General features: G+C 38.5%; 1 long non-coding RNA gene across 1 annotated transcript; it reads right to left on the bottom strand.

The window, feature by feature from the left end:
* Positions 1-28,444: 28,444 nt before the first annotated feature.
* LOC133774401 (uncharacterized) lies at positions 28,445-55,393 on the bottom strand. The gene is made up of 4 exons (XR_009868068.1): positions 55,306-55,393; positions 38,822-38,993; positions 32,032-32,131; positions 28,445-28,652 (listed from the first exon to the last, which is right to left on the bottom strand). It is a non-coding gene; the product is annotated as an uncharacterized LOC133774401 (long non-coding RNA).
* Between the last annotated feature and the right edge of the window lie 16,696 nt (positions 55,394-72,089).

The raw sequence follows: 72,089 nt of genomic DNA, 5'->3' as shown, positions 1-72,089 counted from the left end.
CTAAGGCACCACTGAAAGCAGACAGTCCACTTAATATAGAGCCATAGTGTAACAAGAAAAAACACCACAGTGAAGAAACCAAATATCTCCAACATGCCATACAACAAACGCAAAAACCAAGCTAACAAGAACAAGGAAGAAACTATGACGCCCCCAAATGAAAAAGACACCCCAATTCAAGATTATGAAGATGATGAGATCGAAGAAATGCAAGAAGCAGATCTCAAAACATTGATAAGAACATTAAGAAGTTCTCAAAAACAAATTCTTGAACTACAGAAATCCTTCATGGACAAGATAGAAAATCTCTCTCGTGAAAGTGAAATATTAAGGAGGAATCAAAATGAAATGAATCAACTAGTGGAACAAGAAACTCTGATAGTGACGAGAAATCATAATGAAATGAAGAGTTCAATAGATCAAATGACAAACACATTAGAGAGCCTTAAAAACAGAATGGGCGAAGCAGAAGAGAGAATATCAGACTTAGAAGACAGAGAACAGGAAAGGAAACAGGCAAACCAAAGAAAAGAAGAAGAAATTAGAAATCTAAAAAATATTGTCGGGAATCTACAGGATACTATTAAAAAACCCAACATTCGGGTTCTAGGAGTTCCTGAAGGCATGGAGAGGGAGAAAGGATTAGAAGGCATTTTCAGTGAGATACTAGCAGAAAATTTCCCAGGTTTGGAGAAGGACAGAGGCATCTTAGTACAGGAAGCTTATAGAACCCCGAATAAACATGACCAAAAGAGATCCTCACCACGACATGTTGTAATCAAACTCACCACAGTGAAACATAAAGAAAAGATCCTAAAAGGTGCAAGAGAGAAACGTCAGATCACTCTTAGAGGATCTCCAATTAGACTCACAGCAGACTTCTCATCAGAAACCCTACAAGCTAGAAGGGAATGGCGAGACATAGCCCAGGTACTAAGAGAGAAAAACTGCCAGCCCAGAATACTATATCCTGCAAAGCTCTCATTTGTGAATGAAGGTGAAATTAAGACTTTTCATAGCAAACAGAAACTGAAAGAATTTGTTGCCACTCATCCTGCCCTGCAAAAGATGCTTAAAGATGTCTTACACACAGAAACACAGAAACATGGTCACCAATATGAAAGAAGGTAAAGGAAGGAAACCTCACAGCAAAAGCTCACAGGAAGCTCAATTTCTCTTTGACATAGAATTAAACTCTGATGCTCTGTTAAAGCAATGTGTTAAAGTAATCTATTATGTTCTCTTGATGTCTGTTAAATTCTAATTGTTCAAAAACAGCTGAATTTTTATTAAGAGCTATGGGTTATTTAAATATGTGCTTTTTTCAAAAATTTGAATAATCACCTTGTAACAATGATCAAATTTGGTCTATGTTATGTCATGATTTTAAGAAATCTTATTTCAACCAGATATTTTGGATTTTGAGCCTTCTTGGCATTCTTGACAGGCATTCAAAAAATCAAAGTTTCAAACAATCTGGTCTCTAAAATTTCCAGTAAATCCTGGACTTTGGTTTTTCCAGTTTGGGCCCAACTGAAAAAATCGAAGGACCTATGTCTCTCATCTTATAGAGACACCAACTAATCAGTCTATTTGGAGTATATTAGAAGTACTGTCAAGATGTGATGTGGTACCAGACTTTAAGTTTCTATAATGGAAAATGCTATTAATACAAATGTTTGAGAATTAAAAAGTCTAATGATCTTGTGTTACTAGACATGATAGTTATCTTAATGAGAAAGCCCCAGAGGCTTAAAGGGTTAAATACTTGTAAAATCCTACAGGTGCTTTCAAAAATACTGTGAAGTAAGCAAGTGCCTCTTGTTGGTGGATGAGTTTATAATTTTAAACATGGCGACTTAAAGTCTTTTGTCATCCACAGTTATATATGATCTGCTGCTCATAAAACTAAAGCGTTGTTGGTTCTGTGTTTAGCTGTCCTCCTATAGGTTCCTATGGACTTTTTCCAGCCACTTTTATTGTATTCAGTACTTTGGGATGGCTCTGTAAACAGATGAAGCCAATAATGTATTAACAGTACCAACTGAGAGAAAGTATGGTTAACTGAGGTTACTAAAAACAAAAAGCAATTCAAATCAATTGGCAATCTACAAAAAGAGTTAAAGATTTTAAAAGCTATTATTAAAATTGATATATTGGTCTATTATGCTATATTATATGTGTGTACATATTGTATGTCCACATGGGGAAATTTTATTAAGAGTTTTATTTTAAATGGCTTATAGATAAGATTGTCCATAAATTTAAGCTGCTAAAATCAATCAAAGATACATCTTAATTTGTGGGATTGTCAGCAAGCGATCTAGGACTTGCTCCCTCATTTCTCTATTCTAAGCCCAACTTGTTCTTTCATTTCTCTATTCTCTTCAAGGTAGGAAACTAATTCTATTATGAAGGAATCTGTAGGATGCACAATTTAATCTTTAGACCTTATAAAAGAGATTGCTAACATTTTTCTGCAATAGCATAGCCAAAATAAGAACTCAAATAATAATCTCATAGCTAGATTCACTTCGCCATCAGCGAAGTATACAGTAAGTAGAAAAAACCTCCCTTTCAGACCAAAGGGAAAGAAAGTTTTAAAGTGAGAATATAATTTTCCTCATGGGCATTGTCTACCTTAGAAAAACTACTACAGAACATGCCTGTGACTATAGACTTGTAGTTCAGGCCACCGAAGATTAGAGATGGGACTTGGGCGCTCCCTTGACTTGCATCCTCTGGTCTGCTTGAACACAAACCAGGAGGAAAAGAAAGCTCGGCATCAGAAGCAATGGGTGGCAGGCCTATTAATGGCTGATCTGTACAGTGATCTGCCCTCAAGGAGACCCAACAGGCCAGTCCACTGCAGTGGCTTTCAATGTGGTAAGCCTGGGCTTCAGCAGAAGTCAGCTTGTGAAGAGCCCTGGCAGCTCTGCCAAGAGTTGGATCACTGGAAATGGACCTGCCCTGGAGTCGAAGGATGCCCAGGTCAGAGCCACAGATCTTATTGGCTCTAAGCTGAAAAGCCCTTCACTCAGCCCAACTTCCAAAGGGACCACTGCAGCTGAGGGGATGGTCAAGTAGGGTCAGCAACATTGCAGGCAGAACTGTAAATTTCTTGTTAGAGATGCCACCTGCCTTTACCTGGCCAGCTGTCCTCCCAGGCCAGCCAAGTAATGAAAGTCAACAGAGTGCCTTCCCCTAGGAGGTTCACACCTCCCTTAGGATATACCCCATGTGAAGAGATAGATAGGTCTGGGCCTCTGAATTTACAAGGCCTAAAGTCCACCAGATTATTATCAAGCCCCTTCTATCAGGTTCTATTTGCCTCTCAATCAGAAAAATTACTTGTAGCTTAGACAGCACCTTTCTTAGCTCCTCTAATAATGACTCTGTCCTTTGTTCTAGGCCCTGTCTAGTGCACTTGGGCCTCATTCCTTTGTAATTATAACCTCTACTCTACCACCAATGGCTCTACTCCCAACATGTGTGTACTGATGGTCCTCTTCCCCACTTAATGCTGTATAATTGTTCAGACCTGGTAAATGCCACTCTTGGGATCATTGGTTACTATCCTCACTCTGTCTTCTATGACCTTGTCTAAATATGATCAGAGTCGGCAAACTTGGAAGGCTTCCATAGCCTTGGCAACTCATGACGACAGCCTACGATGGTTACTGGCGCCATAAACTAGAGTGTCAATTTGTTGGGTCAACAACAGGAGCCACTGTGCACTTGCTCCTCATGTGGGATCTCTGTCCTTAATGTGCTGTCCATTGTGATTTAATGCTATAACTAGTACTCAAACAGTATGTTTCACTTTGTGTTTCTATGTGGGTGCAAACTGTTGAAATCTTTATACTAAATTGATCTTCTGTATATAAAGAGAATTGAAAATGAATCTTGATGCAAATGGAGGGGGAGAGGGAGCGGGAGAGGGGAGGGTTGCGGGTGGGAGGGAAGTTATGGGGGGGGGGGGAGCCATTGTAATCCATAAGCTGTACACTGGAAATTTATATTCATTAAATAAAAGTTAAAAAAAAAAGAAATTAATGTTATAGTCAAAGCATCATTGATTTAAATAAATAGTTCTTCATTGTACAAAAGGGCTAGAAATAAAGCCAGTGCATAAAGAAACTCCCATAAAAGGTTTTATTAAAAACATTTACCGCCAGCATTTTTTTAATTATGCTTTGTTACAAAGCCTATTTTAAAGACTACTTAGATTGGATTTTAAAAATGGCTATGTAAATCTAGTGATTAAATATCTAACAATTCTTTAAATCATGTCTGATAAATCAAAGATCTATAGTTGAGGATATTTCTGATATAACCTGGTCATCTTACCAGATTCATCTTAGTTACCCTGTTTGTATCAGCACTGTAACAAAATGGCTTATGTATGTATCCCTGAATCCCTATATTCAACTGTGCGAATGATGAAATCTTTCAATGTCCATGTAAAACAGATACTTAGAAAAATCCCCATTTTGAATTAATACTACCTATAAAGCAAAATGTTCATTATTATAATATTCTTTCTCCAACATATGTATGAATATATGTACAATATCAGAAATGCAGACATCCAACCTATTTCTTAAATTACATGATAATATACAGTTGGCTACCTACTTAAAAGTGCCTGAATGGGACAGTCATTTAATTTAGCCATTAAGACACTGGTGGAGCCAACAGTGCCTGAGTTAAACCCGGCTCCAGCTCCTGATTCCAGCTTCCTGCTGGTACAGACTCTCAGAAACAGCAGTGATGGTTCAAATAGTTGGGATCCTGCACCCACGTGGGACCCCTGCATGACTTTCCAGATCCCAGCTTCAGCCTCCCCCAACCCACCCCACCTTCACAAGTATTTGGAAAGTGAACCAATGGATCTCTCTGTTTCTCTTTCATTCCCTATCAAATAAATAAACATTTTTGTTTAAAAAAGAGCATGAATGGGCCCAAAGGAATGTTAAGCAAGGGGGTCAACTTCCCTGATATTCTGTTCAATTTGGATAACATCATTGGCAAAGCAAAGCAAAGACAGTGCTGCCAAAGTCAATATGCTAGATCTCTATGTCTACACAACAGCTTTCTCTGTGCTAATAGTGTTTACACCATCTGTCTGCTTCCAATTAAAGTCCATTTTTGATTCAATGACCAGATGCTCCATATTGTGGGGTTGTTTTGTTACCTTCTCTCTGCTTCCAAATGAGTGTATTTACTCCAGTGTTGATGTCATTTTATTTTTTTCTTTTCCTTTCTTCTTACATTTCTGATATCATAAGCTACTATGTGTTAGATTTTTTGTAAGCCATGAAGTAGATTTTCCATTTCTTTCTTGAGATTTTATTGCCTACACACTCAGTTTTCTGAATGTGTCTAGAGTTCTCATTTCATGTGATGCTTGTTCACTAATTCTGCTTGCTGATTGATCTTTGATATAATAACTATACCAACAAAAATTTCAAGCACAAAAATCTTACACAAGTATTAAATTTTAGCTTAAAACACTAAATCTATTATTCCTCCAGGAGGGGAAAGGGACAGTGTTTGTATTCTGTGCTTTGTTACTGTAAAGTGCTTTCTGATTTCCATCCATAAATTTCACATTCTTCCAATCCTATTTCCATGCAAAGTCAACTTCGCTCAATTTTAACCAAGAAAATAAAAATCAAATTTTGTAATGATTAGATTTCAATATCATAATCTATTTAAGTTTTACTGATCATCCTAATCTTGGAGGAAAATGTTCCAAACCACTGTTGTTGGGTTTGGACTGTTGTCATTCATATACCATTTAGTGAAGGGTAGATGAAGAACAGCTACAAATTTTTAAACTTCTGTCTTGTCATTGGCTTTGGTAACAGTTTGGCCACTTCTTTAGAACTGTCCACATGTTTGCTATAATGTCATAGTAATTTGAATGTCTTCTCTATAAAAAGTGCCTACTTCTAATTTTTTCTCATACATGTAAATATTAGGTTTTATAAAGGGCACTATTTTAGTAAATAAACAAAATAATAATATTTTAGGACATGAAACACAAATATGCTAATAATCCTAGAACACTCCTTGAACACATGCCATAGTAGTAGCCACTTGAGCTCAAGTTACTCTATGGTGAAGCCTTTGGATAGATCATGTCTATAGATTTCTATTTCCTTCTTATGAAATATATAAAGGACTGATATCATAGAAAGTAATATGTATCTGAATTTTTTAACATTTCAAGAAAAAGAAATTTAACCGTATTTAGTCTTGAATAATATTTGAGCATTTAGTAAGGTTTGAGCATAAAATGTTTGATGAAGAAAAATGTATGTCCTGTTGTCAGTGTTCATGCTGTTCCATATTCTAAGCATTTGTTTTCTTCTAATGAAAACAGTTTCCTTAACATCTGTATGCAATTGTATCAGGTTTTCTGCTGAAGTTTCCACATACCCAAATTCTGTCTGCACTGAAGGTCAAGAATAAATGTAGGTCTTCCAGAAAACCCTGTGTACTGCCTTTAGCCACCTTAGGAATGACCGCCCCCTTTGCACTCTTTCTACATCCCTTGTGGCAGTTTACACATAGCATGATGGGGCATCTTGATATCTGTATTGTATTATATCTTTATTTATTTTAAAGCCTATGATAATAGATAGGATGGCTTATCTCTCTAATTTCCTGTGCCACTTAACACAATTACCAAGAATCATTTCTGTATTAATCAATTAATAACTGAACCTGCAAGAAGCTTCCATGAGCTCTAAACTTTCTCCACAAATAAAATTCTCGATAACTTGTGTTTCATTCAAGCCCTGTTGTTAAAGAAATTAATCTAATAAAATAATTCACTGTAAAATTTTAATAGCTACAAATCATTCCTTTCTTAAATGTTACTAGGCCTGAAAGATTGCTAACAAAGGACTTGGAAGACTGAAGGTAGAGTATTAGGAGGGCTTAGGGGTTGAGACACACCTGTTCCATGATGTTGCTATTGTCCTGCGGCTGTAGCTGCTCCTACTCTTTCTGAAGAAATGATACTTTAAACACTGGAGAGCTACTGATGTGAAGACTGTGGAAGTCTGCTTTGGGTGACTTCATTAAACTTCATTACAAACAGTGGTTATTCTCAAGTTTAATTATTTCCATTTCTAATTTTTTGTTTTAATTTTTAAATCGTTTTTAACAGATTCGGTGTCATTTGCAGATACCGTTCCTCCCTCCTTTCCCTTCTGCCTCCCCCCTCTTTCAGTCTCCCTTTCTTTTTTAGTGTTTGAGATAACATTTTTAAAAATACATTTGCAGTTAAATAAATCAACTTCAGTTTTTGTTTTTCCTAAATGAAGATTTTTATGCCCCACTCTCAGAGATTTAATTTATGGGTATGAATTTCAGGAATTTCCATTTTCATAAACATCCAGTTGATTCTGCTGTTGGTGCTCAGAGGACGAGACAGAGTGATGCTGCTTTAGAGGCCCTAAAAAGTCCACCTCAAGTTAAAAATCTGTCTCCTGGGAATGATGGGGAAGATATTTTCACATCCTTCAATGGCCTAATTTCTGTATTTCATCCCATTTCCTAAAATATGAACACAGGCTGCTTTACATTTTTAATGCAAGAAAGGAGAGAAAAGAATAGCCTAAATTTAAAGAAAATTTTGTCTTTACCTACTTGTTATTTATTTATTTAAAACACAGAGTGACAGAGAGAAACGGAGAGACAGGAAGAGAGAGATCTTCCATCTCTGGTTCACCCTCCAAATGCCTACACCAACTGAGGCTTGTAGGAGCCAAAGTCAGGATCGGAGTCTCCAGGTGGATGACAGGGACCCAAGTCCCTGAACCATCATATGCTGCCTCTCCAGTAGGAAGTTGGATCAATAGCAGAGTAGCTGGAGTTCAAACCAGCACTCTGATATGGGATGTGGATCAACAGCTTAACCCACGTGCCACGACACCCACCCCCTTACCCATCTTTCTGTACATATTTTATAATTAAAATTCTCATATAAAATATATTAATAATGTTAAGACTATATACTGGCTGGCGCCGCGGCTCAGTAGGCTAATCCTCCGCCTTGCAGCGCCGGCACACCGGGTTCTAGTCCCGGTCGGGGCACCGATCCTGTCCCGGTTGCCCCTCTTCCAGGCCAGCTCTCTGCTGTGGCCAGGGAGTACAGTGGAGGATGGCCCAAGTGCTTGGGCCCTGCACCCCATGGGAGACCAGGAGAAGCACCTGGCTCCTGCCATCGGATCAGCGCGGTGCGCCGGTCGCAGCGCGCCAGCCGTGGCGGCCATTGGAGGGTGAACCAACGGCAAAGGAAGACCTTTCTCTCTGTCTCTCTCTCACTGTCCACTCTGCCTGTCAAAAAAAAAAAAAAAAAAAGACTATATACTGTGCTAAAAACATGAGACTGTGGCAAGCATTGGCATATCAGTAAGAACCCACTTGAGACAACCTTATGCCTTACCAGAGTACCTGGGTTTGAGTTCTGGCTCCACTTTCAGTTCCAGTGTCCTGCAAATGCACACCTGGAAGACATCAAGTAATGGTTCAAGTGGTTGTGCCTCTGCCATCCTCATGGGGATCCAGACTGAATTCCCAGCTCCTGGCTTCAGCCTTTCCTGGCCATGATTATTACAGGTATTTTCAGAGTAAATCAGCAGATGGGCGATTACTCTCTGTCTCTCTCTAAAATAAAATGAATGAATAAGTAAATAAATAAGAAAAACATTGAAAAGCATAGGCATAAACTTTATATTTTGTATTCAATAACTATAAATTATATTTTACAAAATTGAGTGAATTAATGTTGAAAGTAATCCTTGAAAATTTTTACTAATTTTGTATTTTATTTATATGATATCAAATATAGATATGAAACTGAAAAAGTAAATGATGATAGTTTTCAGCAATATTAAGGTGTGGTGGTATTCTCCTTTTTATTTGCAACAGAAAACTACCTCAGCTCCCCATGGCTCAGGAAATTTTGAGTGAATGAATGAAGAATTCAATTTTTGCAAAGTTTCATTTGAATTGTATCAAATATTATTTTTTTCCTATAATCTAATGTGAGAAGATTGAAATTTCTCTCTTGCCCACATCTTATTTCAATTTTGTGGACCATAGATAAAATCAAGAGAGATAGAAATATCTTTGAATTCAAAATTCTCTTCTTTTTTCATAGTTTCATATCACACCATTTGATATCACATCATTTCATATAAAAATATGAAAATGATTCAAAAATATGTCAAAAATAGAATTAAAAAATAAGTTCACTTATGTGCAAAAATTTTTGAAATCTCTGCATAGTTTTTTCATAATATGCATTTTCCATTAACTTTTTGGAAATGCTTCCAGGCATGAATTTCAAAAAAGTTTTGCAGAAAATTTAGTTTATCTTTTAATTCAATTTTCCACAAACTTTTTCAAGTAGCCTTGTAGGTAATAAATCTCTACTAAGTCCCAAGCAGTTCTCTGAACATGGAAAGATAAAGTGGTAAACCAGACAAATAATATTCTGATTCTCATGAAAATTAAATTCTCATTAAATAAATAGCATACTATGTTGAAAAACTGTGTTGATAATTAAGAAATATTACACAGTCCAGATGTAGAAAAAAAGTTCAAAGACTACTCTTGATTTTGTTAGTTAGAGAAGTAGCTCTAAGCTGAGATGTCAGTTTCTAGAAGGAGCCAGCCTTAATTATGACTTGAAAACAAGGAACTCAGATAGAGAAGGTAGCTTGAAAAAGACATTTAGAATGGAATGAGATTGGTCTGTATTGTTCAAAAAGTAAAAGGAAGAAGAGTTGTTCAAGTTTAAATGAGTAAGGAGAAATGTGTGGCATGAGGCTAGGAGGTAGGAAGGAACCACATCATACTGAACTTGCAAACTAAAATAAGGAGTTTGGATTTTATTTTTTGAACAATGGAAAGTGATCAACAGATTAGAGTTTAAAGCAAGAGAATGATATGACCCATTTTCATTTCATATAAATTCTGCTGTTCTAGAAAAAAAGAAAAAGGATAAGAGAACAAGCTGTGACACAAGTACAAGTAGACAGCTATTTAGAAAAGAAAATGGTGGGATTGCCAAAGGTGATATCATCTCAAAGTTTAAAAAAAAAAGTAGTTGGCCGGCGCCGTGGCTTAACAGGCTAATCCTCCACCTTGCGGCGCTGGTCCCCTGGGTTCTAGTGCCGGTTAGGGCGCCGGATTCAATCCTAGTTGCCCCTCTTCCAGGCCAGCTCTCTGCTATGGCCTGGGAAGGCAGTGGAGGATGGCCCAAGTCGTTGGGCCCTGCACCTGCATGGGAGACCAGGAGAAGCACCTGGCTCCTGGCTTAGGATCAGCGCAATGCACCGGCTGCAGCGGCAATTGGAGGGTGAACCAACGGCAAAAAGGAAGACCTTTCTCTCTTTCTCTCTCTCTCACTATCCACTCTGCCTGTCAAAAAAATAAAAACAAAAAGTAGTCAAAATTGGAATAGAGCACACATTTTGTACATAGGTATAGATGGATAGATAGATTATAAATAGACAGACATACAGAAAAAGGATATGCTGTTATTCCATGAACAAAACAAAATTCAAACAGAGCATATTGGATGCAAGATGTATGGTAAGGGAGTGATGGGTATAAATCTAAAAAAAAAAAAAATCTGCAGTTCTGAAATGATGCAATGTTCTATTCCTAAGTTGTCTGATATGGTAGCCATGAGCAATATGTAGCTATTGAACATGTGAAATGTGACTGGTGCAGCTAAGAAATTGAATTTCAAGGTTCTATTTAATTTGAATTAGTTTGAATTTCAATAGCCACATGCAGCTGATGGCTGTACATTGGACAGCACAGCTCTAGAAACATGGTTTTGCTATTTAGTGAAATGGGCAAAAGTAAGGGAAATTAGACTTGGAATGAAAATCAACCGAGTTCTATTTGAATCAAGTTTGGAATGACTAATGCATATCCACATGGCAATATCAAGGAGTATGCAGAATGTGTAAATCTGGGGTTCTTGGAAATATCTGGAATAAAATTATAGAGCAGAGCATTGTTAGCACATAATTATACCTGCCATGAACCTCAGTGAGGTCACCTAGAGAGAGCATAGAGAACACAGGGTCCAATGACAGACCAGTAGCATCATAAAAAATGATGATTAAATAACAGAATTCATAAAAGAAGACTAAGAAAAAAAGCCAGTCTCAAGAGCTCCATGTTGAAGGAGAGTGAGTCACACATGCTGAGACTCTACTTTTCAAGGAGGGCCATCTCTTCCACAGCAGTTTTGAAAAGCATCTTTGTCCTCAAAACGTGAAGCAGGACCAGAACAGGGCCCAGGGAAAGGAAAGCTTAGCTTGACAGCCTCCAAGGCGGAAGAAGGGGGAAGGGAGGCAGATTCGGTAGGGATTTGAGACTGAAGCTAGGCCTAAACGTAAGAAGCCTGATGTTTGTTTTGCATAGAACATTCTGGAACCATGCTGGTGAAAACATCTAGAAAGAAGCTAGAAGACAATTTTTTTTAAAAAAAATTGATTTTATTTATTTGAAAGACAGAGTTACAGAGAGAAATAGACACAGAGAGGTCTTCTATCTGCTGGTTCACTCCCCAGATGGCCGCAATGGCTGGAGCTGTGCCAATCCGAAGCCAGGAGCCAGGAGCTTCCTCTGGGTCTCCCATGCTGGTGCAGGGGCCCAAGGACTTTGGGCCATTAGAAGACAATTTAATGGCTGCAACATTTGCCTTTCAGAAACATTAAATGCAAATTTCTAATAATAATGGTGTTTCCCTTTTTGTACCTACAAAGCACATTGAATCTTTTAAAAACTAATTACAAATTAAAATTAAAAATTATTAAATTTTGACATTTTTATTTCATGAACAAATCCTTTAAAAGTAGCATCACCTTTAGTTTACACTATGCCTTATTGTTTCAGGAGGGTCAAGTATAGATGAATCATTCTATCCATTACAAAAAAAAATGCAGAATTCTACCAAAGATCTAACAAAGATCTGAGACATTTTGAAAGTAATTAAAAGAATTGTGGTGCAGCAGGTTAAACCACCTCCTGTGATGTCAGCATCACAGTGAGCCCAGGCTTAAGTCTGGCTGCTTTGCTTCTAATCCTGCTCCACGCTAACGTGCCTGGGAAAGCAGTGGTAACTGGCACAAGTACTTGGATCCTTCCACTCATAAAGGAGACCTGGATGGAGTTCTAGACTTTTGGCTTCAGTCTGGGTAAGCCCTGGCCATCTGGTCATTGCATCCATGTGAGGATTGAACCAGCAGATGGAAGCTTGCTCTCTCGCTCGCTCGCTCTCTCTCTTCCATAATTTTAAGTAATAGAGAATAACTTTCACAGATAGGTATTTTTAGAATTTTATTAATTTTTTATTAAATTGTCTTTCAATTTTATTTTTATAAAATTTTATTTTGGGACTAGTACTGTGGCATAGCAGGTAAAGCCTCCTGCAGTGCCGGCATCCCATATGGGCACCGGTTCTAGTCCCGGCTGCTTCATTTCCTATCCAGCTCTCTGCTGTGGCCTGGGAAACCAGTTGAAGATGGCCCAAATCCTTGGGCCTCTGCACCCACATGAGAGACCCAGAAGAAGCTCCTGGCTCCTGGCTTCCGACCAGCACAGCTCTGGCTGTTGTGGCCATTTGCGGAGTGAACCAGCGGATGGAAGACCTTTCTCTCTCTGCCTCTCCTTCTCTCTCTGTGTAACTCTTTCAAGTAAAATAAATAAATCTTTAAAAATATTTTTTAATTATCTTTTTAGAATTTTATTAAATTATCTTTTAAAAAATTATTTATTTATTTATTTGAAAGTCAGAGTTACACAGAGAGAGGAGCGGTAGAGAGAGAGAGAGAGAGAGAGAGAGGGATCTTCTATCTGCTGGTTCACTCCCCAATTGGCTGCAACAGCCAGAGCTGTGCTGATCCAAAGCCAGGAGCCAGGAGCTTCTTCCAGGTCTCCCATGTGAGTGCAGGGGCCCAAGGATTTGGGCCATCTTCAACTGGTTTCCCAGGCCATAACAGAGAGCTGGATCAGAAGTGGAGCAGCTGGGACTAGAACCGGCTCCCATATGGGACGCTGGCACTTTAGGCCAGGGCGTTAACCCACTGCGCCACAGCATGGGCCCCTAAATTATCTTTCAATTAATTCAGTCTATGTTTAATCTCAGGATCTTTTGAGATTCACAGTGGTGTGATTTTCTTTAAACTTGATAGAAAGAAGGATCTTCCCACTCTGAGGACTTACATTTCTGTTTCTATCTGTATCCTGGTGGGGAAAAAAAGAAGATGAGATGGAAACTGCCACCATGGATTAATGAACCACATAAATATTGCTCTATGATAATAACCTATTATTTACACACACCTATAACTTTTTTCTGGCATTCTAATAAAGGTTCACAGTGCATTCATGAGCTATTAATCATTTTGGTGCCTCTGTAACATAGAGGAAAAATACTGTATTATTGCCCTTCAGTTGTCACACAACTAATTTTGTTTTCTTTGGAAAGTGCCCAGATGTTGCTCTCTTTGCTGTGTTAGTTCATTTTTCATCACATAATAAAATATCTGAAGCTGGTACTTACAAAAGCACTTATTTAGCTCACAGTTTTGAAGGCTGAATGTCCAAGATTGGATAGCCCTTCTGGTTTGGCCCCTGGAGAGGGCCCAACAGCAGATGGTATAGTGGCAGAAGGACATGCAGGAGCAAGAGATCGCATCACAGGAAAGGAGGCCATAGAGCGAGGTGTCTTACAGAGGTGTCTTGTAACAACTCACTCCCAGGAGAACTCTGGGGTCCCATGAGAGCTATTTTATCTCACCTGCTGGCAGTCCCCACAGTGACCTAATGACCTCTCACTAGCCCACGCCTCTGAAAGCTCCCCCCACCTCATCAGCAGCATCCTTTAGAGCAAGTCTCCAACACATGAATCCTTGGAGGGCAAACCATATCAAACCATGGCTTTCTGCTTCCAGCCCCTGGGTTCATGTCTACCTCACCGTGCAAAATACATTCATGATACATTCGCAAGCCGTAATTTTGCCCATATCACTCCAAAGTCCATGTCCTAAAACTCAAGGCAACCTCTTTTAGCTGTGAGCCCCTAAATTTTTTTTAAAAAATGTTTCCAAGGTACAATGGTAGAACTGTAATGAGATCAACATTCCTATTACAAAAGATAGAGAAGGAGAAAGGAACAATTGGCCCAAAGCAAGATCAAAACATAGCAGACAGCTATTAAAGCCTGAGGATCTAAAGCTAGCATCATGTACATCCTGCAGTCAAATCTCACTGGAAGCAAAGGTGATGCCATAACTCTTGCATCCTCCCTGCCTGCGAAGTCGGCATCACATGGGCACCAAGGTCTGCTCAAAGCATGACCTGCACCTGACAGTGTGCTTTGCCCATTGCATGCAGAGGCACAGTCCAGGTAGTCCTGATGGCAAGTCCGTGGAGAGCACCTAAGGTTCCATGCATCAGTTCTCCTCTGAAGGTCTGTGACCTGTGATGGGAAGGGTGGCCTCAGAGATCTCCCAGATGCCCTCCTGTCGCTTTTTCTAATAGTTTTGATGATTAGCATACTTGACAATTCTTTAACAAACGGTCACTCAGATGTATCTTCCTGTCCCAAGAAAGGGACACTTTTCACTCCTTCCCTGGTCGTCCTGTGAATTTTCCAAATCTTTCCACTCTGCTTCCTCTTGCTGTTAAGTCTCACTGTGAACATGACTAAAAGCTGCCAATAATGCTTTGTTGCTTTGAAATTTTCACCACCAAATAAACTAGTCCATATTTCTTAATTTCCCCCACCTATAAAGCCTCAGGGCAGGAAGTAAGGTTGTTTGCCACAGTATAACAAGGATGATCTTTTCTCCAATTTGCAACCAGATCCTCATTTCCATGTAAGACTACTCCCCTAATTTGTTTGTCTTCTGAGCTCTCACTAGAATTCGTCATAATGCCCCACTTACAGCATTCTAAATATTTTTTGGTCTGGTTCCCCAAACTCTTCAAACTTCTTGTTACAAAATTCCAAAGCCACCTCCCCATTTTTTGGGTATAATTATAGTAATAACTGCGTATGTTGGTACCAGTTTTCTGTATTAGTTCATTTTCTATTACTATAACAAAATGCCTAGGCAGGCTGACTTTATAAATAAGAGTTTTACATAGCTCACAGAGTTGTGGTTTCAAAATGCAAGGCTAGGTTGCCCCAGTGGGTCAGCCTCTGGTGAGGACCTAACAGCAGACAGTTTCACAGTAGGAGCAAATGAAACAGGCAGGGAACACATAACAAAAAAAGGGAGCCAGGGAGCAAGTGGGGTACCCCAAAACTTCCAAAAGCACAACCCAGCTGACCTGAGGACTCCTCAATGGGCCCCACCTGTTAAAGATTCAACCACCTCCCATTGCCTTATTGAGGACCAAGCCCACACAGAAACTCTTGGTAAACAAGCTACATTCAGATCACACACACACATATACACATACACATACAAACACACATACTTACCTGGCAGGGGAGACACCATGATCACACATACAAACACACATACATACATTTACACACATTCAAACACAAATACATACACACATATACATAGATGCATACACACATACACATACATTTAAACACATGCAAACACAAATAAACACATACACACAAAAGACCTGTAAAGGGTTCATGGAAAATACTTGCTATAAAAAAGCTATGCACAGATTTTAGATTTTTTACACCTAAATAAGCTTAGCTTTAAATTCCATTTTCTGTGACTTTTTGAAGTAACTCATACACACACAGATACACATCAATACATATTGCATAAATGTTTATAAAATAACAACAATAATTATAAACACAGAGACTTAGAAAGGTCAGACACTGCCATGGCTTGACTGTGTCCCACAGGGGTTCATGTTCTGGAAGCTAGGTGCTCAGTGAAGCAACATTGAGAAGTGGTGGATCTTCAATATGTGGGGCTTCATGGACAGTAAATAGTTCATAAGAGTACCACCATCCGAAAGGATTATTGTGATTCTCTTAGAAATGGGTGAGTTCTTGCAGGAATAGGTTTTTAGAAAATGAAGTTGTTAGGTAGGAAGTCAGGTATGAGCTTATGTGTGTGTGACATAAAGGCCTAAAGAGTTGACATCTAGGTCCAGCATATGCATCTTAAAGTCATCCCTGCCCCTTCTACACAATAACCTGCCAGGTGGGGGTCCCTGCCCCTTCTGCCTGATAATCTTCCAGGTACAGCCCAATATCTGCACTTCAAACACCCAGCCCCTTCTACCCATAACCATCCTTCCTCTAAGGCGGGGTGATGGGTGACGCCAGCCAGGCTTCCCCCTGTCTGACATCTTCAGGGGGAAAACTCAAAGAAAGGAATTTTTAGTATTTACATCCAAAAAGTCCTTTGTTCCAAGAGGAGCAGAGGTGGGGAGGCAAGACCCATCCCCTTAAAAACCCCCAGCCTCAACCGGACTGTGGGCTCCCTCTGCCTCTATGCTAAGCCACCCACCTGGCCTGGCCAGGTGCACTCTCCACTCAACCATGTAACCCCGCTCTCCCCTACTCTGAGTGACTAGGCACTCTCTCTCAGGTTCTGTCTGAAGAGGTGCCCATCCATTCTTATGGATGTCCCTGCCCTAATAAACCTTGCTATTTGCTTTCCACTTACTCTCTGTCTCACGGCTGAATTCTTTCTTGCGTGAAGACAAGAACCCTGCCATTCACCGGTAACAAAACCACCCGACATGCTTGGTTCCTTCTGCACTTGGCTTGTTTAAGCCAGTCCCAAAGAGAAAAATATCATTTGTTTTCCCTGATCGGTGACAACTGAGCACCAAAGAGAAAACCTGTTAAGTGAAATGGACACTATAAGCAACAATGAACTGATCAGCTCCTGTCCTGAGTTTAGATGTACAATGTAATACTCTATCCTTTTTAGTATTTGTTGTTGTTTCTCTTTTCTCTGCTGCATTGTGATGGACTCACCACTGCCCTCCCCAGACACTACAGTCATGTGGTTTAGATTTTCCAGAATAGTGAGCCATATCAACTCTTTTGTGCTCAGGAATTTTGTTCGGCAACAAAGAATGAACTGTGACAGACGGACAGATAAAATTTTAATTCCCAACTATCTAAGCTTACCAGGCACTGAATGTGAAAATGTGGGAGGAAATGTTTTACAGTCTGCACAACAGTGAATACAAGACAATTAAAAAGTAAATCTCTAAGATACTACGGCCAGAGATCATTTAATTCTTTAATGCAAGACATACTTTTCTGTGAGTATGTCTATGTGGATCATTTTATTCATCTGCTGTAAGTTGAAGTCCCAGCCTATCCACAAAATGTATAAAATCAAAAAGTCCTGATTATTCTAGAAAAACAGAACCAATTGATTGGGCAGTGGATCGATCAGAAGGAGTTAATGCAAAACAGAGCCCCAGCAGGCTTTACAAAGATGCAGAAATGCAGGCCAGAGCACAGTGGAGAGAGGGCCCCAAGGCAAAGGTAGAAAAGCCATATAGTAATCACACAGGAATATTTGGCAACTTGGGAATATGTAAATCTTCATCAAACTGCTGACGATTTAGATTCAAATATAAAGCTGAATTGTAAGGAATTGCAGATAAGGAATCTTAGCTTCTTTTACTGTTATACTGATGTTGATATCATCCAACTATCCAGGTGGTCTAAAGTAGCAAGAAACACAAGAAGTGGATCCCTAGAATTGGAATACAACAAGAAATCACAAACCTTTTATTTTTCAAAATGCCATTGAGGGTATTTCCACTTTTTTGATAAAGAATTTGAGTTGTGGAATTAAGATTCAGTGTATATTATTTAGCATTAGGTATTTATAAAATCATAATTTAAAATTGTATGATAAGCTGAATATGTTATCATTATAATGTGTGGTATCCTTGTAGATAGTGCTCTTGTGATGAATCCATCAGGCATCTTCTAGTCTCTATGGAGGAAACCTACTAACAGATACATTCCCACTCCCCTTGCTGCACAAGAGCCGGAGCCACAGTGTGCAGACTAATCAGAAGTGTTTGTTTAAGTGACAAACCTTGAACCAGTGCATCTGGACACAGACAGTTAATAAGATGAATATTTTATTTTAATTTAAAATGTAAACAACCATTCACCAATTTGAAATTGACTAAGGATGAATTGGAATATTGATCAGGGTTTATTGCATAAATTGTCTCTAATGCATTATTTCTTATTTCCTGTTTTAGTTTCTTCAAAGTAGTAACAGAACAAGAGACATTTGTAAGTCAGTATGTATATAAAAATTTTCAGGTTTTTATTATTTGTCTTTTACAATCATCACACAATTATAAATATGTACATATATACAAAAAATTCAATTTCATGTTAATTGCATTACTATCCTTTTACATAGACCAATAAATTTTAATTAACATACACAATTTTTGCTAGTTTATGTAATATTAATTTAACCTTTTGTATTTGCAATAACTATTGCTAGTGACATAAACCTATCAGAACATATTTTCAATTCAGCTGACAGGAGCAAATATACCTTGGCAAAATAAAGAATATCCAATATCCAGTAAGAAAGAAATTTTCAGCATGCATTAGACAGTGTGTTTGATATGGAAAGCATAACTTATATGTCAAAATAAGTAAGAAGAGGTTGATTAGGAGATCTGCAAATTATTGATGGATGGATGGACATATGAATGTATATATGCACAATGATAAGAATCTATAGGTAGAAAAGGTAAATATTATAACTTAAAATTGTCAAACAGTTCTACCTTAGGGAGCAGAAATATTTAAAATTAAGATTGAATTTTTTCAATATCCTTTTTAAAGAGCAAAAGACATATAACAATTGTAGCTGTTTAAATATCATATAAATATGTGTAGAAAAGGAGAAAATGGTTTCATTCATGAATAAACAAATCCACAAAGTATCTTAGTTTGTATAATTGCATTCATTGGACAAATTATTGATATTCTGTATAGTAAAATTACTACTTAGAATATCTGGGTTTCCTGTGAAAGTTCTTTCTTTTCAAAGTAGAAAAAGCAAAAATGCCCATTTGTAGTTGGGTTAGGCCCTATAAACTTTATTGGGGCTAATTTTCACTTCTTTTATATAGAGATCATTTTCTCTGGACTGAAACTAACTCATAGAGAAAATTTATATATTTGATTTAAAAAAAACTAATCAGAAAAATTCAGCCACAGCATCTTTTTCATGGAAAAAAAAAAAACCATGAACTATTAGATATCAAGATAAATGAATGAATCTGTATATATGGTATGCTACTTAGAATAGCAAAGAACAAGATGGAGGATAAAGTGGAAACATGTCAATAAGTGAATTCTTAAGTGCTATCAAACCTGACAAAAGTTCATATAAACATATATCCAGATTTCTTTTCCCTAGTACTTACTCAAGTCAGGGAGAACATTACTTGTATCTTTTAAGTGTTTAACTTACAACTGACAAGTTTAAAGTCTATTCTGGCTCTGAGGTGAAGAACTCAGCAGTAAAGGAAATATATGTGAAATGTATGGCTATTATTCATTTCAATGTTGTCAGTTTAATTGGGATGGGATCACCATAAAGACAGTCAATGTTTGTTTACTTCCAACCCACAAACGTTGGATACCTCTCAGTTTTTATTCACGTGTTTACCACTCCAATCTCTTTGTGCGAGAATCTAAGATAGGGTGCTACAGACTGGAGCAAGAATAGTGCACCTGCCTCAGAAGCACAGGTGTTAAATTGAAACAGCGACAAGAAGTCCAGGTCAGGCCTGTCATTTGAATTCCCAAGACTCGGCCCAAGTTCTGTCAACATCCCAACCCAGTTCCTCACACAATTAAAAGTGTGTGTCCCATTTCCCATACACCTAAAGGATTGTAGCCACAAATTTGGGAAGGAACTCCTCTTTCTGAAAGATCTTTCTGTCATGAATTAAAACAAACCTTTAAAAATCCAATGGTGTCTGAAGACCAAAGGCAAAGGCTTAACCAACTCAGAGGTAGAGAAAATCTTTCTAAACCTGCCTGCTCTGGGCTAAGGCTAGACCCATTTTATGTCCACTATGAGCCTTCAGACTTCTTATCATTACCAGTGGGGTTCTGGCCCTCAGACTCACTGAGATCAGTTGCCTGCTTCTGAACTTCCATCTACTCAGTGGGTGTGCCTTTTACACATTTGGGCCCCATCTCACTAGTTATAGTGTTGATGTGTCCTGTTTTCATGTGGATGTTGAAGCAGGTTTAACTATGAAAAAAAAAAGAAAAGTCCTAAGTTGCACGCCTTGAGAAACTACTGCTAAAGAGCAGCAGTCTGGCATTTTAGCCTTTAAGTTATCACAGATAATCTCTACATTGTAACTAGTTTTCATCCATATGAAAATAGATCCAGCCTACTGAACTGGTGCAAAATGATGTCATTCAAACTGAGGGTGAAATCTAGGTTTTTGCCAACATACTACAGCCAGTATCATGAAATTAAATATCCCAGTATCCTACCTGTGTATGTGTGCATACAAAATGTCTTTGTATAATTCTCCCATGAAAACACTTGGGGTGGGCATTCCATACAACAGTTCTGGCTTTGGCCTGACCCAGCCCAGTTGGTGCAGGCGTTTGGCGAGTGAACCAATGAGTAGGAGATCTGTCAGTCTTCCCTCTCTCTCTCTCTCTCAAATTAATTAATTAATTAATTAAAAGAAAGATGTTGAGCAAAAACTTTCAAGAATATGTTTGTCCAACTAAAAACTTCTAGGAGCTGCTCAAGTCTCCTTTCTCTTTTAAAAGAAAATTTTTTCACATACAACCTATTTCTTGAAGTGGAGATATAGGCCCAGAAATAGTTTGTTTAAACATAATATCTTCAAGCAGTCAAATCGAGTTTTTCCTAGAAAAAAAGAAACAAAATCAGTTCTAATCTGAGATATTCCCGAGGCTTTAGCATAACAATTAAAGGATTCAAATTTCTCTATGCCCTTGTTTTTTTTTTTTTCAATCTACTTAATCTGTTGAAATTGTCAAAGCAGAGTTGAAGCTTCCCATTGCAATTGTATTCAATTTCTCCTGTAATTTTTAGGACCATTGGTTTGTGTAATGTAACAGAAAAGCGTGTGCTATGGAAACACTTAGAGCTTACTTTGCACTGTTACTCCATCCTTCATGAGCTCTATGACCAGCATCCAGGCTCCTTAATCAAGAAAAGGACCTTGAGAATAAAGGTTTTGTGGGAATGAAATAAAATAATGCATTTACTGTAACGGATGGCAGGCTTAAACATTCAAATTACGGCTATTACCATTTCATGTGTTAATTATACTCTTTGCACATGAAGCTTTATGAACTTTATAGCTTTATTGTATATTTCATTTTATCAATTTAAAATTAACCATTGATCACCTATTTTCTTGTTTTGATTTTTACCTTAAAATTAATATTCCCACTCTGATTTATTTTGTTATGATTGACCTTAACTTTCTTCTTAATATTTCTGTGTCATCTGATTGAAATATATTATAAGAGTTAAATAGGAAGGAACTGAAAGTGTTTAGGGGCATGATTTTATTTATTTATTCCTTTAGAAAATCTCTATAGCCTATGGTTGGCAAATGGATTATCAATGAAGAACAATGGGAAGTCAGAAAATATTTGGAGGGGGAAAAAAAGATAATATCGTGGACTAGGATGAGATCAATGTTTGGTTGGGCAGGAAGAGGAAACCAATAGGGAATATATTCTAGAATGTCTGAAAGTTCCTTGAATTGAGCAATTGTATAACATGTTTGACAGTGAAAAAGATTCAGCCAGCAATAAGTATGAAGAAATGTAGAAAATACATACATATATATATATATACATATATATATGTGATGTTAATTTTGAGAGTTTATTTGACTCCCAAGTAAACAAATGGCCAGATTAACAATTAATAATGTAAATTAGAGGCAAATTTTAAAATCTAAATTTTGTGTGTAGATATTTGGTATTTTTCATAATACACCTTTTCCATGAACTTTTTAGAAAATTATTTATTTAGTTAGTTATTTGAAAGGTGGAGGGACAGAGAGAGGGTGACAGAGAGATCTTCCAACCACTGGTTCACTCAAAAGATGGCTACAACAGCCAGGAACCAGAAACTCAATCCTCATCTCCCATATAGGCAGCAAGGGCCACTTACTTGGGCTATCTGTCTTCCCAGGAGCATGAGCAGGAAGCTGGATCTGAAGCATAGTAGCTGGGACTCCCATCAACACTCCATTATAGGAAGCTGGCATTGCAAACAGTGGCTTAAACTGTCACCACACTAGCCCCTATAAACTATTTTTTTTTAAAGATTTAGTTATGTATTTGAAAATAAAAGATCCTATTTTGCTCAGTAAGCAAAAAGAATTAGTGATGTGTCCCCATTTTATTTTTATTTTTCCAAATTATTTTTCCATGGGAGTTATAGTAGTGAATATTTCTTCTAGAACCTACCAGTACAGTGTCTGTGATTTGTAGAGTTTAATATTAGTGAATATTCCATTTTTCTTTGTCTATTTTTAGGTACCCCAATAGGAATTTGTGTCAGTTTGAGTAAGTGGTTGGTATCCAAAACGTATTTTAAATCAGGATTCTCACAACTCATACTTAAGTGTATCTACAAAATATTTTTATTACAAGATTTTTTTAAAAATTGTAGACTAGCGGACAAAATGCAACCATGTTAAAGGCATATTGAATCACAAAGTCTCTTAAATTATAAAATTTTACTAAAAGTCTGCATACCTGTAGGGTCATTTACGTATATAATTAATTTGAGAAGAAATAAAAGTAATTTATATTATGTAAACGTTTGAGCAATTTGTAAAAAAAAAAAATAATGAGGGGGGGGGGTTCTAAGTATTCCAAACTATCTCTCAGTGTAACACATAGGAATCTTAACCTCATTCTTACAAATTTTGTGTATGTTGCTAATTCGATTTGTGTTTGATAATCTTGGAGCCATGGTGTTGTGGCTTTGAAAGCTGCCTTGAGCTGTTGGTGTTTCCAACTCACACTGAAGCAGGCGTGCAGAAACCGTCTGCTATTCACTGCACATTATTTGACTTTATCATTGCTATCAGTGGCTGCCCGTTCTTTGCAAATGGGACTGTTATCAGTTTTCAATAATGAAAGTCATGTTTAAAATAAATTTTGTTTACCCTTGGCTGTCAGAGAGCTCTTCTCCAAGAGTCCTATCTGCGAATTTTAAAATTACACATGCATCCCCAAATCAGTGACATATTTTCCTAATCACTGAAGCTCAGCTTCAGTTTACAAAAACAATTCCAAAATATATAACTTTGGGTTCATAACAACAAGACCATGCATAATAGAGAATGTGCATGCCAATATATTTTCCAGAGACTAAACAAACAAAGGAGAAATTGATAATTGGCATGGAAAATACAAAATGTGGCAAATGGTTCCTCTAAATTTGGAGGGAAAGAGGGTTACGCATAACGCAATGCTTTACACTAATGAAAACGTCCAGTGTATTTCTTTCCCAGAGCAAAATAGCGTGTTAATGGCTGTGCTCAGTGTCATTTCTGTTAATGTCATGTCCAAGGAAGCACTCCTCCTGGAGCTATAAACTGCATTCAAGGACAAAGACCAGAACTGCTTACCCCTAGCTCCTCACTGATCGCTGTCAGAATGGTATTCATTACTGTGAGAGCCTGGCCATGCAGAATTAGGGCAGTAGCCTGCCTTCATCATTTCCTCTCCTGAGGAAGAGAAAACCTCTGGGACTCATACCAGGAAAGACTCCTCTCGTCCCTAAAATTTAATCCCCACCTGCTCTTCAGAGCTCAACTCAAACGTCATGCAGTCCTAGAAGTTTCCTTATTGTGAGGAGGGCATTTAAGCAGAAGTGCAGCAACTTATGACAGTAATGGGAACTGAGGAGGGGATGGTTGGGGTTGAGGGGAGGAGATGAGAGTGGGGACATAGAAATCTCCATCCTGATGTCTTCCGTGGGCAGTCTGGAATCGCTCACCTGCGGATATGGGTCAGAACAGAGTGATGGATGGACCTGGGGCTAAACCTCAGGGACTATGTGAGACCACCTGGACCTGGGCACTTCTCTGCACAGCCAGAGATAGCAACACTGTCAGTTAGGGGCCAGTTGACTACCCTGCCTCATTAGGTCTTGGTGTTCCTAGAATGGCCCCCGATGGAGCAGGTCCCTTGGCTTCCTAGCCCCAAACATCAATGAGGACACCATGCGTTTTTTGTGCTAATTTATGATCCTTACTTTATGTCTAGCAGCTTTCTGACTATTCAAAACTTAAGTTAACATATATATATATATACACATATATATATGTATAATTCTTAGTTTGTGCTGTGAAATTTAGCTATGATAGTATTGATTGATTTAATTTTTATAACAAATCTGAGACACATACCATCCCCATTTTAAAGTTAAGGCACTGATGGGGCCGGCACCGTGGCTCACTTGGTTAACCTTCCGCCTGCAGCACCGGCATCCCATATGGGCTCCGGGTTCTAGTCCCGGTTGCTCCTCTTCCAGTCCAGCTCTCTGCTGTGGCCCAGGAAGGCAGTGGAGGATGGCCCAAGTGCTTGGACCCCTGCACCCATATGGGAGATCAGGAAGAAGTACCTGGCTCCTGGCTTCGGATCGGCGCAGCACCGGCAATAAAGGCCATCTGGGGAGTGAACCAACGGAAAGAAGACCTTTCTCTCTGTCTCCCTCTCTCACTGTCTATAACTCTACCTGTCAAATAATTAAAAAAAAAAAAAGTTAAAGGCACTGAGTCTTCTCATAGATAAGTTATACATCTAAGCCAGTAAGAAATAGGGCCAAGGGCCGGCGCCGCATCTCACTAGGCTAATCCGCCTGCAGCGCCGGCACCCCGGGTTCTAGTCCCGGTTGGGGCACCAGATTCTGTCCCGGTTGTTCCTCTTCCAGTCCAGCTCTCTGCTGTGGCCTGGGAGGGCAGTGGAGGATGGTCCAGGTCCTTGGGCCCTGCACCGCATGGGAGACCAGGAGAAGCACCTGGCTCCTGGCTTTGGATCAGTGCAGCGCCAAGGCCACACCGTGCCGGCTACAACATGCCGCCATAGCGGCCACTTGGGGGGTAAACCAACGGAAAAGGAAGACCTTTCTGTCTGTCTCTCTGTCTCTCACTGTCTAACTCTGCCTGTCAAAAAAAAAAAAAAGAAAGAAAGAAAGAAAGAAAGAAAGAAAGAAAGAAAGAAAGAAAGAAAGAAAGAAAAGAAAAGAAGGCCAAGGCTCACAATCATGTCAGTCTTAAATTAAAGCTTATTCTACCACATGCTTCATCTGCTTCACTTGACCTCGAGATGCCATTTTTCAGGTGTTTGATTGATATGCTTCAATAGTCAGAGAAGAAAGGTAGATAGGAATGTGTATGTGCTTGGAATTGGAAACCAAATATAATACTAACAACAACAACAAAGTGTTCCCACAGGGTGCTACAATATACTGAAAATGTAATTCTCTTTGCTATTATAGTATCAACGTTAATTTCAATCCTATTTTCAACTTTCAGAGCTTTGTTAAAATGCATTACTTTTTAAATCTTAAAACATATTTAATAGCAAGTTTATGTGTATTTTGTAATTGTCAGTTTTTGTATTATTTTTGAAATATTTATTTTTCTTATTTATAAGGCAGTGAGACAGAGAGAGAAACGGAAGGACAAAGATCTCCCATCCTCTGGTTCATCCCTCAAATACCCACAGCAGTCTAATCTAGGATGGAACCCAAAGTGGAGAATTCAATCCAGGTCTCCCAAATAGATGGCCAGAGACTTAACTACTTGAGTCATTACCGCTGTTTTCCTCTAAAGTGTACATTAGCAGGAAGCTGGAATCAGGAAGGGAGCCAGAACTCAAAACCAGGCATTCCGATCTGGGACCTAGGTACCCCAGTCAGCATCTTAACCAGTATGCCAAAAACCCACCATTAGATTAGTTTTTAGGAAGGAACAATAACAAAGTGACAATGGATTAAAAAAGAAGTTCTGTATAGGACATTTCTGAATTGGAGAAGGTAAATATAATGGGTATTTCTGTTTATGAGGAAATACCTGTATTTGGACAAGTGTTTGCATTCTTTTATTCTGATACATAATTGAGCAGAACCAATGCTAAAATGTAAAACAAACAGAAGTTTTACAGGCCTAAGAAATCCTTGAAATACAATTTTACTTATGTTTTTAGGATTGTAGACATTCAAATGTTAACACCATTTGTGGAGACCAATTAGTAATAAAAATAAGAAATGAATAGTAATTTTCATGTTAGTAGTTACTGCCTCCATATGGAGCATAAATGAATTTAATAGAATTTAGGGAAGGGGTATTTCTTTAGTGGCCCCTTCTTCTAAATGGTTTCTCCTTTTTTCCTGCCTGAAGTTTTCTCTTTCCCAGTTATCTCCATAGACACATGATATACAGCAACTCAACCTTTCTATTCAAAACCTACACCCCAGGAAGCAGACAAAAAGACTAAAGAATAACTAACTTAACAGTCCAAAATTTTTGCTTTATAATCATCACAAGTACAATGGAAATATAGCTATTATTATTATTATAGTCTGATCATTAAATGATTTTTCTGTGCCTAATAAACATTAAATATTGCCACACTGTGTGTAGTAAATACTGTTATCATCCCAATTTTACAAAGAAACAGGCTAAGAACATCATGTGAATCTTCCAAGATCACACAGTTAGTAAACGTAGAATTCTCTATCTCTTTCTACTCTCTTTTTTGTTGTGTATGTGTCTTAACTTAATGAAAATTTTTTTTCAAAAGTTGGCCTTAAAGAGAATCTCTACATCTATTTTTGCCAACATGTAAATTTAGCTCAATTAGAAGATACAGAAACTTTCATTGTATTTACAATTCCACAATTTTTTCTAATCTAATTTTGTAGTAAATTTTCTATTTGGATATTCTATTTGGAATTTAAGCAACAGTTTAATTGCATTAGTTCATTTGCATAGTTCCTCTAAGTATAATAATAAAATATACATATTAATGAGGCATATCTTAAAAAGGTATTTAGTAATATGATTTCTCTAATAATAAATACATATAAGGGAGGCTTATCATAATTATAGAAGATATGTGGTGACCAATAACGTTAAATCAACTCATTAAACATACAATCTAGAGATTTTTGAGTTAAAGCCATTAATCTGGTTTGTCTAAATTGAAAAAGATTTACAAATCATTACTTTACACTTTGCTCATCACAGTTCCATGTGAAATGAGTATATAAGAAACTCCATTTCTTTAAAAATAGTACCCTGTCTAAATCATGAAGCTTTGCTGTTGCAAGTGACACTAATTGGCATTCTTGTTAGCACTCTCAAAAGAGAGGTCAAAACTGGAGGTTCATTGGAGCTGAATTGCCCATTCTTATAAGTGGTTCCTCTGGGTTGAGGCACAGAAAACTGAGAAAAAGTTTGACATTTACCTTGATTATAAGAAAATCAGGAGGCATCAGTGTTGATCTGTGAGTATTGATTGTTTGACATCTTGGTAGAACGTTATATATGAAACTTAGAGACAGATGTCTAAAATAACTAAAAAGGTCAGATCAAAGCATTGCCATTCCACAATTTCTTATCCAATACCTTTGAGGCTAGACATGGATCAACAGGGAGCTTCAGAGTATTGGCTGAGTACATAAAGAAAACAATGCATAGAGTTTATAACATCCAGTAGAGTAAGGAGCAGCATTACATTAACATTTCCATGGCAAAACACATGAATATGCTGCACTGTGGCATAGTAGGCTAAACCTCAGAATGCAGCACCAGCATCCCTCCTGGATGTCGGTTTGAGTCCCTTCTATACCTCTTCCAGTGCAGCTCTCTGCTTTGGCCTGGAAAAGCAGTAGAAGATGGCCCAAGTGCTTGGGCCCTTGCACCTGCATGAGCGACCCAGAAGAAGATCCTGGCTCCTGGCTTCAGGTCAGCCCAGATCCAGCCACTGCAGCCATTTGGGGAATGAACAAGTGGACTGAAGACCTTTCTCTCTCTCTCTCTCTTTCTCTCTGTTTGTAATTCTACCTCTCAAATAAATACATAAAATCTAAAAAAAAAAAAAATGCTGAAAGTGTTACAAAAAAAAATGTTTCTGAATTGCAGATAAAACATTGCAGACCTGTACAAAAATTGTGATAATTTGGCCAAAATGACAGAAATATTGCAAAGTAATGAAATGTAGATTTTATTGATTGATTTATGGTTTCAACAAACATATAACAAGCACTGACTTCATGCCTGTTACTGTGACAGCTGAGACAAAGAAAACAAGAGAAATGCAGCCCAGATTCGAATGGTGTTTTGTGACCAGCTTTATTCATCTCAAGTAAAATCAGAAAAGGAAGCAAACAGTTTAAATGCACCTCAGAGAAATTAAATAAAGAATAATACTTCTCATTTCCAGGGTTATTAAATACACAAGCTTATGAAATCCACTTTCCTCTGGAAATCTGAAAAGACGAATCATCTGTCTTGGATGATTTGAAGGCAACAGAATCAACGGTGTAGCTTCTTCAGGTCTCCTAGAAACCAAGATTCTATAATTCAGTATTAATATTCTAAGCTCTGATTCTAATGAATTTTTACAATTAAATACTTTTGTCATAGCATTGTCTACGTGTATGTATGTTTGTAGAAGCAGTTGCAATGTACACACACAGACACACACATATACATCTAAATAATCACAAATAAGAAATGTGCTGCACACAAGTCAACAACAATAAAATTAAATTTCAGTTAACTAAGCTGACTAAAGTAAATATGATAAAAATATGAACTAGTATGTTAAAATGTCAGCCTGTTAACATTGTTTACTCATAAAACTCTCATTTTCAATTAAGAATTTTATGTTAAATGGAAATAAGCAATGTCATTGGCATTTTAAAAATATCAAGGACTTTATTGTTAACATTTTTGGTAGCCATAAATCATGACTCAAGAAGACAACAATATAAACACCAATAGTATGGTTAGTTAGATGGAAAAGACATTTTATATTATGCATCCATCTTCTAAAAACACCATTGTTCTCTCACTAAATTTTCAAAGAAACAATGTGTCATTCTTTAAATAACAGTACACTTAATAGTGATCATTGTTTTTCCTAAAGTTGTTTTCTCCCCAACATTTACTAAAGATCTTTTTCTGTGGCCATGCACACACAAGTCATTAAACCCGATAGGCCAATCAGGCAACTATATTTCACATAATAAATATTTTTACTATCATACTTACATATATCTATAGCTGATGGACAAATAAAATATGATGTTATTTGCTGAGATTTAACTATGGAAGCTGTAATGCTGCCATCACAAAGACTTGTTAGGGAGGAATGGGATGCTACAGGGCATCTTTCCAAGAAACATTACCTAAATAGGGTAGGATGTGAATTATTCTTGTGGGAAAACAATAATTATTATCTCTAGAATGTTTTGGGGGACAGGTCAAGTTCAAGGTCATTTTGTAAAAAAAAAAAAAAAAAAAAAAAAAAAAAGATGTTCCTATATAAGTAGCAATTGAAACATTCTTTAGACTGTATTTCACCAGCATGGGAGAAATTTGAGATTGCATATGTTCCCACTGAGGCAGGTACTCTCAAACACCTAGGAAAATGAAATAACAACTCTCAATTTCTTTTGGGCCATTAATCACTCCCATCTAACAGGCAGAAGACATAAAACCTGTAAGACAAAAAATTGAAGGTTTCTTTAGTCTGAGTCATGAAAGACATAAAATTAGAGGGAAGTAGCACTCATTCATGAAGAATGTGGAGCAAACCATTTGATTAAGTATACAATAAAAATATGTTTGGGATTAAAGCAAACAGTTGATGTATTCCACGAAGCTGCATTGACTTCCAGGTGCTAGTCTTGTTCCCTAGCCTCCATTGGGTATACTTCATCTCTCATTTGTTGCCTTGAATTACAAATGACATTGGCCTTAGTAGACTGTGGTGGGTGTTTTCCTACTGTTCAATGTTGGTATCATACATGGTGGATGAAATCCTAGATTTTTCAGAGGTAATGAATAAATGCTGATGATTCCAAAACCCTGGAGTTTATAGAAAGATTGTAGTGGTAACTCCTCAGACAGGTCTCAGACAGTAGTGTAAGACAAAGCTGATTAATTCAAAAAATCTAAAGATGTTTTTTCTGACTGGCTTGTATGGGTGGGTATTACACTGAAAAAGAGTCACACTGAAAGACTGTAATTTTATTGGAAAAGGGTGTTTCTTGTGAGACTTTTTCTAAAAATCCAATTTGAGGTGCTGAACTGCTTGATAAGATAGCTTCTGGCTGATTACCATGTATCTTGTTTCAAGCTGCCACAGTAGTTGTGGTCTCAAAGGGCCACAACCAGGAAAATTGAGAGATGAATCAGGAATTTAAAAAATATTTAGCTTCTCTGGAAACTCATCGTATACAAAATGGAGGCATTCATAAAATCTATATTATGTAATTATTGTGACAAATAAATGAACTAATACAATGTGGAAAGCTTGGGACAGCATCCAGGGGAAGCTTGGTAAACTACAACTTTTATCATCCTTAAGAAGGACATGGTATGCTGCTCTGTACACATAGAATACATTGCTCTTCGATTTAAGTGCCATTTTTCTGACCGATGTTTATGTGTTGGTAAAAGTATTACACACTGTTTAAAAGAGGTGTAGCATGAAAATCGTTAAAAATCCCCTTGGGGGTTCCTGCCTTGACAGGGACTGATCTATCATGAGATCTGGCAAAATTCATTTAGACATTACAGAATTAGATTCCCTTGTCGGTGATGGATGGGGTTGGGCTCAACACCTCTAAATTATCCTTGTTCTCTGAGATCAATAAATTCCTTTAATCAAACAATTATTTGTTGTTTATGAAGTCATAACCTAAACTGAGTAAGAATATCCATGACTCCATCTTTCTAAAAAAGATTAGGATAAGCATGGTTGTCTTCTACACCTCTCCACAAATTTTTAAATGCTTTATCATCATGTCTCTACACAAATAAAATATTTCTAGCAATAGCATTCACAGAAATGGCACCCTCCTCTAAGAGTGAATGGGTTGTTTTAGTGCCGTAAAAATTCAATATTGTCTCATATTTGATATATCAACCACATCAGTGACCAATTGTTTTATTATTATTACTATCATTTAAGTACTTCTATTAAGCAAGTACAACATTATATAATCTATCTGAACAGAATAAATTAAGCATCTCTGTTGTTTTTGGATTTAATAAATTTTAAGTGATCCAAGTATATACTATTGGTATATACTGTTGATTGATCTAAGTATATTTTATTGGTCATGTAAAAACCATCCTTCCATTCTTCTTTGTTAAAAGAACCTTACTTTCTTCAGGTTTCACTGGTCGACAGTGTCCTTCAGCAAAGACTAAGGTCCCACTGGTGACAGGAGATTAAGTTCACACCATTTCCCCTTTCAAGTGATTTATTTGGCAAAAAGGCATGTGACTCAATCCTGAGGAATATGAAACCAAAAGAAAGTGCATAGAGGAGCTTTTGGGAAAAGTTTCTTTTTTCATAGAAAAGAGAGAGGAGAAGAAATGTCACGTTACTGTCTCTGGCCATTATCCTCTGTGTGTGATGTCTGGAACTGCAGAAGCTATTTTGTGACCAAGAGTTGAGGCAGCTCTGAAAGGATTTAATATGAAAAGATGTAAAAGTCTGGATCCTTCATGATTTTACAGAGTCATTGAATTTATAAAAACTGAATTTGAATAACTTTGGACTTCTTATTCAAGTAACTTTCAGTTGGTGTTTGTGTTACCTCTGAGAGCATCCTGCCTGGTACATGATATATTTGTTTAGTGCTGTAACAAACTTCTAAGTTCTCATTGGCCCAATCTACTAGAAATAAATTTCTAACTCACTTCATAGTCAGATTCTGATCAAAATAATCCTCTGGTCCATGCAGTCATCCACAGCACAGGCTTCTTCTAGTGCAGTTCTGCTTCCCTTACCTGTAGACAACTGTGAGGAAAAAAGAATATGAAGGCCTGATTCCAAAACCTGTACTTCTCCCCCCATAAACAATAGCCAAGCCACAGGGCCAGGAGGAAGCAGTGTGGAAAACACGTAGTATTGTCTCTGAGGTATCTACATCAATAAATCTATATTTGTCTATGTCGGTATACAAATATAATTATATAATAATAAATATAATTAGATAAATATAGATATATATCTATAAATTATATATATTCAATTGTTTTAAGCATTCTGATACAGTTACAGTGTAAAAAATCACTGCTGGCGGCCCCAGTCCAGCTCTCTACTGTGGCCCGGGAAGGCAGTGGATGATGGCCCAAGTCCTTGGCTCTGCACCTGCATGGGAGAACAGGAGGAAGCACCTGGCTCCTGGCTTCAGGTTGGCACAGCATGCCGGCCCTAGCAGCCATTTTGGGGGCGAACCAACAGAAGGAAGACTTTTCTCTCTGTCTCTCTCTCTCTCTCTCACTGTCTAACTCTGCCTGTCCAAAAAAGAAAAAATCACTGCTGGCTTAATTACTTGGCATAGTAAGTACAAAAATCACCTGCTGTATCATCTACTCCGTGGAATTTTCCCTTTATATGTAGTCATAAAAATCCCTCATTGCCCAGTAAAATTAGACATATTTGTTGTAAAGACTGGAACGAGATGCAAAATAGGTGTTATTAACTGTATAATATATTTTCAAAGTTCATGCTGAATTTGAATGGAAGTAAGTCTATTCAATCAGAATAAGTATTTGATAAAATGAGTAATTTAAACAGCGTAACATTTGGCTTGAATGCAGAAATGAATGTTTTGCTTTTTTTATTAAATAAATCCTAGACAGTTGAATATACTTTCAATGGATAGCTTGTCAAAACCTAGAAGTTATCTATGGTATAACTTTTTACTTGTTTCTCCTTTAATACTTCTTCACTAAACTACCAAGATTAAAGTTGAAAAGGGTTTGCAGAATACACTGTCAATGATCTCTTCTGTGCTTTTATGTGCGTGCATGTGTGTGTGCGTGTGTGTGTGTGTTACGTGCATTTGTGATGGCTACTCTCACTGGCCCCATTTTACATGCTATATTTTAGAAATAAAGTTTCCGGCACAACGGAGCAGTCCGCAGATCAATCACAAACACTATCTACTTGCTGTCAGTAGCCAACATCTAATACTTATGAGAGAAACAAAAACACAGGGAGAAAGCTAACACTGAGCCACTTGTGGGAGATTTCTCACGTCTGGCGGGTGACAGAGAAAGTGAAGCAAGACCAATCCCATTACCACCAGTTATGCCTCAGCCACTCCAATCTCATTCATTTTGCTATTATTTCTGATGTGTAGAGACTGTTTGATGAATTCCCTTCTGGGGACAGGATAGTCTTGGAAGAATGTACATTAAAAAGTTATGAAGAAGGCATAATTTATTAAACCCAGCTCATTATTGGAAACTGTTAGCATACAATCCATTTAATAGGGCTCATTGATGGAGAAAATGACTGTTGTTTTGATCTGATCAGATAAGTGATGGCGTAATTCCCCTTGTCTGTAGTGATTTACTTAATCTTGAACAACATGAATATTCACTTAAGCTCTGCTTGCTGTTGGAAAACAGACACATATGTTCTGTTATTTATTAAGGGCAATGGCTTTACATTTTTATTATGTTCTGTAACAAATAGACTATTCACATTTTCAGTGGGATGATGGAATAATTGAATGGAGTAGCTATAGCTCTGACTACAAAATGGGCAAGACAAGGAAATAGCCATACTGACAAGTGCCACGGCCTAGGGACCTTGCATCTATTACCAACACTCACTCAGGAGATTAATCAATCAATAAAAGAGATGTCCCATCTGCCTACTGTGCAAAAAGAGTAAGGCTCAGCATTGTGAAGAAACAACATAAAACAGCAAGGGATTAAGGAGAAATACAAGTCACATACATTGCAGTAGCTGGTCACAGATACAAGGCAGTCCATCATCAAACAGTAAAGGATATGGGGAAATACCAGAAGAGGTCAGAGAACATGAGATCTGGTGACATTGGACAGTGCTTTATCTTAAAGCTTCATCCCTGATCATAGACAGACTTTCTTGTAATTATGTAGGATTGTTTTGTTCCCAATGTTACAAAGTAAATTCCTTTTAATTTTTTTTTTTGACAGGCAGAGTTAGACAGTGAGAGAGAGAGCGAGACAAAGATCTTCCTTCCGTTGGTTCACTTCCCAAATGGCTGCCATAGCCAGCGCGCTGCGCCGATCCAAAGCCAGGAGCCAGGTGCTTCCTCCTGGTCTCCCATGCAGGTGCAGGGCCCAAGGACTTGGGCCATCCTCACTGTCCTCCCGGGCCACAACAGAGAGCTGGACTGGAAGAGGAGCAACCGGGACAGAATCCGGAGCCCTGACCGGAACTAGAACCCAGGGTGCTGGCGCCGCAGGCAGAGGATTAGCCTAGTGAGCCACGGCACCTGCCCCCTTTTAATTTTTTTAAGATTTACTCATTTATTTGAGAGAGTCGGAGAGAGAAGGAGAGACAGAGAGAAAGGTCTTCCACCCACTGATTCACTCCCCAGATAGCCTCAATGGCTAGAGCTGGGCCAATCTGAAGCCAGGAGCCAGGAGCTTCTTCTGGGTCTCCCATGGGGCTACAGGGTCCTGAGCATTTGGGCCATTTTCTACTGCTTTCCCAGGCCATAGCAGAGAGCTAGTTTGGAAGAAGGGCAGCCGAGATATGAATCAGCACCCATATAGGATGCCAGAACCACCAGCAGAATTTGACCTACTAAAGTAAATTCTTTTAATGACAGGATAATTTCAAATGATATACCAGAATCTACTTAGCCTCTTGGACCAACTACATTATTTCTAATTTTTCCCACTACAAAGATACTGTAAACAATAATCTTTTGGAAATTTTGCTCTTATTTCTAATACACACACACACCGAAGTGGAATTGCTGGGTGAAAAGGTGTAAAAGAAACTTCAAAGTGTGGGGAATGGAATTAACTGATTAAAATAAACAACATAAATTTTATTTCTCATCATGAGCTCCATCAAGTTCAACAGTTCTGTAAGCAATGATAGCCATCATTTAGTCCATCACAAAAGAAATGGGTTCTTGGGAATTTAACCATGTCAGTGAAGTCTTTTTTGTTTTGCTTTGTTTTTATCAACCAAAGAAATATGCATGCCTTTAAAGATGATTTCAGGTTAAGGCACAGGAAGAAGTCAGAAGGAGACAAACCAAGAGTGTGATGTGGATGTCTACTGAATTTCTATCAAAATTTTCACAAAATTACAGTGTTTGAAGAGAGAAATAAATGAGAGCAAAGTCATGGTGAACTTTTCAGATTATTTTCTGTGGAAGCTTGGATTAACATCCTCAAAACACTGCTAACAAGATGTTATCCCTTCTGTGGTCCTCCAGAAAGTCAACATGCAAAATGCCTTGAGCATCTGAAAAAACTGTTTCCATGGCCTTTGCTCTCCACCAGTCCACTTTTCCTTTGACCAGGTCTCTTCTACTCGTTGACAGCCATGGCTGTGACTGTGCCCAGTCTTCAAGATCAGACTGGTAGAGCCATGTTTTGTGTCCTGCCAAAATTCTTTGAAGAAATGCTTTAGGATCTACTCCCCATTTGCTCAAAATTTCCATTGAAAACCTCTGCTCTGTCTGTCAGATGATCTGGGTGCAACAGTTTTGATGTCCATCAAGCAGAGAGTTTGCTTCACTTTCATTTTTCAGGCGGAGTTGTGTAAAGTGAATCAATCGAGATGACTAGTATTGATTTTTTTATGCTGTTAATTGTTGGTCCTCTTCAGTTAGGGAACAAACAATATTACTATTTTTTTTAAATTGATGTGGATGATCTGCCAGTACAGGTTACTTATTCAGTATCATCTCATCTTGTCTTAAAATGAGTTATACACAGGCTGCCATTGTGATATAGTGGGTAAAGCCACCACACCATATGGGCGTCAGTTTGTGTCCTGGTTGCTCCACTTCTGATTCAGCTCTCTGCTAATGGTGTAGGAAAAACAGAAGATGGTCCAAGTGCTAGAGTCGCTGCCCCCCAAGTAGGAGACGTGGATGCAGTTTCAGCCTTCTGACTTCAACGTGGTCCATTCTGGCCAGTGCAGCCATTTGGGTAGCTTACCAGTAGATGGAAGATCCCTCTATGTTTCTCGCTGTCTCTGTTAACTCTGACTCAAATAAATTAATTAATCTTTTTAAAAAGCATGAGTTACCCGTTTGAAAACTGTTGAATTCTTTGGAGCAATGCCCATATAAAGTTTACATAAAGCATCGATGACTTCACCATTCTTTCATCCAAGCTCCATCTCCTTGGTGTTTGCTCTTGCTTCAGTTTTAGTAGGATTCTGTGGCTTTGATAGAGGCTTTGTTCAAACTGATGTCTACTCTCCTTCGTGACTCAGGGATCCCTTTCACATGTGTTCTAGCTAATTAATAGACGTGTGTTTTGGTGCAAAATAATTTTTAAATTGATGTGTAGTTTTTTCATAATATACATTTTCCATGAATTTTTAAGACCTCATTTATATGGTTATTTACAAAAATTCTTTATACACTGTCAGTCATATGGCTTTCCAAGAAAGCATTTAGTTTTGTCTCTCCTACCAAATAATCAAAGCACATTTTTCATCCAAAGCACTAGCTGTTGTTTTTTGCAATTTTTGCTCATCTAATGAATTGGAAGTAACATCACATTGTGGCTTTCATTTTCATTACCCAAGCCCTCAATGAGTTTGGTGTCCTATATACCAATTTAAAGGCCATTTAAGTTTGGTCTTTATGAAATTCTTATTTCTATTTTTGCCTATTTTTCTTAGGTTGCATTCCCTCTAACATTAATAAATTTGAAAGTCTACTTGCAAATTTTTTAATGTTATTCAAGGTATCTATAAGCGATTAAAATAATTATGAATCCAATAGTGTGGCTGAGCCCCTGCTAAATAGAATGCAATGTGCTGGAGAGCCATCCCAGGAGATACAACCTGTTCAGATCCAGTAACAGAGCTAAGATGGATGTGGAAATATATGTACTACAAAGCAATATTTAGTAAATACTGCAAACCAAATGTGTAACACAATTAGTAATGGAGTAAAGAGGGATTTACTTCTAGTTAATATGGTCAAAAGGCTTTTCAAGGATTAGAATATGAGCCTGGCTTGGATGAGTTGGTACAATTTTAACAAATGTTAAGTGGGAAAAGAGTAATCCCTGTAAGAGTAACTTATTATTATGGGAGTCACTTATTATTTTACAGACTTAACCTATAATCTTTTAAAAGTCAGGAAAATTTTAAAGCTACCTTGAATTCATTTTTCAGGAACACTAAAATTAGTAAACAGTAATAGGATAACCTGAGAATTAATGCGAATTCATAAAACATGTAATTTGAAGTGAGGCAAATGATCTCATCCAACCTGCGTCGTGGTTGTATTTGACTTTTTAGCATGCTGTTGTCCTTAGCTTCATAGAGTGCGATCAGTAATAGTCACATCAGTAACTCACTTAAGGGGCCAGTTCTTTCTTTGGCTGTATGATTCCAAATACACGGCCAGCTCACAAAACATGCACAAGTTCCCTAAGACTTTTCAACCTGCCTCAAAACAAGTATGGTGCCCCTTACTGCTCTTTTTTGGGCCTTTCAGCCATTCCCCACGGCGGCATCATTACCCCCCCACCCCCCTGTATCTATCACATGTCATTGCTTCAGCGGTCCCTAGAACTGGAAAGCGGTGTTTTAGCTCCCAGCACTGCATTTTGCTAGACACGTGTTAGGGCTCATCTCCTCTCTGTCAAGGGCTGCTGCTTCCAGGAGCTAGTACTGTGGTCTTCACCGTCTTCTTCCAGACAGCACACACTCCAGTGAGGCACAGCCATGAGAGCACTGGAGAGCACAAGGTACCAAAGTGGCCCCAATGGTCTCTGGCAAGGAGTCAGAGGTGCCTCTTTTCCCTCTTGGAGTTATGGACCAGTATGGGAGTCAGAGACATTTGCTACCTGCTTATTAAGTGATCTCTCTCTCTCCCAGGAACAGACAGAACAATGGCTAGAGAGTGGGAGTATGTTGTTTTCATGCATTCCCTGTGGACCTACAAGCCTCCTCCCCTGCCACTGTTGGGCCAGGAGAAGATGAGGAGTTGCCAGGTCACCCCACTGCAGCTCTCTTGAAGGAGCACTTCCCACACATGCCGAGGAGCTCCTCACAAGCTGCTGGCCCTAAGGGGGAGCGATAAGTCAGAGGATTAGAATCCATATTCACGTGGCTGAAGGGTGCAGTGTTCTAGTCCTCTGGGGCAGCCTCAGATGAACCCACAAATGCTTGCCATGAAGACAAGTCCTCTAGGAGCCTCTGCAAGCCCAGAAGACTCCAATCCTGGATGACAGTAGAACTGCCTGCTGAGGGCTTTTCCTCCCTGGTAGTTCTCTCACAGACTATACCTTTCCAGGCTGCAGCTCTGGACGGATCAGTAATGGGATTGCGAGTGCAAGGGCGCAGGAGAAAGGTTGTGTGAGACTCAGGAAATACGAATGATGCTGACAATACAGGCTAGGGACAAGAAGAAGCTCTAAATGTAAATGCATCTGTCAAACATTTCAGCTCTTGAAATGAACGTTGGTGTTGAAACTTTCCAGAGAATTGTTTTACCTCTCAGAGACTGACCAGAGACAGACCTGGTGGAAAAACACCACTCCTGCAGGTCAGAACCGGCAGTGGTAGAAAGAATCGAGATTTTTCTCCTGGAAACCGGTGAATCTTGTTCTTTCATTTCAGTTCAGTGATCATTGAATTTTCACAATATGCCAGGCACTCTTCATAGCTAAGAAGATGAAGAAAAATATATTGATGAATTTTATCACCACACTGCTTTATGAGACGAGCACTATTATCAACCTCATTCTTTAGAAAAATGAAATTTAAGCATAGAAAGTTGAGATAGCTCAAACAGTAAATGGCAGAGCTGAAGTAGATTGTCCCCTATAAAAATGAATAAAAGCAGAAGCATTATAGGCCAAATAGAAATTCAGAATTTCAAAGAATACACCGTTTACTTCTGTAAAGTTGCTTTCCCTTGGGGGTAAAAGAAGACTACAAGAACAGAAAAAAGTGCTTTACATATCTGCTTTATGTTCTTACGGTGGCACTCCACATATGAATCTAGAATAAATTACCAGTATAATGCAAAGTTAGATAAGGAATGATTATTTGTCTCTACATTATGTTTTCTGAGTCTTACGTATAATGAAGCATAAAGCACATAAGATACTACAAAAAATCAAATTAATGATGTAGAAGAAAATATGAGGAATTCTTCTGAAGCGTAAAGAGAATGAATAAAAGAACTAAAAGGAGAAAATGAAGCCATACAGAGAACAGATTCCCAAAGCTTAATCAAAGTCTATAAAAGTAGATGGAGCAGAATCAATAACTAAATAACAGGAAACTTTCTTCATCTAATAAAACCTCGTCGAGAAATCTGAGAGTAAGTGTTCTATTCTAATAAATCAGTGGAAAGAAAACAATAGCAAAATACGTCGAGTAGAATTGGCACATTTAAAAGGCAAAGAAACAATCCTACAACAATCTAGAAAAAAAATATATATATATATATACAAGGAAATGAGATAAAATTGGAGCAGATTGTTCTGCAACGTAAAGTTCCAGGAGACCGTGAGGCAATATTTATCAAAGTCTCGGGAAGAAGTTAGCCATAAACTCTGTCCCCAGGAAAACTGTTGACAGTGTGAAAGAGCACACAGATATTAGATATGCAGGACGCTAAGAACATTTCTCATCTGTATTTCCTGACCATATGAGCCAAAGACATGAGTTAAAACTCAGGAATGCAAATTTCATACCAAGAAGGACTGGAGTGAGCACTAGGATCTGGTGAAGTGGCTGTGACCAGGAAGGGGAGGAGGACTGAGAACTCCTGGGGAGGAGGCAGATCAAAGAGGGACTAACAGGCCAGGTGTTGTTCAGGATGGGGGCACCACCCAGGCAACAGGCAACAGTGGCTTGGGAGCTGTAACCACAAGATTCTCTGAACAGGGTGCAGCAGAGTGGGGTGAGGTTTCTAAAGGTCTGCTGTGTCAGCAAGCTCTAAATGGTTAAAATCCACTGTTGGAAAATCTGAGTTTGTGTTAGAATGCTTCTAAGCTAATATGTGTGTGCCTTCAATGAAGAAATAATCTATGGCCCAAAGCATCCTTGGTTCTTTCAAATAACAATTACACTGTGAGTAATGCATACTTATATGTGCGTAAGTATTATATATGTCTGTAGATATATAGATATATACAGATACTGTTTCATGCTGGTATTTGATATTCAACAATGAAATTGCCAAACTATAATTGCCCTAAGTGATCATGAACAAGGAAGGGCTGAATATTTATTTCCCCTCAGTGAAAACAATTCAAGTGAATAAAAACAGTGAACAGGAAAAATCACTACTTAAGCATTTTTACCAATTATGAATGTATATTTTAATGTGTATAATTACCTATAAATTATTTTAGCTTACATAGAATCACCAAGGGAATGGCCTATCGGTATGCCTTTCAGAGGAAATTCTAACTATTTCATTCTCTCTCATCCTTATTTTTATTCTTTGTGTTTCCTTAGAGTCACTCTGGCATGGCTTCCATGGAAAGAAAGTCAATTGAAATACATATTATTGATGTTATATTAACAGACTCCACAGCTAGCAATGTGAACCTTGAATATAACCATATAAAAATACAAATGGCCTCATTGTTTGGGTGAGGAGAAAGGGGGAAATAATAAATAACAGCTTTAAAATAGTGAGAAATGGAAATAAAACATCATTCCAATAAATTAACAAACAGGACCCATTAGACTTATAAAAATGCAAAGCACTCTGCACTTTAAATGGAGTTAATAAAAACAGATGGGGAGTATTTTATTAAGATGCTATTAAAATTGTTTTTTTTAAATCCCTAAGATAACTAGAAAGAAAGTTTGCTCTGAAACTAAAGTGACATTAATAATGATGAGCGTGTATGTTAGGGGAAAGAGAATCAGGACAGCTCAGTTCAGTGTCTTGTTAGGAACCTATTATGGCATAGGTGCTCAGGATTTCAAGGTGAATAAAAAAACACTCTATCTAAAGCCACCACAAACATATGCAGCCATTGGTCATATCTTAAAGTAAATCAAACTCTGGTAGATGAGAAATAAAACAGACTGCTATATAAAGAATATTTAGTCTTTCCCTTCATAATTACCTTAGTGGTGATTTTCCCTGAAAGAGCATGCAGTTTTTGAAAATATGAACTATATTTGCAGGTTTTCCACTGTGTTTCTAAATCATGCAGTGTGATGTTTTCCAGAAGGTGCCCGGTAGCATGTCTTAAATTAATAAACATTGTGCAAAGAGACAAGCCTGGATTCGTATTCTGCCTCAAGTTATAAAATCAAGGCTTATCCACATTACTCTGCTAAGGGTATGCCAAATAGTTTAATACACATTTTCCTTGAATTTTTTGAAGATCCTTTGTATCTCTTTTGAGTTCTGTGTAAAGATATTATTTTCATTCTTAAGGACTGTTATTTTAAGCTTAGAGATGTCCAAAGCTCAGACTTCATACATTTCTCTTCATTTCCAAATGGAGACTCTTCCAAGTGTAAAAGTTAAGGAAATGTGGTACAGTTTCATCATTAAACCAGTGTCAGCTTCTACTAGGTTTTGAGTAGGATTTGCCCCCTAACTAATATAGACTTAGATTCTCTTAATTTTTTAAAATTATATTGTAGGGAAGGAGACAGAGAGACAGATAGAGATAGAAATCTCCCTCTGCTGGTTCACTCTTCAAATACCCACAACAGCCCAGGTCTGGGACAAAAGCCAGAAACCAGGAATGCAACTCTAGTCTCCCAAATGAGTAGCAGGAGCTCAGCTTCCTTGGACCATCACTGCTGCCTTCAAGAGTCCACAACAGCAGAAAGCTGAAATCAGAAGCCAGAGCCAGGAATTGAACACATATTCTCCATTATTAAAGCTGCAGGCTCTTAACTGCCTGGCTGGATGCCTGCCCCCCATGAAGAGGTTTAAACCCCAAAGTCATGGGCTGGTGGTTCTAGTAGGTTGGAGGTTGGATCCAATTCTGGTGTGCAAAGCAAGGAGGTCTTATGGGAGGTCTTTAGTCATTGGTATATGTCCTCAGAAGGTAGTTTTCACCAGCAAGTGGCTTATAAAAACTGAGTTGGGCCTGTGTTCTCCCTCTGATGGCTGGTTCACCATGTGATCATTTCTGCACATACGCTTTTCCATACTCCATTCTAACCAAGCAGCTGAACCAGTGCAACCCCCCAGTCTTGGACTGTGAGCCAAAATAAAGCTCCTCTCCTCTCAAGCAGCTCTTCATGGGTATTTTATTATAATAATTACCTGAAACCCAATCAGAAACCAAGAGATCTAAGAGCCAATGTGCTGGGTAGTCTGTGACCAATGTGGCATTGTCATTGCCACTTCATAAGATCGGTGTATTGACTCCGAAGGGTCACAGATTCTCCTTCCCTAGTTGGTTTTGGTTTAGTTTTCCAATTGGAGGCACTGGCGTAAAATTCAGAGCAGAAAAGGTGATGTCCCTAGGCAACAGCAGCCAGTGGCAGGGACAGATGTGAGATTCACAGAACCTTACCGGTATGATTTCGCAAATTACACCTTTCTCTGTGGCAGACTGAAAAAATCGGTGGGAATTTCTTAGAGGATCCAAAATATTAAGCAGCTGCCAGGTAAGTTATCAAGAACCACTTGCTTTGGTATTTTAGGTTGAGCTCTTTGATGGAAGACCTCCTGACATTTGGTCCCTGCGTTCCCCTAAGAGTTGAATGAGCCTGTATTTCAGTGAATGAATAATAAGTGAATAATCTCGGGTAATACTGCTGTCTTTGCCCACCTCCAGACCTTATAGGCAGATAAAAAGCAAGAGTAGAAGACCTCACATAGTTGTCTTTGAATCTACAATAATAGCCAATGGCCAAATCAGTTTTGTGAGTAGGGAAAAAAATCTCTAGCTCATAAATTTTTCAGTATTATCTTACTTTAAATATATTTTGTCTGAGACAGAAAGTGAGAAAGCAAGAGCAAGAGTGAGAGGGAGAGAGAGCTCCCTTTTGCTTGTTCACAACCCAAATAGCCATGGCAATGGAGACTAAGTAGAGCCAAAGCAGGGAGCCCAGAACTCAATCCAGCTTTCCTGTGGGGGTGGCAGGAACACAATAACTTGAGCCATCACTCCTGTCTCCAGGGTCTGCATTGTCAGAAATCTGAAGTTAGGAGCCAGAGCCAGGAGTCCAACCCAGTCACTGCAATGTGGGTTGTGGGTGCCTTAACTCTCATCTTAATGATTATGGCAAACACCCATCTCTCTTAATATCTACTAGGAATTGAACCTGGTCTGAATGATAAGACTGATCCAACCAATTTCTTGAGTGTGTCAGCAGCTGGGTTCTCACTGTGGTCTTCCTCACTATCTGAGATAAAAGCAGTCTGTAAACTTGCTCCTTGCTCAGTGTTCCAGTTATTTCAAATGCATGTTAAAATAGACTGTTCTTGGGTTTTGCACCACTCTTGTTCTCTGCAACTCTACATGGCATGTGTCTATTATTCTCTGTACTCAGACATCTGCTTTGACAGCTGGTTCTTAGTAAAAACTTCACTCTGAATCCAAGTGACTACTTAACATTTTTGGCTTTTTCTCTTCTCTGCTATTATCTTCTAAGTTTTATAGAGGTAAAATTAGGCTATAAATTTGCTTGTTCTTACTAATACAAAGAGTATCTACGTTGTAATTTTCACAAACTATATTTTGAACAATTTTTCGCATTACCACTGAATTAGAGATGCAATCATGTTGAACAGCTGTGGGTGGACATAGGATCTGAGAACTGTTTCTGTAGTCGGCACTGTAACCAGATCCTACATATTCTACTCTGGATCATGGAACCACTCTGTTAATTTTCTCCTCACTCCCAGTTGCTTCCAGACCACCTGTCCCACACTGTGTAAGGTCAGAAGGGATCATGTAGATCAGTTCTGAGATAATGCAGGAAGACAAGGAATTCTCTTTCAGGCCTCGACCCCCTAAAACCTTCCCATATATTCAGTTAAATACTTACGACCCCATGAAACACACTGAAGGCCTAGCAGTTGGTGGAAGAAGCCTGGAAACCTGGAAGCCTCCCAGTGATTCACACTGGATCACAACATGACCAGGAGAAAAAAAAAATGCTTCTTTGTTAAACCACTGAAATTTTAGGAGTTTAGGTTTAAGGATATACTAGAATGTTCTCCTTAAATAGGTTGGCCTGTACTATACAATCTCCAACACCTCTTTACAAAATAGAATCTTAAAATTTTAGAATGATTTTCCAAGATATCCCTCCAATAAATTGTTTCAGTGTAAACTCCCACTCACAGACCTCATGCATAAGATTACAGTTTGGATTGACTAAGCTGAATTTAACGTGATTTTAATAATCTGAGAATACCTTCATCTATTTTCTCCATTTAAAATTCCTTTTCCTAAACATTTGCCTCTTAAAATCTTACATCTATAACCATTATGGTGACTAAATAACCAACATCACTATGTTTTCATGAATGTATTAATATGTATGTATACACACAATAATGTGCATTTTAGGAGTTGGCATGAAAATAAAATAAGGTCTTCCTGGTATTACTTCATACACAAAATATAAACTCTCATTTGTGAACTGAGTTGGCATTGATTTTTAAATAACCTGTAGACAAGTTTCCTTTTCATTTCTTGTCTCAAATGACAAGTCAAGTCTCACATTGTATTCTGTACTCAGAACTCTGGTGCATTAGACAAAAATTTAAATAAAGAATTGGATGTCAGTCCTAATTTTTGAAACTGTGTCTCACTTTCCTTTCGGACATGAGTAATATATTACAGACAAGGTGTTGTTTCACCACTCTTTTTTAGGCTCAGAGGTAGGATCCATAAACAAAATGAAAGGTGCTCATTCTGAAGAGTGATGGTTTATTGTTACCTTTGTAGACTCCATGTGGCAAAGCTACATAAATGCTCTTACACTGCTTGAGCCAGAGTTACATACAAAATCACTCTCAGATCTTCTACAACCCATGTGTTTAGCGATCAGTCAGCATCCTAAGGCATGAAAGCCCTCTCCGTTGTGTCACGTAAGAGTTGGCTTCACGCGTGGGGAAATGTGGAGCCTTAGCGCTTAACTGACATTCGGAAGACACAATCTGTCTGCAAAGAGCACCATATGTTTACAGTTACTGTCTATCAGAAATAAGAATCATTGTCTCATGAACAATCGCATAATAAACCATTGTATCTTTCGTATTGAGTAGCTGAGTAGTAGGAAAAAAAAAATCACTTTGTTACAAAGTAGACTGATTTCCACTTGGAAAAAAACGATGTAATCTTGGTTTACCCTGTCAGAATCAAAGTGATTTGTTCTCAATTCTTGAATTGTATATGGCAACCAAGAAGTCAGGTTTGCTTCTTGTTTCCCTGAGCATCTGAAATTGTAAGAGATAACTAAAAATGGCTTCGGGTGGTGTTGTGCCTTTAAAACCCAGATGGTGTCTTTCAGGTTTTTTTTTTATATATATATATACAATGATTAGATAAATATCTGGTGAATTTAATAGAAAAGTCAGCATAACATCCAAACACATAAATTAGGATTTTTAATAAATATATTAAGAGTACATGAATTATGTGCTCCTATCTTGTTTTGGCATAAACACAACACCATAAAAAAACCATAAAAGATGAAAATCTAATACCTATTACTTTGGAGAGGGACAAAAGCAAAATAAGCCCTGCTGTTTGTGAACATAAAAGAAAATTGCTTATCTGACTCAGGAAAAAGTTGAACTAACTCTAAAAACATCATTCCTTATATTCTCATTCACACTTTTTTTCCCCCCGTTTTCATCTAGTCCTGTTTTTGGTTTTTTTGTTTTTGTTTTAGATTTTTAAGGTGAGATCAAATGTATTCGGCTTGACAATAGGGTTAAACAGGAAGAAAGCTAAATAAATCTAATGAGGGCCAGTGCTATGGCTTAGTGGATAAAGCCACCGCCCACGGTGCCAGCATCCATAATGGGTGCCAGTTCAAGTCCCTGCTGCTCCATTTCCAATCCAGCTCCCTGCTCATGTGCTTGGGAAAGCAGCGGAGGACGACCTGAATCCTTGGGCCTCTGCACCCACATGAGAGATCCAGAAGAGGCTCCTTGCTCCTAGCTTTGGATTGGCCCAGCTCTGGCCATTGCAACCACTGGGAAGTGAACCAGCAGATGAATCAATCTCTCTCTTTCTCTCTCTCTCTCTCTCTCTCTCTCTCTCTAACTCTGCCTTTCAAATAAATAAATAAATTTCTTAAAAAATAAATCCGATGAGCATTTCAGTTACAATCTGAATGTCAGTGGGTCACAGTTTTTCAAAGGTATTAATTATACTTAGGAGCACTGGCATTATGGCACAGAGGGTTAAATCATATCCTGTGACATTGTCATTCATAGGAGTCTCAAATTCAAGTGCTGGCTACTCCATTTCCATTCAAACTTCTGGCCAACACATCTAGGAAAGCAGCAGAAAATGGTTCAAGTACTTGGGCTCCTGCACCCATGTGGGAAGCTGGGATGGAGTTAAAGGCTGCTGGTTTCAGCTTGGCCCGGCCCTGGCCATTGCTGCCATTTGGTAAGTGAATCAGCAAATGGAAGATCTCTCCTCTCTCTCTCTCTATCCCTTCCTCCTACTCTCCCTGCCTCTCTCTCTCTCTGTCTCTTCCTCTCCCTGTAACTCTGCTTTTCAAGTAAATAAATAAATCTTGATTAAAAAACATCCAGGTGAACAAGGGACCATACAACAGGTTAAAAAGGGGGAAAATACTAAACATTAATCATTTGTTCAAGAGTGATCTTGAATAAAATAGATTTAGGTTTCAGTTTAAAATTAAATAGATAAGGAATAACTACTAAGGAAGACAAATGATATGATAGTATCAATACAGCAGAGTGGAAAAATATAAGGAAGCAAAAAGAAGAGAAAAGAAATAAGAGAAAAATCAATGATAAAGAGTAATGAAGATTATATGATAGGGGCCAGCACCGTGGCTCACTTGGTTAATCCTCTGCCTGCGGCGCCAGCATCCCAAAGTGGGCCCCGGGTTCTAGTACTGGCTGCTCCTCTTCCCGTCCAGCTCTCTGCTGTGGCCGAGGAGGGCAGTGGAGGATGGCCCAAATGCTTGGGCTCCTGCACCCGCGTGGGAGACCAGGAAGAAGCACCTGGCTCCTGGCTTCGGATCGGCGCAGCACTGGCCGTGGCAGCCATTTGGGGAGTGAACCAATGGAAGAAGACCTTTCTCTCTGTCTCTCTTTCACTGTCTACAACTTTACCTGTCAAAAAAAAATTAAAGATTATATGATAGAAATATGTACAATTGTAACAGAAATCACAAGAAATTATTGGAGTGGATGAACTATTGATTCACACAGAAGCTATTTCCCACAAATATAATGCTAAGTGAAAGAAGCTACAAAAAAAATACTGCATGATTACATTTATGTAAAAATAAACAATGGTGTTGGCATTGTGGCTTAACAGGTTAAGTCGCCCCCTCCAATACCTGTATTCCATATGGACACAGGTTCAAGTCCTCGGCTGTTCCACTTCCATTCTAGCTCCCTGCTAATGCAACAGGAAAAGCAGTGGAGGATGGCTCAAGTAACTTGGGCTCCTGCACCCACATGGGAGACCCAGATGAAGCTCCTGGCTCTTGGCTTTGGCCTGGCTCCTACCTTGCCATTGCGGACATTTGGGGAGTAAACCAGTGGATGGAAGATCTCTCTCTCCCATTCTATCTGTAACTCTTCCTTTAAAATACTAAACAATGATAATATATTAATGGATTGAATACTCAATATCATGAAAATGTCAGCTAGGAAAGATGATTGTAGAGAAAAGAACTAAAGCATTAAAAAAATTTAGAACATGGACAGTATAAAAAGCTACCCTAGTAGACTATAATCAAGAACTATTTGAATTATACTATCTTAAGCAGCATGTATCCCCAAAAACATATTCAAATAGACCAATGAGCTACATAAGGCATCCAAAACAATCCCAAACATCAATGGTAATTTGATTTAGAATACAGAAATCAAGTTATGTCAGTGAGGAAAGGGTGGATTATTCAGTAAATTAAGTTGGGATAACTGATGATCCTCACAGAAAATATAAGAAATAAAATGCTCTTTTCCACTTAAAAAAATCAACTTCTGATGAATTATGGACCAAACTATAAAAACATTTACTTTTACAACATTTAGAAATATATGTTTACAGCCTAGGATTAGGGAGGAATTTCTTGAGACATGAAAGGCATAAAACATAGATAAGACCGTTGATAACTTTGACAATATTAACATATTAAACTCCAATTCAAAATATACATTTTAAACAATATTTTGTTTCTAAAGATTTATTTATTTATTTGAAAGTCAGAGTTACACAGAGAGAGGAAAGGCAGAGAGAGAGAGAGAGAGAGAGGTCTTCCATCCGATGATTCACTCCCAATTGGCTACAACAGCCAGAGCTGTGCCGATCTGGAGTCAGGAGCCTCTTTTGGGTCTCCCACACAGGTGCAGGGGACTTGGGCCATCTTCTACTGCTTTCCCAGGCCACAGCAGAGAGCTGGATCAAAAGTGGAGCTGCGAGGTCTTGAACCGGCAGCCATGTGGGATGCCCGCACTTCAGGCCAGGGCATTAACAAGCTGCACTACAGTGCCGGCCCCCTTTAGACAATATTTTAAAGCCAATTGGCCAGACATATATAGAAAGCAGACATATCCTATGCCTCCCACTAAGCACTCGGGTAAAATAGCTAAAAGCCCTAGACATTACAAATATAAAGCAAAGAAGAAGAATAATTATACAAACAGTTGGAAGGAAACACACTGGTTAGGGATTTCAGGACCAGAAAATGACAAAGATGAGTTCCGCGTGCTTCTCTCTGCCTCCTACATCCCAGACTACAGAAGACACCAATCTGGGAATGTCATTAGACAGCACTAAACAGCCTCAGGAAAAGCTTGCTCAGGAAAGGGAAGCCTAGCGAGACAAAAAGCTTTTCAACAATAACTGCTCTATTACAGAGCAATTCCAAATATCACATAAACAAATGCAGTAACACCCAGCTCAGCCCACACTGCCAAACCAAACACCAGTGTTCCCCTCCTGTGCGTTGTTGTAATGAGATGCCACAGACGCTAGCTAGGACAGTTTCAGAGACAGCTGAGTGAGGAGCCAGGACAGTTCCAGGGTACCTCCAGCAAGGTGTGAACAGAGACCACCAGGACAGCCTGGGTTTCCACCCCCATAACTGGAGACAACAAAGTCATCTTTTCCTCCTCCACTTCCTCTTCCTCTTCACCAGGGCAGCATCGGAGGAGGCCAGGGAAGAGCTAAGAATTCCAGTACTTCCCAGGGTTCAAAAGGCCACCCCTCCACACAGACAGGGAGGGTCAGCTGAAATGAGGCACACCTGCCTCTCCCTGCCAGCTCTCCCCACCACACATTAGCAGAGACCAGATGAAGAACAGCACGGGAATGGGCACAAGGTGACTCCTTCTTCCCCGGCTGGAGAAATGTTAGAATAGACCTCAGGACCTAGGTAAGTCCAGAGTTTCATGACGGAATGTACAAAACATTCAGACTTAAATTATTTTTAAAATTACTTGTTACATCCAGAACCAGAAAGATCTCAACCCAAATGAGGAAAGAATATTAACAGATGGCAGCACTGAGAGGACACAGATGTTTCAATATCTAACAAGGGTTTCAAAACAGCCCTGGTAAAAGGACTTCAGCAAACAATGATGAACATGGTTGAAGCATGAAAGAAGCGAAGTCTGAGCAAGGACAAAGAACAGTTAAAAACGAAGCAAACAGGAATTTCAGAACTGAACTTGATAGAAAGTCAACAGGTGTGTCAACAGCAGAAAGGTAGGAGGAATCAAAACATAAAGAGGGAAAACAACAGACGGAAAGTACTGAATGGAAATGAACAAAACCTTTGGAGCCTAAGCAGCTATGACCAAAAGCTCTCACATTTGTAATCCTCAAGTGCCAGAAAACAGGGGGAAAAGATGAGGGTAAAACAACACTCAAAAAAAAATATGGCTAAAAATTTTTGCAAATTTGGTAAAAGACATCAACTTACACTGTCAAAACCTGAACAAATCTCAAACAGGATAAATTTAAGAAATCCATGCAAAGGCATATCCTCATTAAACTTCTAAAAACTAAAGACAAAAATTATTGAGAGCATCCACGGAGAGATGGCAGACTACCACTTTGGAACACGAAATCTAATGACATTGGATTTCTCATCAGCAATTGTGTAGTCTGGGTTACCCCAATTGTATCACTGTGCAAATACTGGAAGAACTGTCAATACAAAATTCAATATCCAGCGAACATATTCTTTAGGAATGAAAAGAAGTGAAGTCAGTCTCAGATGTAGGAAAACTGAGATAATTTGTATGAAGCAGACCAGAATTGTAAAATGTGTAAGTACCACAATCAAAAGAAAGAGACTGGGAGATAGACAGAACCATGACTGCACTATATGATGTCCACAAGACACTTTTCAAATATAATCATATATGTGGATTGAAAATAAAGGATGGAAAAAGGTGTACCATGCAAACATTAGTCAGAAGAAAGCAAGAGTGGCTATATTCATATCTAATAATATAGACTTCAGAACTTTTTCCTGGGGAAAGAAAGACACTTTACATAGTGATTAAAGGGCCAATCCACCAAGAAGCTACACCAGTAAAAAAAAAAAAAAAAAGTACTTATACACCAATGAGGGACACACAAAATATGTGAAGCAAAAATGAATAGAACTGAAAGGAGAAATAGACAGTTTCACAATTACAGTTAGAGACTTCAGCATCCCTCTTTCACAACATTGTGGAGCCAGATGCAATGCTTCTGTATACTGTGTTACATCACAGTCCAGTTTTGTGTGCTCCACTACACAGTTTGGTTACATGATTCTGTGCATTGTAAACATAGCAGCATGACAAAGATTAAGTACCTGTGTTCAGATTGTAAGATCTAGACCAGACTTACTATGTATATTGTAACGTTAAATGAAAACAGAACCCCCCCCCCTTTGTATTATAGTTATGTGGTCTTATGTGTGAAAAATAACACAAAACAAAGAAAAAGAAACAAAACAAACAAAAAACATTATAGATCTACTACGCAAAAACTCAGTGAGGATGTAGAACTGAAAACATCAATGGATAGGATTTAACTGACATTTATAGAACACTCCTCATAACAACAACATATTCTTTTTAAGCATCTGCAGAAAATATGCCAATATCGACTATATCCTGGTTTAAAAACAAACCTACCTTGACAAATTTAAAAACTATTGAAATTATATAGGGTGCATTCTTTACCACAATCAACTTAAACTAGAAATCAATAACAAAAAGATCAACAGAAAAATCCCCAAATACATGGAAACTAAACAACTCATTTCTAAATAATCTTTGGGTCAAAGGAGAAATCTCAGGGGAAATCAAAAAATGCATTGAATTGAATGAAAATAAAAGTACAAGTTACCAAAATTTGTGCACACAGCTAAAGCAGAACTGAGAGAGACTGTAGTAGCAATAAATATTTATATTAGAAAAGAACTTTCTAACTCTGCTCTCACCTTACCTTTTGTGAAAGGAATGCTCCCCTGATATGAAACCAAGACAAAAACAGCGGACAAAAAAGAAAATTGCATTCCATTATCCCCCATGAATATAAATGTAAAAATACTCAGCAAAATATTAGCAAACTGAACTCAGCAGTGTATGAAAAGAATCATGTACAATAACCAAATCGAGTTCATTCCATGTATACAAAATTGTTTCAATATTTGAAAACCAAAGTCATTCATTGTATCAACAGGCTGAAGAAGAAAATCACATGATCGTAGTAACTGATGCAGAAAATGACTTGACAAAATTCAACAGCCGTTCACGATAAAACAAAAAAGTCTCAGAAATCTGGGATAAGAAGGGTACTTCTTCAACTTGATAAAGAATATCTACAAGAAAACCTTCCTGTTAAAAATCTTATAATAGGGACTGGTGCTATGGCGGAGTGGATAAAGCCGCCACCTGCAGTACTGGCATCCCAAGTGGGCACCAGTTCATGTCCTGGCTGCTCCACTTCCAATCCAGCTCTCTGCTATGGCTTGGGAAAGCAGTAAAAGATGGCCCAAGCCCTCCGGGCCCTGCACCCACGTGGGAGACCTAGAAGAAGCTCCTGGCTCCTGACTTTGGATCTGCGCAGCTGTGGACACTGCGTCTATCTGGGGAGTGAACCAGCAGATGGAAGACCTCTCTCTCTCTCTCTCTCTCTTTCTGCCTCTGCCTCTCTGGAACTCTGTCTTTCAAGTAAATAAATAAATCTTTAAAAACATCACATAATATTCAAAGACTGAATGCTTATTCCCCCTAAAACCACAGCAAAGCATTGATGCCTGTAAGGCCACCACAGAACACACCGAATACCGGAGTAAAGGAAAGGGAAAGGGAGAAGAAGGAAAAAGAGGGAGAGAGAGAGAGAGAGAGAGAATAGAGAGATAGAGAGGGAGAGATCAGGAGACCGAGAGAGATGGAGAGAAAGAATCACCTGTTCAGGAACAGGTCCTTTTAAAACTTTACCAGGGGGCGGGCAGGGAAGTAGGAGCAGCGATGGGGGTGGAGCTGACACCAGTGGTTGGGCCATGTGGCCACCTGGCTTCCAGCAATGGCGGCGGGGCTAGAGCCTAGGATGGTGTTCGGGTGTACATAAAGCCATTGATAAGACTGCACCATTTTACTAACAATGCCCACCTTCACCATTGCTATGAAACACAGGTCTGGAGGTTTCCTTCAGGAACAAAAATCAAGAAAAGGAAAGACAAGGTATACGGATGGGAAAGTAAAGAGGAAAATTCCCTCAGCAGAAGACAGGATCTATATAGAAAACTGTACTAAGTGATAAAAGTCTCACACTTTGTGATTGCACTGTATTACTTCCACAAAACAACACAATTATAGGGATGAATCCCAGATTCGTGGTCATCAGAGGTTACAGCCCATGGAGAAGAAGGGAGGTAGGATGACTTTAAAGGGATTGCATGAGGAGGCATCTGTGTTAAAGGACTAGCTCTATCTTTTGGTTGTGGCACTGGTTATGTGAATATACATGTAAGATAAATAGTATAAAACTGTAAACACAATGTACCAATGTCAGATTATTAGTTATGACCTGTGGAAATTAGGTGGCAGGTAGTCGTGATCTCTCTAAATTATTTTCGTAATTTCCTCTGAATCCACAATTATTTCAAAATACAGAGTAAAGAAAAAATAGCCACAAACTAGAAGGCATTTGCTGTTAAAGGTGACAAAGAATTAGTATATGAAATTTATAAAGGTTTAAAAATCAATAAGAATAAACAACCAATTAGAAAATGTGCAAATGGTGAAAGAAAAATCTAGAGGAGGAAAAGACGCTAATACACAACGTTAGTCACCAGTGTTCACAGTGCTACACTGCTTCCTATGCGTTTGGAACATTTCATTGAAAAACCAAGAACTTCATCCGAGCTATCAAATGAAAGTTGAACACATAGACTTGCCCATGTAGTTACTATGTAAGCTCATCATTTCACTCACTTTTATAAAATATTCACAATTAAGGATAAAAATTTCTTCAATCAGAGATTCTTTGAAATACCCAACCTCAATATACACCATAATATCATTTCTAAACTGTTAGTATAAAAGTCAGAATCTCCTTCTTTCTAACTAGTTAAAAATATCAAGAAATGAAATAATGCTGCCTTATTTAATTTATCACATAAATTATGTGTGCAGACAATAGAGTAGGTGTTAAAAGAAGTGGGGGCATGGAGGTGGGGGTACGGGGGAGTGCACTTCACAGAAAGATCTGCAGTTGATCAGCATAGGCAAAGTTTAGTAACTGACAGATATAAGGCATTTTTATAAATTGATTTCAGGCAGTCATTTTTAGCAACAGAATCATGATTTCTGCTTCAATTCAACTAAATTACCATGTATGTCTACTTCTGACCTAAAGGGGAGTAAACCTTCTACTAAGGTGGCAAAGCTGCTTTCTGTTATAACCAGATATCTCTTCTAGCTCAAACCAAAAGGAAAGAAACATTCCATTCAACAACCTTCATCAACCCGGTTTGTAGTCTAGCTTCATAACATATTTGAGATGATGCATATTTTCTGTAGCAGTATTCACTTCCAGGAAGAGAGCATGCTCAGAAAATGAAGATTCGAGGTTCTCGATGGGAAGATTACTCTCCGATACTCCAGTCAGCAGAATTATCCCTGAATTGAGCCCTCAAAAAGCTTATTAGGGGAATCCAATTCAGCATGACCACAGAGTCAGAAAGTAAGGTTTTCATTCCTTATAGTGCCAGATTTTTCAGTGTGTTATTGGAGGTTTGAATATTATACATTCAAGAAACAATATCAAAAGAGTAACTTATTAGAAGAAAAATGTAAGACAAATTTAGCATCATTTGGCTTTATTTAAAAATGGGATTGTGGAAGTTTTTTTTTTTTTTTTTTTTTTTTTTTTTAATAAAAGTAGGAAAGCTGGGATGTTTCTGATGTTTTAAAATTTACACAAGTGAATAAACTCATCTCAGCTTTATAAGGATTTACTTATCAGGGGCCGGCACCGTGGCTCACTTGGTTAATCCTCCCCCTGAGGTGCCAGCATCCCATGTGTGACAGGTTCTAGTCCTGGTTGCCCCTCTTCCAGGCCAGCTCTCTGCTGTGGCCCGGGAGTACAGTGGAGGATGGCCCAAGTCCTTGGGCCCTGCACTCACGAGGAAGCACCTGGCTCCTGGCTTCGGATCAGCTTAGCTCTGGCTGTTGCGGCCATTTGGGGAGTGGACCAGCGGAAGGAAGACCTTTCTCTCTGTCTCTCTCTCTCACTGTCTAACTCTAGCTGTCAAATAAATTTAAAAAAAAAAAAAAAAAAGGATTTACTTACCAAACATGCAATAAATGAATCTCTGGCAATGTTTTTGAAAAATGTATTTCCTGATATGTTTTTAGATCTCCAGGAAAATGTTCCACTTCAGACTATACCTACCATAAACAAAATACATATATGAACACACCATATAACATTTTGAGTTTGATTTCAATGAATTCTGAAATAACGGTCCTTCATAAACAATTACTTTGTTGTTTATTTACCCTTTTCTTGAAATGCTAAGTTGTAAATTTTCATTATCAACTATGGTTTGAAAATGTAGATTATAGTCAAAGGACCGGTGACAATCCTTTGCTTTTTCCTACCTGAATATCAAGGAACTTGAATAAATTTGATCACTGACTTTATTTTTTTGTCCATAAAAATGATTTATGTATGTTATTAAAAGATGAAGCTCAAGCAAAGGAATAATTTCAAGGGAATTAATCATTCTCTGCTTTTCACTTTACTGAGCCGTTTCTTGTTTATTTGCTTTTTTACATTTCTCTTTTCTCCTCATGGAACAAGTATGATAGACTTTAATTTTGTTATATTCTTTTCTTCCCTAGATTTATATGTTTACTCTAATGTTCTTTTAAAATCTCTTTATTTATGATACAAAAAAGTTTGCTATTTACTGAAACCTCAAGCACTAAAGCTAAAGTATTTCAAAACCAGCTTAGGAAAAAAAAATGGATGTGGTATTTCCAGACAACAGAAAACTATTAAATGAATTTCATAGCTGTAACAAAACTTTTCTTTTAAAATAGCAAGGAGATATTTACATCAAACTGCATTACCATAATCAAATATAGCATTATTACACTGAATATTGTTTTTATATATCATACAAGGCTTGCTATCACTGAAATGTATTATTAAAAGTAGAGTGACAGGTGTGGCAAAATCTACTGCTTCCGTGCCTTCAACTACATTGTCTCATCACATACTGAAAGAAAAATGTACCACATGAGATAAAGAATAGAAAGAACAACTCCATTGGTTATTATCTTGTCACTTCCTATATACCCAGACTTACTTGATGGCCATTCTTTTAAATGAATAAGGAACTAGAATACATTATAGACTATGGCAAGTTTCTTACGAAGATCTCTCTTTCAATTTACTCACCTATCTTTAAGTGATGACATCCAAGCCCACGTCTCAAATCAATTCAAATATTGATGATACTCTAAATAAGCTCAATTTCAGAATTCTTCTTCATTATCTGTATCCACCATGGACAATGTCTATTCAATAGCTCTATTTGGATATCTCATGAGCTCCTCAATTTCAACATATTGAACATAGAGGCAAAGTTTATCAGTCCCTAATAACTTGCAATATTTCCTCCTAAGTACCATTTTCTCTGTCCATTTATCTCCATCTCCACTGTGAGAACTATGTTTAAACTATGACTGTCTGTTATCAACTCTACTATAACCAACAGTCTTCCCAGTGGTCTCCCAGAATCTAGAGTTAGCCCTATCCTGGCCATTATTCAATTCAGCATCTAGGAACCTTAAGTGGTCAAACATATTTGGTACTATATTCAAGTAATATGACAAATCACAAGAGAAAAGTGAACAGTGGTGTGGACAAACTGTAGAACACTAATCCTGTCGATGTTCCGGATTGAGTTCCAGGCCGCTAACTCTCTTCCTCCCTCTGTCTCTCTCTCTCTCTCTCTCTCTCTCTCTCTCTCTAAATCGCTGTTACTCTATCTTTCAAACAAATAAAAAAGAAAGAAAAAAGAATTACTAAAGCCAAAATGACACCTGGAGTGATTCCAGATTTGTCAACTATTACCTCTGTCACCTTGCTTAAAAATTGTAAAAGATTTAAAAAAAAAAAAATTGTAAAAGATTTAGTTAGCCATTTCTTCAGTAAAATTATTTTAACTATATCAATTTTAAGTAACTGTTTAACCAGATATGTGTGTTGGATTATACAAACATTTCAAAACCTAGAGTTATTTCTTATACAATGAGAATAACTCTAAATCTTCTGTAAATTAAAGCATAACCATGGTAAAGAGAAGTCAACTAAATTTATTCATTTGTATAGGATTATCTGTGGACACCAGAAAGGGAACATGCTTGTAAAAATCACTGTATTTTAATATTCTGTCAGAATAGTGCAAAAGATAGAGGTTAGTGACACTTTGCCATGTTGGAATCTTTAGAGAGAAGCAGAAAGCAATGTCTGCTTGATCACAGGGGGGACATTCAGATTCTAAGTTTTCTTTGAAGTAGACAGAAATTGTGTGCATATTACATACAAACAGATGGTCAAAAGTTGTAAGCACTAGTTGCTAAGAAAAAACGATGTTATCAGTGTTAATAACTAGGAAAATCTCCCTCATACTATGTGCTTTCCTTCAATATTAGTTATAAGAATGATTTTCTCCACCACATGGGAATAATCAGAGATGGTATTTTGTACAGTCATTGATTTAGAAGTGAGTTAAGTTGAATCACTTAAATTAAGATCTTTTTCAAAGGATGTATTCGTATCTTCAGATGTTCACTCCATGTTACTTGTATAGGAGGGAGGAAAGGTGATAGAAAGGGGATTTTCTTCCACAGTTAACAAAAATGTTTACATATGAACCGTGGTGAAGGCAGTCAGGAAAGCAAGGTTTCGGCCCCGACTCTTCCTTTCCCCATATGACCATTGAAGCATTCAGCGCATCCTTTCCCTCAACTGTAAAACATGAGTGGGTAGAAGGTGAAATAAAAGGCTTTACTGAGCTCAACGCTCTGTGATTCCTTGGGGGAAGCACATATAAGACATCTCAGAGCCATAAAGTAGGCCTCAGCTGGTCCCAACGACACAGCATTCATATTATTGCTCATGACCATTGCAAATATTTTTGTTGCTTTAAGCCATATATCTGAATGGTGGGAGGGGGAGGCTGTCCATGTGGTGTAGCCGGTCAAGCCCCTGATGCAGCACCAGCACCAGCACCAGCACCAGCAGCAGCACCCCACACTGGAGGGTCTGCTGCAGTCCTGACGGCTCTGCTTCTGATCCCGCTTCCTGAGAACGCTCCTAGGAAGGCAGCCTTCGTACCTGTGCCCCTGCCACACATGTCAGAGACCAGGACGTACTTCCTGGCTCCTAGCTTCTGCCTGCCCAGACCTGGCGGTTGTAGTCATTTGGGGAGTGAAATAACACATGCAAGATTTCTCTCTGTGCCCCTATCTCTCTCTGGGTCACCCAGCATTTCAAATAAATAAACATTATGAAAACAAAACAATGAGTGGGCATGAAGTAATTACATGCCTTCTCTAAATTTTACAGAAATGTGTGGGGCATTACCAGCACTGTATGCTGTATTTTACTCACATGTTGGTTTATTCAGTAAGAATCCGTTGACTCCCTACTTTTCATCAGACTCATTGCTGGAGCTGTGCTGGAACTTAGATAAATGTGGCCCTTCTTCGCATGCGGCATCCACTTAACTTCATTTATTTTTGTCTCAGTCTCTTCTTCTGGATATAATAAGGGTGATGATGAGTTTGGTATATTAAGGATTTCCTGGGTTAGAAGGCTCTGTATGGGCTCTATATGAAGTAGTGGACATACATTATACTTTTTAATATTCTGAGCATTCCTATAAAAAAATCTTTTATTTGGTGAATTATAGCTCATGGACCAAATATGCAATTACTTATTCTTAGAAATAAGATGCTAATAAGCCAAATTCTTTCATTGGGAATTGTCTGTGATTGCTATGATGGCAAAGCTGAATACCTGTGGTAGAGACCATATGACCAACAAAGCTAAAAATATTTTCACTATCTTGGCCGGCGCCCCGGCTCAATAGGCTAATTCTCCGCCTTGCAGCGCCGACACACCGGGTTCTAGTCCTCGTCGGGGCGCCAGATTCTATCCTGGTTGCCCCTCTTCCAGGCCAGCTCTCTGCTATGGTCCGGGAGTGCAGTGGAGGATGGCCCAAGTGCTTAGGCCCTGCACCCCATGGGAGACCAGGAGAAGCACCTGGCTCCTGCCATCGGATCAGCGCGGTGTGCCGGCCGCAGCGCGCCAGCCGCGGCAGCCATTGGAGGGTGAACCAACGGCAAAAGGAAGACCTTTCTCTCTGTCTCTCTCTATCTCATTGTCCACTCTGCCTGTCAAAAAATATATATATATTTTCACTATCTGGTCCTTTATAAAAAATATTTGCCAAACCCTGCTCTAGATTGACTCAGAAAGGAAAATCTAGCACTTCTGTGGTTAATCAATTAACCTGACATTTCTACTTCATCTTTATTGCATTCTTTAAATATAGAGTATGGAGAAGTCAGCTACAGAATATCCTTTGTTATATAACTATGAATACAAGAAATGGGATAAACTTGTAAAATAGTGTATTTCCATCCACATTAATAATGATGGATATAATCTTTATCTGGCAAATGTAAAAAAAAAAAAAATTTCCCTCCAGAATTTCTATTTGAGGAAGCAGGAGTTGTGATGCAGCAGGTTAAGCCATCACTTGGGAGTCTGTATCCCATATTGGAATACCTGCCTTTGAGTCCTGCCTCCAACTCTGATCCAGCTTTCCTGTTGGCTGAAGTGCACCCTGGGAGACAGTAGGTGATGACTCAAGTACTTGAGTCTCTGCCATCCACGTGGGAGACCTGGATGGAGCTGCAGTCTCCTGACTTTGGCCTGATCCAGCTCTGCTGTTGTAGACATTGGGGGTGAACCAGCAGATGGAAAGATGGAAGATATTTCCCTCTCTCTCTCTCTCTCTCTGAGTGTGTGAGTATGTGTGTGGGTGTGTGTGTGTGTTGCTATGCCTTTCAAAAGGATAATAAATAAATGAACATTTTAGAAAATTACATTCAAAGAATAAGAATATTAAACCAACTCATCAAGCCTTGGTGTGGATTTTTAAGATTGGCATTTGCAGAGTCAGTCTTTTAGAGTTGTCATCTTCCCTGACAGTTACCTGCACTACTAATAGAAAGTAGAGCATTTATCAGCATCTGATGAAAAGGCAGCATTTTTAAACAAGAATAATGGTGACATACTTTTTTTAAAATTGCCATTTAAACAAGAAAATCACTATTGCAGATAATCATCACTTGCAACTCCAATTGCAGACAGGCTAAATTGTCTGTTTAGGAAAATTACCTTTAGGATATTTAAGGATTGCTCTGCGATACACAAATTACAGATTGACAAAATTTTCCTAGGATACTAATGAATTATAGATAAATACAGCTTTCTCAACAGTTCAAAATAAGAAGTTGTTACATTAACCTTAAAGACAGCAAGTGTGTTTTCTTCTGCCTTTTTTAAATGTTTGCTCTAAAACAGCTCAGACATATGTGTAGCAGGACTTAACTCAGTACCTCATTCCAGAAATAACTGTCAGCTTTAACAAATGAGTGACTTGATGAGTCACTAGCAGAGAACATTTGTACAGTCAACAATTGGGTGCTTCATTAAAGGAGTGGTTTGACACTATTTTTTAATATTTCATGTAAAAGTCTTCCTGACTAGTGTTGTCTCTGATACTCTGCTGTTGCCTGAACTTAGGCTCCCTCTCTCAGTGGCTAGAGCACATTGTGGCTATTTTACCATGTATTGATACTTTGTTATGATTCCTTATATTTTGTTTCCTCTAGCAGACTGCAGCCTGCTTTAATGCCAAAATCAGTATGCTCACAACCTAACACCACATCTAATATCTAGCATTGTACCATTCAACACTTCTGAATGAATTGGTAGAACAAACTCATCTGGAATGGTGTGGCTTTGTATGGAGAGACTGGAAAGGCAAGTGAAGGCTGCCCTTGGGATATGATACTGATACTTGAGGAAATTTTCAACAATCAGAGGGGCAAGGAACCTAGTTTATGCAAGAGTATGCAAAGACATAAAAACTAGGATTTAGAAATTGTTCAGTATGTTAATAGCTCATTCAAAACTCATAGGAAAAGTGGGAAAATTCCAAGATGCTTGCAGTCAGTGAAGTTTGTGCTCTGACCTTTTTTTTTTTTTTTCCAGTGCCCCATTGATAGGGGTTTAATTGACCTCCCAAAAGATATTTTAGAGCTCTAACCCCCAGAACCCAGGAGTGTGATTGTACATGGAAGTAAAGTCTTCAGATGCAATCCAATTGAGGCTATTAGTTTGGGCCCTACTTCAGTAACAGGTATCCTTTGAAGAAGAAGGAAATATGAACACAATTGCACAGATAGAATGCAAGGGGTCAATGGAGACAAACACAGGAAGTCAGCTATGTGACAACAAAGGCAGATACTGAAGTGTTGCAACCGCAAGCCAAGAATTACTAGCAAATACCAGAATTCAGAACTGGCTGGACGAAATTCTCCCCTAATGGTTTCAGTGGTATAACATCCCTGCTGAAGCCCTGGTTTTGGACTGGTAGCATCCGTAACTGTGTGAAAAGAGATTCCAGTGATTTTAAGGCATCTAGTTTGTAGTACTGTGGCAGCCGTAGCCCTCCAGTACCCACATCACCATTGGGTACAAACAGCTCATAGCTGTGCTCTTCTCAAGAGAATTCCCCTGATCTTTTGGGTGCATCACAGTGTGATAACTCTATGGTGTCATTGATATTCCAAGGGTCCCACAGATGAGACTGAGACTAGACTTTCTCAGAAAGCACATCTTTGCTACGCTCTTCCTTTTCCTCTCCTGCTTGACTCAGTTCTCCAGATATTATTCCTGGAAGTACTCCCTCAATTAAAAACTTCCAAAAGAATCAACACCTCAGGCTCTGCATCAAAGGATGGCTGAGTTCAGGTTCTTCTTTCTGAAGCAAGAAAGTAACTGAGGATGAGACATCGGCAAAGGGCAACAGAGGAACGAGATTTATTTACACGCAAAGCAAAAACACACTCTAGAGGGATTGTGGGCACACCCAAGTGACAGCTGCATTCATTCAACAAGGTTCAGGTCCACATCATTATAACATCTACAGTCACAGGGCATACTGTCTGGGGTGGGGTTTAATTGAATAATCATACAGGGCAGAGTTGGGGCTAGGCCTGCCGGCTACCCATTTCTTTGTCCTTTTTGGAAATCTCAGAAGTGTCTTGGTGTAAAGTGCATGATTGGAGTACAAGTATCAACAGTAGTAATTTTTTTGTACTAACCTTGTAATTAGCTAAAGGGCATCACAAGGATGGAACCATGTTGGTTATTTCTGACTGGTGCCAGTTCTAAGAGGCAGCTTATTGGAAGCTATAGTTTTCTGCTGCATGGAACAGGGAGGTTGGAGAGGGGCAAATGGGGCTGCAGCACAGAGAGGACTGTGGGAAGGAGCTGGCAAGCTCAGCTCTCCCCTTCTACTTTCTTGCCTATGTCATTCTCTCAGGGACTCTACGCTAACACAATGCCTGTAATCTTTAAGAAACTAAGACAGGGCCAGTGCTGTGGCTTAGTGAGTAAAGCCACCACCTGCAATGCCAGCACACTATATGGGCACCAGTTCAAGTCCTGGCTGCTCCACTTCCAGTCGAGCTCCCTGCTATGGCCTGGAAAAGTAGTAGAAGATGTCCCAAGTCCCTGGGCCCCTGCACCCACATGGGAGACCGAGAAGAAGCTCCTGGCTCCTGGCTTCAAATCAGTGCAGCTCTGGCCATTGCAGCCAACTGAGGAGTGAACCAGTGGATGGAAGACCTCTCTCTCTCTCTCTTCCTTTGCTTTTCCTTCTCTCTCTGTGTAACTCCACCTTTGAAATAAATAAATAAATATTAAAAAGAAAAAAGAAACTAAGACAGTGTTCTGTTAGAAAGTTAACTACATGTCCAGGTTTATACTTGCCATGCTTACAAATTCTTAATGGATCTTCCTTTCATTCTCCAAAAGATAAAAACTTTCTTTGGATTAGAAGTTACATAATCACCTTGGATAGGTAGCACAAATCCAATGAAGATGGTTAGGCAGAGAAGTAACGTTGATTTCATAATTTTTGGTTCTAGAATAATGGATGGATTCAAGGAAAGTAATTCAAAGATTCCCAAATCTAGTTAAGAGATTATTTCAGTAGTCTAGTTGAGAGGCCAAAAGCCTCAATGAAGTCAATGCAACAGAGATAAACAAGGAAGGAACATTCTGTGTCGACAGAATTTGGTTACTGGCGGTTGTGAGGAACAGGAAGCCTGTATTCGTGCCAATTTCTTATTAGGGTGAGAATTTGAGGGAAAGAATGACTTTTAAAATAGGATGAAGTAAGTTGTATGTGATCAGAAGATGATATTCTTATTGGACGTCCCGAAGGACATACCAAGTAGCTTCCGCTGCATGTTGTAGGAGACAATATGTATTCACACTTCATGAGTGAGTAATAATGGAACTATGTGGAGCTGTCCAGGGAGACAGAAGAAAGTGTAGTTCGAGTCCTAAATTCTGTTGCACTCCCACTTTGTAGGCAGACTTGAAGGATCCTCAAGGAAGCCCAAAAAATGAATGATGGCAACATTTTACAGGGGAAATAGATTTTCATAGGTCACATTTTTCCAGTTATCTATAGCTTTGTAATAAATCACCCCAAATATAGTGGTTTTCTGTAAATAAAAAAAATGTACTCATTCAATCCCAAGATTCTCCAAAAATCCCACTGCATGTGGCAATAGACTCAGGCCTGAGATTAGGAATCTCATTATATAAATTGAGTCCAGATATGAATGAAAACAGTTCCTCAGGACAAGTGCCCCTTGATCTAAAAACCAGTTAGCTCAAGAGACAAGTTAACTTCCTAATACATATCTAACACTCAATAATGCCACATACAGTCCCCTTCAGTAGGGAAAAAGGAAATCCCTAGTCCATAACACTTCAAAAATTCAGCTTGGACAAACACTGCCAGGTTCTCAATTAAGGTCCAGTTGTGCATCCTATGAATGATTCTCCCTGTCCTTGGTTTGGACCTTCGGACCATCACCATTTTCCCATAAGAAATTTCCAGTGTTTGCCCCAAACTAGCTTTTCAACCTGCATCCTATCCACAGAGATTTGGAGGATACAAAGACCTATGTTCATTTTGTGTTTTTCCATCCCTATAAATTCAAGCTACCATGTAGTATAAGGCCTTTTAAAATTGTGTGGGTATTATATATTGGCTATCATGGTGAAATTTACTCCACTAATCAAAAGTCTCACAAACAAGTTCCTGTGCCAGAAGCCTTTTCCTAATCTCAGATCTCCTACATGGCAATTGCACAATGTCCTCACACTTCTTGGAAGCTTCAATGTATAAGGAAGGGGAACTGCAAGACAAGATTTTAATACTTTTAGGTAAGTGGAGTAAAGCTGGCAGAGAAGGGAGGGAGCTTACTGCTCTAGTCTAGGAGAAGATAGTTTTTTTTTTTTTTTAAAGTGGAGAGAGTGCAGTCTCAGGGAGAAGTTAGAAAGAAAATGACAGAGGAAATTCTATGCAAACTAGAGGGAGACAGTGAACCTATGTGGAGGGCATGGAAGCCCACAACTCAGGACCCCAGCAACCGACAGCTTCTGCACCAGCATTGGAGAGTGAAGTGAGGCCAGACTGAAGCAGCCCAAGTCACTGGCAATAATGCTGCAGGAAGAGCCTAGAGGGAACTCAGTTTGGGACCCTGTGGGATTTAGTATACCTGCCAAGCTAGAGCAGAAAAAGAAAAGAAGGGCATGTTTCTCTCTCCTCAGTCACCCTGTAATAGTGTCCTGTAACAAGCTGAGAGTGGGTGCCATTTTGGACATACATAACAGCCATGCCAGCTTGCGTCCATGCCCAAGGAACCAGCCCAGTGAAGACTCCTGAGTCTGGTGGAGAGAACTGTCATGGGGCAGGGTGCCCATGACCATGAAGCTTGTGTGCCAGGACTTTGAAAAAACTGAGGCTATGTGGGAGGGCTCATGGTGTGGCTGGGACTTTGAGTGGTCACTGTGGGAGACTCCACACACTCAGGGCTCCCTGGTTACCTGGGGAATCTAAGCTTACACTGAGGACTGCACAGATCCTTTGTGTAGTCCTTGTGACAGAGAGGACAAATAATATACCCATCAGGGCTTGTGCATATGCAGTGGTCTCTTTTGAGGAGAGTAGCTCAGCTGAGCAGAATATACCTCCCCTCTGATAATAAAAAAGAGAGAGAGAGAGAGAAGATTTATGATGCAAAACCTGGGTGTGTCACCATAGACATGCCCTTTACCCTGGAGAACTGAACAGAGCTCCCTGGTCACACCCACTACATGCCTCTAGGTATTCACTGAAAGCCCACTCCATGGATCTACAGAGGCATACTACAAAGATAAAAGCTGCAACAGCAAAAAAAAAAAAAAAAAAAAAAAACAAAGAAACCAACCAGTATCTCCACAAATGCTGAATAATAAGCACACGAATTCAAGAAACAAGAATGAGGAAGACAACATGACACCCCCAAAAGACCACAAACTTCAGTACTAATTTGTGAAAATGATGAGATTAAAGAAATGCCAGAAATGGAATTCAAAAAATTGTAAGATTACGTAGAAGTGATCAGAAGAAAATGCACAAACTAATGAAATCCATACAAGACATGATTTCTCCCATGATTGAGATCTTAAAGAGAAAGCAACATGAAATCTTGGAAATGAAGAATTCAATAGAACAAATAAAAATGCACTGGAAAGCCTTAACATAAGAATCAGTAAAGCAGAGAAAAGAATATCCAACTTAGAAGACAAAGCACAGGAAATTATACCGTCAGACCAAACACAAGAAGAAGAAATTGGAAAACTAGAAAATACTGTTGGTAATCTAAGGATACTGTCAAATGACCCAACATGCAGGTTCTAGGAGTTCATGAAGGTGTGGAAAGAGAGAGAATTAGAAGGCCTATTTAGTGAGATAATAACAGAAAACTTCCCTAATTTGGAGAAAGAAAGGGATATCCAAGTACAGGAAGCACAGAGAACTCTTAATGGAGATGACCAAAAAAGATCTTCACCATGACACATTGTAATCAAACTCACCACAATAAAGTATAAAGAAAAGATCTTAAAATATGCATGAACAAATGCCAGATTACTTTTAGAGGATCTCCAATTAGACTCACAGCAGACTTCTCATGAGAAACGCTATAGACTAGGAGAGAATGACAAGATGTAGCTCAAGTCTTAAGAGAAAAAAACTGTCAACCCAGAATACTATACCTGCAAAACTCTTATTTATGAATGAGGTGAAAATGAGGACCTTCCATAATAAACAGAAACTGAAAGAATTTGTCACCACCCACCCAGCCCTATCTAAGATGCTTAAGGATATGCTGCACACAGAAACATGTAATTACTATGAAAGAACGGAAAGGAAGAAAATCTCCCAGTAAGCATACAAAGGAATTACAAAGTAAAAAATAGGAATATTTTTGGAAAAATGGCAGGGCAAATTTGTTTCTTACCAATAGTCAACTTGAATGTAAATGGTCTTAACTCTCCAGTTAAAAGATACAGACATGGGGCCAGCGCTGTGGTGTAGTAGGTAAAGCCATCATCTACAGTGCCTGCATCCCATGTGGGTGCTGGTTTGTGTCCCAGATGCTCCATTTTCAATCCAGCTCTCTGCTATGGCCTGGGAAACCAGAAGAAGATGGCCTAAGTCCTTGGGCCCCTGCACAAGCATGTGCGTATAAAGTCAACTAAAAACAGATCTCAGTAAAAAATAAGAGTGGGAATAAGAGAGGGAAGTGGAAGTTTGTAACTGAAAGCAGTGTAGTTCTGCATGCATTGCTACAGACTTGCTTCAAAGGGTTCAGTTTAAAAACTTACCTGGGACTCCAAATCTCATTAAGATGGATAGTAAAAATACCATCTTAAGTGTTAAAGTGATCATATAAATAGGATCAAGTGTCAATTAATAATAATAATAGAATTAAAAAGGAGAGAATGTTTTAACATGTGAAGCAGTCCCCACAGCAGACTCATAGAATGACAATTGCTTTATGTAGCACTCTGACCTCAGAATCAGCCTTTAAATATCTTGCTCTGATTGATAAGCCCATGATAGCATTTCGGGCATGGAAAGCTAAGACACTGTGGCAAAAAACGTTCAACATGAAGGATCTCTGTGAGTGAGAAAAAAGTGGCCATCAAAGAAGGATGTACTTTTCTCTGAAGGGAGGAGAGAATTACTTTGCTTATGGCCTTGTCCAAATACTGACAGTGTTTATGGATTCAAAAGGCTTCCATAGCCTAGGCAGCTCATGTCAAGAGCCTTGAGTGGTCACTGACATCATACTTAAAATTTTTCATTGTTAAATTAACAACAGGAGTCACTGTGCACTAACTTTCCATGTAGGACCTGTATCCTCAATGAGTTTTATTATGAGAATTAACTGCGAAACTTGTTCTCAAATAGTTTGTATGTATGTGTGTGTGCGTGTATGCAAATTGTTGAAATCTTTACTTAGTACAGAGTTGGTCTTCTGTGTATAAAATTAAGTGAAAATGAATCTTAATGGAGAATGGGACAGGGAAGGGGAAAAGGAGGAGAAGGAGGGTTGAGAGTGTGGATGGGAGGGTGGGTATGGTGGGAAAAATCCTTATATTCCTGAAGTTGTACTTATGAAACTTGTATTCTTTAAATAAAAGGTTTCTTTGGGAAAAAAAAATACTTTTAGGAGTCCTTTTGTGTAACGGAAACGGTCTATGAGAAACAGCCTTAAGTCATTCTGGGGTCTAAACAAGATCAGATCATTCTTCTGTCTTCATCTTTACCCTAAGCTTTAAAATCCTAACAGCTCCATAGAGTTGACCCTTGACTTAACACTCTTTCTTATTTTGGAAACACTTATTGACTTGGAAAATTGAGCCCCTTTATAGTTTCTCTAAATTTTAATTCAAATTTGAAATCTAGAAAATTTGTTCATTTTTCTTTTCTCTCATTTTATTTTTAACAACTGAAAAAAGCAAAAAACATTTTCATTAATCTGCACAGAAGTCTTCTGAGCTGGTCAATTTCATGAGATATATTTATAATCTCATGATACCATAAGCAACAGTATCACCAAATATTGTCTCTCCATAAGAGTGCACCAGTTCCTGGGTTTTCAATAACAGTTTCTTCACATCCTTGCTAATAGTCTCCTCCATGCCTACTGGTCACACTCAGTGCCTGAGCCCAGAGACAAGGGCAAAACTCCCACTTCCAGGCACCAAATTCTGTTCCACTCTCCTTCATGCATAAAAAACCACCCCAAGCTTAATGGCATTAATAACCATTTCATATGCTCATGGAAGGTATATATTTCAAGAACAAGTTTTAATGAGTGAAATCCATGCAGCCCCTCGTATTTAGCAACCATATTCAAATGTTCACAAAATGACCAGGTAACAAACCCTCACAGGTTTGAAACTTCTTTTTGTCTGTAGCTATGTCTTAGCACCCCTACTTTTTTTATCTTTAGAGCATTTAATGAACAGCAAGAAAAACTGGAATCTGAATTTCTAGCAGGTATAACATGCTCCAGCACCAAAAATTCTACTCCCTTCCCATGGCTAATTTTCTACTTAATCTCTCTAAATTGTTTTATGGTTTAAAGTTATACACAGCAGTAATTAAAACCCAATAAAAACATCCATCATTCTTTATGATATTTAGAACCATTTATGAATTCATAGGCAAGAATATTCACAGACATACCAGCCTGGGCATTTTTTAATGTGCTAGTAAAAGAGAAAGGGAATACTAAGGAAATATTAACTATTGCCCTTGTTCCATTTATATTTATTATTAGTTCTGATATGTTCTGTGTGCTACACAATATAAACTAAGCATTTGAATGCAGTTGGTTAAAAGTATTAACATCCATTAAGAAAAACATCAGAATCAAGGTAATTAAATGTTGAACATCTTCCAAAACATTTTCCTTTACCTTCTGGCCACAAAAAAATAAACTCAAAAGCAACAGTGCAATTACCTTTTGGTTCTCACTGTGCTGCCTAAAACCAGCACACATTTAGGAATAAAATAGGATTGAATTTTTATAGGTTTAGAGATTATTCTTCAGTCTCTTCAAATTTTAATGACTTAATCCATTCTGTCCTTTTAAAAAGTTACCTCAGAATTAAGAAATAAATGTATGCCAAAAATCAACAAAACAGGGGCCGACGCTGTAGCATAGCGGGTAGAGCTGGTGCCTGCACTACCGGCATCCCATATGGGCGCCGGTTCAAGTCTTGGCTGCTCCACTTCTGATCCAGCTCTCTGCTGTGGCCTGGGAAAGCAGTGGAAGATGGCCCAAGTCATTGGGCCCCTGCACCCGTGTGGGAGACCCAGAAGAAGCTCCTGGCTCCTGGCTTCGGATTGGCTCAGCTCTGATTGGTGCGGCCATTTGGGAAGTGAACCAGTGGGATGGAAGACCTCTCTCTCTCTCTCTCTCTCTCTCTCTCTCTTTCTCTGCCTCTCTTTCTCTCTGTGTGTAACTGTGACTTTCAAGTAAAATAAATAAATCTTTAAAAAAAATCAACAAAACATTAAGTTCAATATCATACACCATTCTGTTTATTTCAGTACTGATGGTCATCTTGTCTTACTTGCAAGCACACAAAACACATTACAAAATTCACCAGTAAATTTGACAAGTAGTAAATAAATTTAAGCAACATAATTCCTTAGTTCTTAGTAACAGAGAGTCAATAAATTAGAAACCATAACTTTTGCCTTTAAGCCAATCATAGATACTCAAAGAAAACCTATATATTTTAAAGAAATTTTAGGTAAAGCTGAAAATCTATTTTCTTCCATTTTAATTACTAATACATACTTAAATTATATCCTATGAAAGAAAAACTATCTTTGATTTATTACTTCCTCTTTAAAAATAAATGTTTAGATTTAATTCATGTTGACTTTTTTAATGTTGAATTTTTTAAATTCATGATGTGCTCATTTCCACAGACACAAAGAGAAGGGAAGTGGAGCTTTAAAGATTGTACCAACATCTCTTTATTTCAGTTATCTATATCATTCCCAAGGAAAATATTTGACCTGCTTTTCATCTTGGTCACTTTTTAATCTTTGAAGATTATTTTGTTATTTGCTTAAAGGAATCTTATATATATATGATAACCAAAGCTTACTATACTATTATAAAAATATCTGTAATTCCTCTTTAAATCATATATATACTATATTCTGTTTGAAAGGAATAATGATTTAATATTTCCAGAAACAATAAAATTGTGTTAACAACTTAAAATAGATCATGTGCTCTAATACTTTCAAATTCCACATACCTTTTTAGCCAGTCTAAAGAATTTGAAATGGTAAATCTTCTCTCTCTTTTTTTATTCAGAAGGAAATAATTTCAACAATATTTCTGAAGATAGTTATTTCACACACTTAAAAAAATCTATTGTGTGTAGAAGTCTAAAATATGATGTATAAGCTATATGGTGTATCTATGCTAAGGAAAGATGTTCATTTTCTAAAATTTTCCATAACTTCATAACATTTGTATGGTACAGAATCCATTTGAATGTTTTCAGTGTTGCTCGCACAGTTTCTCCTGGTTAAACAAATGCAGATGCAAAGAGTCCTTGTGCTCTTCTGTGTGTCTCAAATTATCTGTCCAAGCTTCATTTCTTTTGCTTAGGCCTTAATCACTGTTAAATTGGAAAGCATTCAGAGAACATTAACACTCTAATATAATGTCAACTGTTTATAAATTTAAAATGCATTAATATTAGATCTCACAAAAGCTTTTTTTTTTTTTTTTTTTTTTTTTGTCCCAAAGAGTAAGTCTTGGAATCCTAAGGAAGTGTGTGTAGTGTAGAAGAGAAGCGTCACAGAGGGGGGAAGGAAGGAACCAGAGGAGAATTCACAAGTAGAAAGATCCAACAGCAACAATTTTTTCCACCAGTGAATTCTGTTTCATGCAGGTCCTGTTTTTATGCACCACGAGGTTACCTTGAAGTCATAACGTGGGAAATCAAGTGAAAAGCTCCTGGCGTTCCTAGAGCAACACAAGGGTAATGCTTTTTCCTCTTCCTAGTTGGCTAATATGGGAATACTCAGAAGCTGTTTCTGCCCTGAGATATCCACTGAAGACAGTTGCCATTGCCATAGCGGGAAACCATGTGCACAGAGTAAGACAGCTTTGTATTAAGATACTTTGTTTTCTGATTATTTAAAACATTCTCTGCTGGGGTAGGCATTTGCCGAGTGGTTAAGTTGCAAGTTAGGACAACCACGTCCGACACTGGAGTGCCTGACACCTGATGCCAAGCCCCTTCTAATACAGGCTTTGGGAAGCACTAGTGATGGCTCAAGTGACTGGGTTTCTGCCACCTACATAGGAGACCTGGATTGAGTTCTTGGCTCTTAGCTTTAGCCCCAGCCCAACCTCAGCAGTTGTAGGCATTTAGGGAGTGATCCAGAAGATGGAGCTCTCTTTCTCTCTCTCTCTGTCTACCTCTCTGTGTCAGTCTTACCCTCTCTCCATTTCAAATAAAGATTTTTAAATTTTTTTTTAAATTTATGCTGCTTTTTCCTCTATCAGCCTGGATTTTTCTCCCCACACTACCCCCACTAAGTTATGAAGTCCTTTAAAAGGGAGAAAATAGGGTCAAAGACAGCTCAGTGGAAATTATCTGGGCTGAGGTTACCAGGAAATGGGAAAGGCACTAATGCAAAGGAAACTGGGAGGAAGAACAGATTTATGGTTGGGGATGGAGTTCCACCAAGGTAGCACAGTCCCTTTTAAATTTAATTTATGTGATGCCACTGAGAGCTAATTATTGAAACTCCCCAGTGATGACAGCATCGAGAGAGGTCAGGTGAAGGACATTGCCCT

The sequence above is a fragment of the Lepus europaeus genome, chromosome 15, assembly GCF_033115175.1.
Source record: "Lepus europaeus isolate LE1 chromosome 15, mLepTim1.pri, whole genome shotgun sequence".
Lineage (NCBI taxonomy): Eukaryota > Metazoa > Chordata > Mammalia > Lagomorpha > Leporidae > Lepus > Lepus europaeus.
The sequence above is the reverse complement of the archived record's forward strand: the minus strand, read 5'-3'. Positions and strand labels throughout refer to the sequence as shown.